Here is a 72,089-nt window from a genome sequence, read left to right as displayed (position 1 = left end):
AATTGATGCTTTTGAACTGTGGTGTTGGAGAAGACTCTTGAGAGTCCCTTGGACGGCAAGGAGATCAAATCAGTCAATCCTAAAGGAAATCAGTCCTGAATATGCATTGGAAGGATGGATGCTGAAACTAGAACTCCAATGCTTTGGTCACCTGATGTGAAGAACTGACTCACTGGAAAAGACTCTGATGCTGGGAAAGATTGAAAATGAAAGTTGCTCAGTCATGTCTGACTCTTTGCAACCCCATGGTCTATACAGTCCATGGAATTCTCCAGGCCAAATACTTTAGTGGGTAGTCTTTGCCTTCTCCAGAGGATCTTCCCAATTGAGGTCTCCCGCATTGCAGGTGGATTCTTTACCAGCTGAGCCACAAGGGAAGCCCAAGAATACTGGAGTGGGTAGTCTATCCCTTCCCCAGTGGATCTTCCCAATCCAGGAATTGAACCAGAGTCTCCTGCATTCCAGGCGGATTCTTAACCAACTGAGCTATCAGGGAAGGCCTGGAAAAGATTGAAGGCAGGAGGAGAAGTAGATGACAGAGGATTAGATGATTGGATGGCATCACCCACTCTATGGATATGAGTGAGAGCAAGCTCCGGGAATTGGTGATGGACAGGGAAGTCTTGTGTGTTGCAGTCCACAGGATAGCAAAGAGTCACACACAACTGAGCAACTGAACTGAACTGAACTGAACTGAATCCAGAGCAAGGCTGTAGCTCTTCAATTCTATGAAGGCTGAGGGAGGTGAGGAAGCTGCAGAAGAAGAAAAGTCTGAAGCTGGCAGAGGGTGGTCCATGAAGCTTAAGGAAAAAAGCTCTACCCATAACATCAAAATGCAAGGTGAAGCAGCAAGGGCTGACATAGAAGCTGCTGCAAATTATCCAGAAGATGTAGCTAAGATCATTCATGAAGGTGGCTACACTAAACAACAGATATTCAGTGCAAATGAAACAGCCTTCTGTTGGAAGAAGATGTCATCTAGGACTTCCATAGCTAGAGAAGAGAAGCTAGTGCTTGGCTTAAAAGCTTCAAAGGACAGGCTGACTCTTTTGTTAAGAGCTAATGCAGTTGGTAACTTCCAGTTGAAGCCAATGCTCACTTATGATGCTGAAAATCCTAAAGCCCTTAAGAACCATGCTAAATCTACTCTGCCTTTGGTCTATAAATGGAACAACAAAGCCTGGATGACAGCACATCCATTTATATGGTTTACAGAATATTTTAAGCCCACTCTAGAGACTTACTGCTCAGAAAAAAAAAATAAAAGATTCCTTTCAGAATATGACAACTCATCAACAAAACACCTAGTCACCCAAAAGCTCTGATGGAGATGGACAGGAAATTAATGTTGTTTTCATGCCAATTTACACATCACCCATTCTGCAGCCCATGAATCAAGGTGTCGTTTCACCTTTGAAGTCTTATCTTTAAAGAAATACATTTCATAAGACTATATAATTGCCATAGATAGTGATTCTTCTGATGGATTTGGACAAAGTAAATCCAAAACTCTCTAGAAAGAATTCACTATTCTATATGTCATTAAAAACATTTGTGATTCATGGGAAAGTTAACAGGAGTTTGGAAGAAATTTATTTCAACCTTCATGGATGACTTTGAGGGTTCAAGACCTCAGTGGAGGAAGGAACTACAGGTGTGGTGGAAATAGCAAGAGAACTAGAATTAGAAGTGGAGCCTGAAGACGTAACTAAACTTCTGCAAACCCATGATAAGAGTTTAATGGATGACGAGTTGCTTCTTATACATACACAAAGAAAGTGGTTTCTTTGAGGTGGAATCTACACCTCTTAGAGATGTTGTGAAGATTGTTGAAATGACAACAAAGGATTTAAAATATTACATCAACTCCATAAAGCAGCAGCAGGGTTTGAGAGAGCTGACTCCAATTTTTAAAGAAGTTCTACTGTGGATAAAATGCTATAAAATAGCATTGCATGCTACAAAGAAATCATTTGTCAATCCACATGACAAACTTCATTGCTTTTTTTTTTCCTAAGAGCTTAATATATTTAATTTTTTTCGATTCTTACATGATATTATACATGTTTATTTTAAGAAATTTCCACATCCACCCCAGCCTTCAGCAACCACCATCTTCATCAATCAGTAGCCATCAACAGTAAGGTAAGACCCTCCACCAGCAAAAGATTACAACTTTCTGAAGGCTCAAATAGTGGTTAGCATTTTTTTTAGCAAGTAAGTATTTTTAAATTAAGGTATGTACCTTCTTAGACATAGAGCTATTGCACACATAATAGACTACATTATAGTATAAACCTTTATATGCAGCACTGGGAAACAAAAAAATTATGAGATTCACTTTACTGTGGTATTTGCTTTATTGCTGTGGTCTGGAACCAAACTGCAATATCTCAAAAATGTGCCTTTACAAAGCAAATAGAATAACTGGATTATTCTGCATAGTTTCAAAAAGTGAATACTGATCCAATGGAGAGAAAATTTCCATTTTATGTTTCACAGGATGCACCCAAAAAGTCTATTTTACTTATTTATAATTGTAGAAAATTATGAAAAATTTTAAATGTATATTTTGGTAACAAAATAATATTTTATTTAGAAGGTATTGATTTAAATAGCAACTTAATGAGTTAATTGGGTCATTTGTATGTATGGTGAGGATATAAAATGTATGTGTTTATCACTGCTTTGACTTTCAGCATTAAGTAACTTAGACCTAAACAGAGTTACTTATACAGATAACTGTACATTATTTAAAGATATACGTCCTAAAATATTTTTTGTTGTTGTTTACTCACTTAGTCATGTCCAACTCTTTGCAACCCCATGGTCTGTAACCTGCCAGGCTCCTCTGTCCATGGGATATACTCCAAGCAAGAATACTGAAATGGGGTGCCATTCCCTTCTCTGAGGGATCTTCCTGACCCAGGGATAGAACCCAGGCTCCTGCATTGCAGGCAGATTCTTTACTGTCTGAGCCACCAGGGAAACCCCACCCACTAAGTACATAGTGGCTAAATTAAAATAAAAATGTAATAAAATTTAAAATTTAGTTTTTCAGTCACAGCTGGCACATTATAAGTGCTCCACTGCTCCATGTGGCTAGTGGCTACTGTATTAAACAGAACAGACTAAACAGCAACTCTGTCATCAAAAAAGGTTCTGTGGAATAGTGTTATGTCAAAGGTTGTGGTGGGTGTTACTTGACAAGACACTAACCTTGTCAAGAAAACATTATGAGGCAATTAGGTTTTGCTTCAAATGTACTAGCTTGAATATAAAAAATAAAAAAGCAAAGCTTTCTAAATTCTTCCATGAACTTAACATTTCATGCTCTTCTATATGTCAATATATATGGCAAATATTTGCTTAAAATTAGAAAGTACAAATAAGTGATAAATATACATTGTCAATGAAAAGCACTGATGAGCCTTTCATACCTAACCAGTCTATGCAGGTATAAAATAGAGTCACATCTATTGCTGGTCTTTGGTTAGGAATAGATACAAATAGTCATTCAACTTCACTTTCACTTTCCACTTTCACACATTGGAGAAGGAAACAGCAACCCACTCCAGTGATCTTGCCTGGAGAATCCCAGGGACGGCAGAGCCTGGTGAGCTGCCGTCTATGGGGTCGCACAGAGTTGGACATGACTGAAGTGACTGAGCAGCAGCAGCAGCAGCAGCAGCAGTCATTCGATCACCCAGGGAAAATCAAATAAATGTAACAATTGACACTACTATGTGCAGGCGGCTGCGACCGACTGGTGCATTAAGCATGGCCGAGAGGAGCTACCCTACCTCTGAGGCAGGGGCAGAAGCCGGGAGGACCCCACGTCCGAAGGGCAGCAGCCAAGGGGAGTTACCCCACGTTCGAGGTCAGGGGCAGTGGCTGAGATTGCCAGGCTGCGATGGCGCAGGAATGGCTGAGAGGGGCTACCCCACATCCAAAGTCAGGGGCGGCGGCTGGGAGGAGCTACCCCGTGTCTGAGGCCAGGGGCGGCAGCCAGAAGGAGCCACACCACATCCAAGGCACAGTGGCTGCACGGGTGCAGGAGGGCCTAGAGGAGCTATCCCACGATGAAGGTCAGGAAGGGCAGCGGTGAGGAGATACCCCTCATCCAAGGTAAGGAGCAGCAGCAGTGCTTTGCTGGAACAGCCGTGAAGAGATACCCCACGCCTAGGGTAAGAGAAACCCAAGTAAGATGGTAGGTGTTGCAAGAGGGCATCAGAGGGCAGACACACTGAAACCACACTCACAGAAAACTAGTCAATCTAATCACACTAGGACCACAGCCTTGTCTAACTCAATGAAACTAAGCCATGCCCACGGGGCAACCCAAGATGGGCGGGTCATGGTGGAGAGGTCTGACAGAATGTGGTCCACTGGAGAAGGGAATGGCAAACCACTTCAGTATTTTTGCCTTGAGAACCCCATGAACAGTATGAAAAGGCAAAATGATAGGATACTGAAAGAGGAACTCCCCAGGTCAGTAGGTGCCCAATATGCTACTGGAGATCAGTAGAGAAATAACTCCAGAAAGAATGAAGGGATGGAGCCAAAGCAAAAACAATACCCAGCTGTGGATGTGACTGGTGACAGAAGCAAGGTCCGATGCTACAAAGAGCAATATTACATAGGAACCTGGAATGTCAGGTCCATGAATCAAGAAAATTGGAAGTGGTCAAACAAGAGATGGCAAGAGTGAACGTTGACATTCTAGGAATCAGTGAACTAAAATGGACTGGAATGGGTGAATTTAACTCAGATGACCATTATATCTACTACTGCAGGCAAGAATCCCTCAGAAGAAATGGAGTAGCCATCATAGTCAACAAAAGAGTCTAAAATGCAGTACTTGGATGGAATCTCAAAAATGACAGAATGATCTCTGTTCGTTTCCAAGGCAAACCATTCAATATCACAGTAATCCAAGTCTATGCCCCAACCAGTAACGCTGAAGAAGCTGAAGTTGAACGGTTCTATGAAGACCTACAAGACCTTGTAGAACTAACACCCAAAAAAGATGTCCTTTTCATTATAGGGGACTGGAATGCAAAAGTAGGAAGTCAAGAAACACCTGGAGTAACAGGCAAATTTGGCCTTGGAATGCAGAATGAAGCAGGGCAAAAACTAATAGAGTTTTGCCAAGAAAATGCACTGCTCATAGCAAACACCCTCTTCCAACAACACAAGAGAATACTCTACACATGGGCATCACCAGATGGTCAACACCGAAATCAGATTGATTATATTCTTTGCAGCCAAAGATGGAGAAGCTCTATACAGTCAACAAAAACAAGACCAGGAGCTGACTGTGGCTCAGATCATGAACTCCTTATTACCAAATTCATACTCAAATTGGAGAAAGTAGGGAAAGCCATTAGACCATTCAGGTATGACCTAAATCAAATCCCGTGTGATTATACAGTGGAAGTGAGAAATAGATTTAAGGGCCTAGATCTGATAGACAGAGTGCCTGATGAACTATGGAATGAGGTTTGTGACATTGTGCAGGAGACAGGGATCAAGACCATCCCTGTGGAAAAGAAATGCAAAAAAGCAAAATGGCTGTCTGGGGAGGCCTTACAAATAGCTGTGAAAAGAAGAGAGGCAAAAAGCAAAAGAGAAAAGGAAAGATATAAGCATCTGAATGCAGAGTTCCAGAGAACAGCAAGAAGAGATAAGAAAGCCTCCTTCAGCGATCAATGCAAAGAAATAGAGGAAAAGAACAGAATGGGAAAGACTAGAGATCTCTTCAAGAAAATTAGAGATACTGAGGGAACATTTCATGCAAAGATGGGCTCGATAAAGGACAGAAATGGTCTGGACCAAACAGAAGCAGAAGATATTAAGAAGAGGTGGCAAGAACACACAGAAGAAATATACAAAAAAGATCTTCATGACCCGGATAATCACAATGGTGTGATCACTCATCTAGAGCCAGACATCTTGGAATGTGAAGTCAAGTGGGCCTTAGAAAGCATCACTATGAACAAAGCTAGTAGAGGTGATGGAATTCCAGTTGAGCTATTTCAAACCCTGAAAGATGATGCTGTGAAAGTGCTGCACTCAATATGCCAGCCAAATTGGAAAACTCAGCAGTGGCCACACGACTGGAAAAGGTCCGTTTTCATTCCAATCCCAAAGAAAGGCAATGCCAAAGTATGCTCAAACTACCACACATTGCACTCATCTCACATGCTAGCAAAGTAATGCTCAAAATTCTCCAAGCCAGGCTTCAGCAATACGTGAACTGTGAACTTCCTGATGTTCAAACTGGTTTTAGAAAAGGCAGAGGAACCAGAGATCAAATTGCCAACATCCGCTGGATCATGGAAAAAGCAAGAGAGTTCCAGAAAAACGTCTATTTCTGCTTTATTGATTATGCCAAAGCCTTTGACTGTGTGGATCACAATAAACTGTGGAAAATTCTGAAAGAGACGGGTATACCAGACCACCTGACCTGCCTCTAGAGAAACCTATATGCAGTTCAGGAAGCAACAATTAGAACTGGACATGGAACAACAGACTGGCTCCAAATAGGAAAAGAGGACGTCAAGGCTGTATATTGTCACCTTGCTTATTTAACTTCTATGCAGAGTGCATCATGAGGAATGTTAGACTGGAAGAAACACAAGCTGGAATCAAGATTGCCAGGAGAAATATCAATAACCTCACATATGCAGATGACACCACCCTTATGGCAGAAAGTGAAGAGGAACTAAAACGCCTCTTGATGAAAGTGAAAGAGGAAAGCGAAAAAGTTGACTTAAAGCTCAACATTCAGAAAACAAAGGTCATGGCATCCAGTCCCATCACTTCATGGGAAATAGATGGGGAAACAGTGGAAACAGTGGCAGACTTTATTTTTTGGGGCTCCAAAATCACTGCAGATGGTGACTGCAGCCATGAAATTAAAAGACGCTTACTCCTTGGAAGAAAAGTTATGACCAACCTAGATAGCATATTCAAAAGCAGAGACTTTACTTTGCCGACTAAGGTCCGTCTAGTCAAGGCTATCGTTTTTCCAGTGGTCATCTATGGATGTGAGAGTTGGACTGTGAAGAAGGCTGAGCGCCGAAGAATTGATGCTTTTGAACTGTGGTGTTGGAGAAGACTCTTGAGAGTCCCTTGAACTGCAAGGAGATCCATCCAGTCCATTCTGAAGGAGACCTGCCCTGGGATTTCTTTGGAAGGAATGATGCTAAAGCTGAAACTCCAGTACTTTGGCCACCTCATGCGAAGAGTTGACTCATTGGAAAAGACTCTGATGCTGGGAGGGATTGGGGGCAGGAGGAGAAGGGGACAGCAGAGGATGAGATGGCTGGATGGCATCATTGACTCGATGGACATGAGTCTGAGTGAACTCTGGGAGTTGGTGATGGACAGGGAGGCCTGGCGTGCTGCGATTCATGGGGTCGCAAAGAGTCGGACACGAATGAGTGACTGAACTGAACTGAGATACAAATAGAACTTTCCTTTTCCAAATTATGTCAGTTAATCCTCAAACAGAAAGAAAATGATTAAAGAACACTTTCCTAGCTGTATTTACAGGAAAAGAACACTTTCCAAATTTACGAAGAAAAGTACCTCTGTCTCATTATGTAAAATCTCAAAATGTTACTCCTAAATTGCGCCATTAATGTTTTTTACTCTTTATTTTAAATCCTTCCCCAAGGTTTGATATTCATTGGTGAAGTAGTCAATACTGTTGAATTACTTTAATGGAAGGTTGTTCTTGGCTCAAAAACCCATCTACTTCTTCTTGCTTCATAAATGAAACTGCAAGTATGAAAAAGAAGTCCATTGAAGACCGTCCTTTCATATGTCAATGCAGCACAAACTAAGATGTGTTCTGATCCATTGTGACACAGAGTCAGGAAACCGATGACAGTAAAAATATAATTCTAAATGTCTCTGCTTGTTTAACTTACAGCTGAGATGATTTATTCTGAAGCAATGGAAGAAAGGGAAACCAGATTTCCCTTCTAGCTTGCAGGTTGTGACCCAGGTTCAAGGAGTCTATTTTCATACTATTCTAACTAAAGAAGAAACCCACTACCACTTCGTGTCTGAAATGTAAAATCATGGGTCAAGTTGTAGGCATCCTTTTTCCCTTCAGGCCCAAGTGCCTCTCAATCATCCCTGGCATCTGCATTTGTACTAGCATTTCCAGACCTACCTCTCCCTAAGACTCCCTATGCACTTAACTGGCTCCTCAGGGATCATGCCTGAAACAGCCTCCTACTTTCCCCAGTCCCCACCATTGTGCTTAGCACATCAGAGCTGCCATGGAAGATGGACAGGATTTGGGGTTCACACACACTTGGGGTTTCAAACTTCAGCTCTGCCATTTCCTAGCTGTGGGACCTAGAGCAGCAAGTCTCTTAACTTCCCTGAGCCCTGATTTCCAAGCGTTCACTTTATTTTCTTATTTTATGTGTTTTTATAATTTTCACTTTACAGATGAGGAAAATACAGATCCATAAAGTGAATGATGTAAAATTAATAAACAGAAATGTCAATTAAATAGTCAGGAGACCAGGAGGGAGTGCTCTCATGGCCTGTGACAATAGCAGAGCCCAATGGGAAGAAGAGAGTTCTCTTCTTTCCTGGCAAGGACTCAACCAATCAACAAAAAGCCATGGACTCTGTTTATCTACCGTAGCCTTCCCCACTTCCTTTTCCCCTCTGTAAAAGCATTCTTCCCTTGCCATGCAGGGACTTCTAAGTGGCTTATCATGGTTTCAGATTCTGAATTGCAATTCTCTACTGGTCCCAAAGAAATGAATCTTTGCTGAAAAAACATCTGGCAGTCTATTTGCAGGGAGGGACCAGAGAAGACTCCCAACAGCTCCAGGACTGGTGAGCAAATGCCTGTGGTACACACAGAGTGCACAGTTGTTCATTGCTTTACTCACCAACCACGGAGTTTGAAGGTGTGTCTTTCTCCTGGATCTGGGCTCACATCCTCTTTACATTTGATGCTCTCCAAGAATTATTCAGGATCTATTTGAAGGTTTCCTTTTTCAGGTAAAGGCCTTGTTCTGCATGTAAGTATTCATTTGACACTTAAGTCTGATCTGGAGATCAGATTGCTTCAACCAAAGCTGGGTGAAAATGCTTCTGGCCCAATTCCAGAAGGAGCTGCTTCAAATAATACTGTGCAGGTTCAGCCTTCAGCCTATTCCTTTGAAAGGGCTATCTTTCAGAGAGTGGCTTTTAAAAACACCCTGGGAACACATGTACACCCATGGCTGATTCATGTGAATGTATGGTGAAACCACAATATTGTAAAGTAATTAGCTTCCAATTAAAATAAAAAGAAAAAAAAATAAAAATAAAAACACCTTCAACCCAGCTCCTCTAATACAAGATTTTTCCTCAAGATTGGCTGCAATTGGCTTGCAAGCTGTTTGAATTGAGCCATTTGTACTATGAGCTGTTTAAGCTGTTTGAAACATGTTCTTTACTCGAGAGGAAAAACCTCTAGGAAATGGGTCCCAGTTATCTAAGTATTTTGAGGGCAATTCACTGCTGATCCCAAATAAACTCATCTTTGCTGGAGAAACATCTGCCAGTCTATTTATTTTAGGTCAACATAAGGATAGAGTCATTGAATATATTCAAGAATATAGCCATTGCATATAATTAAAACCAACATATTTGTGTGAAAAAATACAAATTATTTGAATACATAAGGGCCCAAACTATAGTCTGTGAGCCAAAATTGGCAGCAGCCTGTTTTCATATGAGGTAAGAATGATTTTTTACTTTTTAAAAAAGCTGTAAAACAAAAACAGAGAATATACTATAGAGACTTTATGTAGTTTGTAAAGCCTAAAATATTTACTATCGGATCCCTTTCAGAAAAATGTTTTTAAACCTTTGGAATATATTCAAGAAAAGTATTTCTTAAGACATGATTCTGATGAATCAATGAGTTTGGGTAAATTTTTTACATTGGTCATTCTATGGATTATTTTTGCATGAACTAATTTTTGGCAATTTGACCACTAGACAAATTGGCCATTTAGCCAAAAATTTTTTGAAGAATTTGTTTTTCATGAATTCACCTGGAGCTGGTCATGACTTCTCCCGAATGAAAGACTATGAATAAACAGACATATCACAATTTGAGAAAAACACAAGTAAGTGAAAAGTTTCTTTCTCCCCAATGACTATGGAAGCCAGTGGAAAACAGAGTCCCATCAAAGAAGTCCTGTCTAGTCTTACCTGGGAAAGATCTTGATGGATCTGAAATTGTTAAAGGATTATAGTTTCCTGAGAACAGAGAGACAACAAATTCACCCTCCCTTTAAAAATTTTTAGCATTTGAATATAGAAACACTTTCTGAGTGGCTGCTTCCAGAAATATCTTTGAATTAAATGATCATTTTCAGCGTCAGAAAATTTTTATGTCTTTCTTTTTTTGATGGGAAGGGCAAAATATGATATTTTATTCAGATATTCTGAATGGAAGAAGTACATTACCTGAATCTATGTTAAAGACCCTGGCAGATTTTAAGTTCAAGCACTGGCAAAAAAGGATATGCATTTTCTGACCCATTACTACAGGGTCAAAAAGAGTAGAACAGGAGAATGTTTGGGCTATGTATTTGTGTGTGTGTTGGGGGGGTGGGCATTGGGATATAGGCAGAAAATGAAATAAGATGTCTTGAAAAATAATTGACTCTTCTCTCAGATTCTCTACTCTGAGCACCACATCCCTCACTGCTCCCTGGCCAAAGTGCAAAGAAGATAGGTACCCATTAGAGGATGGCATAGTGTCTGCAAGTCAAATAACACCTTCCATTCTTCCCTTCTCAAGACATGGACATGGATTCTAAGGGCTTTAAGAATTGTATTGTTTGTGTGGGCTGATATATATATAGTTATATAGAATATATAACTTCTTATATATTATAGAATAGGAAAGTTTAGTCTTGGAAGAAAAGCTATGACCAACCTAGACAGCGTATTAAAAAGCAGAGACATTATTTTACCAACAAAGGTCTGTCTAGTCAAAGCTATGGTTTCTCCAGTAGTCATGTATGGATGTGAGAGTTGAACCATTAAGAAATTTGAACACCAAAGAATTGATGCTTTTGGACTGTGGTGTTGGAGAAAACTCTTGAGAGTCCCTTGGACTGCAAGGAGATCCAACCAGTCCATCCTAAAGGAAATCAGTCCTGAATATTCATTGGAAGGACTGATGTTGAAGCTGAAGCTCCAATCTTTTGGCCACTTGATGGGAAGGACTGACTCGTTGGAAAAGACCCTGATGCTGGGAAAGACTGAAGGCAGGAGGAGAAGGGGATGACAGAGGATGACATGGCTGGATGGCATCACCAATGCAATGGACATGAGTTTCAGCAAGCCCTGCAAGTTAGTGATGAACAGGGAAGCCTGGTGTGCTGCAGTCCATGAGGTCGCAAAGAGTCGGGCACGACTGAGCAACTGAACTGAACTGAAATTCAGTCTATATAACTGAACTTATATAGAATAGTCCAGCTGATTTTATATATTAGAATATGAAGACATAAAACAAAATGTTGAGTTTTAACTATTTAAAATATGGGTCCTTTTAAAATTACCTGGTAGGTAATTACTTTTATCACATAGCTAAGAAAACTCAATCCCTGTTTTAGTTAATAGGCTTGCTTCCAAACACTACTCATACACAACTAAAAAGGAACAAACCTCCAATGCTCCAACCCTCCTATATTTCGATGTTTTACAAAGGATGGAGTCCAAATGGGCAGGTTTCCGGCAAAGGCTTACTCCATCCATTTCATAGAAAACATCACTCTCTCAAGGGCCAGTCTGAACTTCTCTAATGTGTTTTTTTGATTACACCAGTTTTCCACAAACAGATCAAAAGAGGAAATACATCTAATGGCACTTGGTATTTCCTCACCAGAATGGAAAAACAAGAAACACACAATATTCATAACACTTTGAAAGTACATACAAACCATCAACATGGTAAAAATCCTAGTCTGATGCCCCCTGTACCTTAAAGGGTAAGTAATCTATGGTGAGAAATGCTGTGATGTCAAAGAATAAAAAGAAAACAGACAAATGTCAATGAAACAAGAACCCTAATGCTATGAAAATATGGTAGACCATCAATCACCAAAAATTTTCTTTGCAAGGTTTTTATCATCTTGAAAAGAACACTGCTGTTATTGGCCTCTTCTGAACAGTGCAGAAATACTAAGTAAATAAGAAGGCACCTTTAGAATCTGATTAGTGTTCCATGGTCTGCCCCTCTTTCAAATGTAGAGAAGGAGGCATATAGTGTTGGTTGGTGAGTCACTGGGACATGTCTGGAACCCAGCTTGGATGGCAGCTGCTAACACTAGACATTCATAGGCAGAATGAATGTCAAGGGTACACAGTTCTCCATCATATATTTGTGGAAAATTCATTACAGGAGAAATTCATAAATCAGACTAGAGACTATCCTAAGACCAACACTGTGTGGTAAGATATAGAGTTTGCTCTGTTCCCCACTAATAAACCCTTTAGGCCAAGCCTTCCAGCAGAGGATAGAGGGTTCTACAGGGGTGCATCCATTCCTCAAGAGAACACAATATTTGAAAGACTAGAACTGACAGTTCAGATGTGTTTTTATCATTCATCTGCTACCATACTTACTTGCAGACATCATTACTTTCATATTATCAAATATGTGATGATCAAAATTTTTGATCTACTATCAAACATTTCTTCTAGCTTGAAATAGTCTAAAAATTGTTTTATAAATTGAGGTTCATCACTCTTCAGTCAAAATGACTCCCTTGATGTAGCATTTCAAAGGAAGGAAACACACACATTTCTACATCTCAGAGTAGAACCAACTTTTTTTCAATACAGCTAGTGGCTCCAGAGGGCCTGGCCTGGGTACATATGTTCATGGTAAAGTTTTGCCTAATAGCCCATGTTTTATATGGCATTCCAATCTTCCTACTTTAAAATCCACTCCCTCAGTCATTTTTTGAAGGTGACATCATGTGTGTTTCTTCTGTCACTTTTATAGGACTAGTATTGAACCAGTTGTGGAAATAAACAGAAACCATCAAGTCCCAGTATATATTAAAAGAAAAAACAACTTTTTATGTCTTTGTTGCTTATCAAATACTTAGGTTGTAGTCTAAGAATTGGTTGTATAGATATGAAATCTGACTTTAAATTGGGCCTTCTTTTCCTTTTTCATCCTGTAAATCAGACCCCTTAGCTCTTAGAAGCCAAGTGGACAGATGGCTTATCACACGGTTGTTTCCTAGAAATCAGAAAGTGAGTTAACTGGATGAAACTAGCTCTTCTCTGAACTGAAGGAGGCACAAGCTGAATGCACTTTGGATACTTCTGTCTTGGAGCTTTAAATTCTCTGAAGAACTAAATCAGTCCCCATGATGGGAAGGCACAGTGGAGAGTGTCAGCAGGAAAGTAGAGAGCAAGATGGGAGAGCTGGTCCAACCTGGGTGGCAGGAAGGACTTTTGAGAGAAGGAATGACCTGGCTCATAAACGGTGAAAAGGATGTGAGCAAACAAAGCACGGAGGGAAAAGACATGTTATCTGTGCAGAAAACAGGAACAGAGGTAGAGTGAAAAGAGTCTGATGGCACTTCCATGGAATGAGGACTTCACTATGGTTTCTGGTTTACTTGTTCATCTCCATCCACTCTAGGCAGTAAGTTTTATGAGGGCAGGCACAGTGCTGGACATGGAGAATGCAGCCTCAAGGAGCACATAGTCTCATGGGGAATCCACACAATGAACAAATAGCCCAAAGATAACTGTATTTTTTGCCAACTGCAAAAAGCATGACAAAGTAAAAGGGCAGGGGGCCATGGGAAGAGAACTCAAAATGGACCTGGGAGAGCACCATGCCAAGCATGTGACAACACAGTTGAAGAGTGTTTCAGGTTGAGGACATAAGTGTGCACACAAGCACTGCATTGGAAAAGAGCTTGGGGAATTCACAGAGGCCAGGAGGCCAGTGAGGCTGGAGCAGAATAGATAAGAAGCCATGCAGCACAAAATGAGATGTGAGGACTAGACAGGCATGAGAGCAGAATACCTTACAGAGAATACCTCAGATAATACAAAAGGACTGTGGATTTTCCTCTAAGAGCATGGGGAAATCACTGAAAACTTTTGAGCAGGAGATCATATTGATCATATTTCAACAAGTAGTTTTGGAACAACTGGAAATCCATATGGTAAAAAGTACAAACTTCAACTTAAAATGCACACTTTATAAAATACGGACCCAAAATGGATCACAGACCCAAATACAAAACTATAAAACTTTTGGGAAACAAACAAAATCTATGTGAACTTTGCTTTAGCAATGAATTCTTAGACATGGCACCATGACAAGGCAGGATCCATCAAAGGAAAAAAATGGTAAAATCCTCCTTCAAAACCTGTGGTGGATTCATGTCAATCTATGCCAAAACCAATACAGAATTGTAAAGTAAAAATTAAAAATAAATAAATAAATTAAAAAAAAAACAAAACTAAAAACTTTTGTTGTGCAAAAGAAAACTGTTACTGGAATGAGAAAAGAAGCTACAGGCTAGAGAAAGTACTCGTACATCACATATCTGACAAAAGACTTGTATCCAGAATATACAAAGAATTCTCAAAGCTCAATAATAAGAAATTAAACAACATAATTTTTTAAGTAGGCAAAACATTTTAATATTCAAATGATGAAAAGATAGTCAACATCTTTAGTCATTAGTGGAATGCAAGTTTGTTTGTTTTTTTTCCCCTGGGCTGCACTGTGCAGCATATGGGATATTAATTCCCTGACCAGGGGTCAAACCCATGCCCCCTGCAGTGGAAGTGCGGAGTTTTAACCACTAGACTGCCAGAGAAGTCCTGGGATGCAAGTTAAAAGCATAATTCAATACCCTAGAGAAATGAAATAAAAACTTATGTCTACATAACTTGTCCATGAATATTTATAGCAGCTTTATTAATAATTGGCAAAACTCATCAATAACCCTGATGTCCCTCAATAGGTGAATGACTAAACTGTGAGACATGCATACAACGAAATGCAACCCAATACTACATAGTTATTGATGCAACAACTCAGATGAATCTCAAAGGAACTACACTGAGGGAAAGAAACCAGTCTTGAAAGATTATTTACTGTGTGATTCTGTTTATATGACATTCTCAGGAAGATGAAACTATAGAGATGCAGAATAAGTGAGTGGTTGACAGAGGTTAGAGGTGAGGTGAGATAGGACAGACTATAAAGGGATGCTCAAGGAACTTTTAGGGGGGTGTGATGGAACTGGTCATTATCTTGACCATGACCATGGTTACACAAATAAATGAATGTGTTAAAAACCATAGAACTGTATACCAAGAGAAAACAAATCAATTTTGCTGTATAATTGAACAAATAAATGTGCTTAATAATTTAAAAATGAAAATATGTGTCCACAAACATACTTGTAAAAGAATGTTCATTGCAGCTTTCTTTATAGTAACTGCAAACTAGAAATGAAGGTTCATTGAAAGGAAAATGCCTAATGAATTGCGGTCTATCCATAGAAGAGAATACTCCACAGCAACAAAAGGGAATGAACTACTGAACCTGTGACATGACACATCTCAGGGACATTTTGCTGAGTTTAAGAGGACAGACTCAACAGACTATAGATCATACGGTTCCATTTTTATGAAGTGCTAGTAAAGGAAACTTGAATCTACAGTGAAAAACATCACAACAGGGGTTGCCTCTAGGTGCAGAGATAACAGGAAAGGGTACAACATACCTATCCAGTGTTTTGAAAATATTCTGTCTTGACAGGAATGTGGGTCCCATGGGTCCATGCATTTGTCAAATATACTTAAGATCTGTGTCTTTCATTATGTGTACATTTCACCTTAAAATGTAAATATTAACTCATTTGAGGAGGTTTGCTTTTCACAATGACATGACTTGGCAACCCTACAGTTACTTTATGTGCATTCCAGACTTGAGCAATAAGTAAATATATGGAGGATAATGGGCCCAGGCCTCTCTGACTAGTGAGAAGAGTTTTGCAAAACTGGAAAGTGGGGCAACTGGAGTGAACCTTCTGGTGCTGGATTAAGATGGCGGTATCGGTATGAAGTCATGGTTTGGATTTTTGGATATACACCCACGCACAAAAGTGCACATACATATAGATGGTTAGATGTGGAAATAAATACAGATATAGATCTTTATGCCTATGTATATGTGTATTTGCTTCCCAGTTCAGAAGACACCTATACGTCAGTAACAGTGAGTACAAGTAGCACCCAGATCCCCGTTTCTAAATAGCTGTGCTTAAGGAAAACAGGGCTCCCCTTTGACTAAGTCTTAGAAAACCAGCTGATTTTGTGGCTAAGGCAGAGAAAGTACAAAATGAACCTGGAACATCATACAGTGCCTGAAAGGAAGGAATGCTGCAAGATGCTGGGAAGCATCAAAAAGACACAGGAGCCAGATCGAAGGGGCTGTCACTAGTTGATGTGTGGACAATCAGACAATTATTGCCTGATTAGTGATGTGAGGACAATTATTTATTTATTGAAATAAATAATATTAGCAAAAGATTAAAATCCACTGGATAGAAAAATGAATAAATAAATAATGAATGAATGAATGAATGAAGCAAAGGGGTGGGGAGAGCAAGAAAAAAGAAAAGGGGAAGAAAAGGGAGAAAACAGGAGGAGAGGGGAGGAGAGGAGACCAGACAGAGGAAAGGAAGGGCAGCAGTTGGATGGAGGGGGAAGAGAAGGAGACGATGATAAAGCAAATGGAGTAAAATGTGAACAGTTGTGAGTAAAGGAGGATGCCAAGATACAAATAAAAAGTTTTAAAGTTGAAAAAATGTTTAATGGAGCTAACTCAAAAGAATATCCTGGAATTTTTTTTTTTTTAAGTAAGGCACTAAGGGTTTAGGAGTAACATACACACACTACTATATAGAATATAGATAACCAGGAATTCCCTGGCAGTCTAATGGTTAAGTCTCCATGCGTCCACTGCCAGGGACACAGATTTGATCCCTGATTGGGGAACTAAGATCCTGCATGCCATGCAGCATGGCAAATAAATAAATAAAATAGATAATCAACAAGGTCCTACTGTAGAGCACAGGGAACTCTACTCAATATGAATCTTAAAAAGAATGTAAAGCAAAAAGCATTAAGTCAAAAGAGAGTAGGATCCTGTCCCACTTATTCAGATGCCTAATACACAGCCTGACATCTTCATTACAGGATGAGAAATGCAAACTACCAGGAAAAGAAAATTACATTCTCTCAGTGGCTCAGAGGTTAAAGCGTCTGCCTGGAATGCAGGAGACCCAGGTTTGATCCCTGGGTCGGGAAGATCCCCTGGAGAAGGAAATGGCAACCCACTCCAGTACTCTTGCCTGGAGAATCCCATGGAGGGAGGAGCCTGGCAGGCTACTAGTCCATGGGGTCACAAAGAGTCGGACAGGACTGAGAGACTTCACTTTCACTTTTCACTTTCATTGTCTGAGTAGAACAAGCAGCTGCCAGCATATTTCTCCAGAACTACTTTTCATAGAGGCTGATACTCAAAAAATTCATCCCAGATTTTATAAACTTTGATATTTATTAAACTTCTTTTCATTCGTGTCTAAACCTTCAGTGATTTCGGGGGTTGCTTCCATGGGTTTGGAGTGCAAAACTTACTTAGAGCATTTCAAAAAATATTAACATGGAAATTGATCTTATCAATCATAAATCTAATAAGACAGTCAAATGATTTTATGCTTTTAGATGATCAAAATAATTGAGTCATGTAGCTGAAGATGCAAGGTGGTTTGGCTAGTAGTCACACAAACACTATGAAATCTAAAACCCAGAATCCTGAGACTGCACCCTTTCTTCTATCTTTTATTTAATGTCTGACCTTCTCAAGGACAAGACCCTTTTCACACCAATAGGACAGGTGAAGTTAAATAGCTCAGGGGCTATTTCCTTCAACACCAGGCTGCTGCAAAGCCCCAAGTCCTTCCCTTATCTGTCAGTGCCCTGTGGCAGCACGTGTGTGTGTGTGTGTGTGTCTCCCAGGTGGGTGTGAGGTCCCAAGATCAACTGACTGAAAGCTGAGAATTCCATCACAGTCAGACTGGGTCACACCTCCTCCACCCAGCAAGGAGGCATGGACATTTTACATGGAATAGTTTGGGTGTTAATGACTCTAGAGCTCTAAAAAAGACAGATGTTTAAAAGGTGCTGGCTTGAAACAGAAAAAGAGAAATATCTTAATAGAAAACATTAATAAATAAATAAATTAAAAAAAATAAAAAAAGAGTATTAAAGAAATCACCAGACACAGATTTTAAATCTTGTCCATAAATCGAGTTAACAGATAGCTCTCTGCAGTTAATAATGTGTTTATAGCTCAGTAAGGATTAAGTACAGTTGTTTTTTGTTTTGTTTTGCCATGTGGCTTGCAGGATCTTAGTTCCCTGACCAGGGATTGGACCCAGACCCTTGGCAGCGAAAGCCCAGAGTCTTAACCACCGGACCACCAAGGAATTCCCAGGATTGAGTACAGTTTTAAACTGTAACTATTCTATATTTGTAAGTACTTCCTAGTTGATAACAACTTAACTGTGCATAGTTTTTTACAAAGCATATAGATTTCATTTACTTATCAAAGGAGATAGATCTCATTTCCTGAATTCATAGTCATGCACATTCTGCAATAACTACCCTCACCATTTATAGACAGAGAGCCTGAGACTTAATGAGGCTTCTCTAAGATTACACAACCTGTAATTGGCCAAGCTAAGAAAAAAAGAAAAACAAATATTGTAGCTTAAAAAATCCCAATCCCATGTTTTGGTTTTGGTTTCTGTTTTGCTATAACTATATCACAAGACCTCCACAGTATTTGCCAAAAGAGACAGGAGGCAGTGTGGAGTAGAATTAGCCAAGTGACCTGCAGAGGAGGAGGAGAAAGCCCAAACAGAGGCTTCACGAGGCAGTGAAAGACAGGAGGAAACAATGGTAGATGACTATAGCATGGCCATCTCCAACTACTCCACCAGCTGGTGCTCCCACTTCCTCCCCGACAGCTGCTCACACCTCTTGGTTGGAGTCCTCCCAAAGTACTGTGGGTGCTAATCTTCCAATCATCTCTGCCCTCCTTTCCTACTAATCATCCCCTGCTGAACCTGCTCCAGAACATTGGCTTCTCAAACACACCCAATGTGCTCCTGCCTCAACACCTTTGCATCTGCTCTTCCTTCTCTGGAATGTTTCCTCCCAATTGTACACCTGTGGTGGATTCATGTCAATCTATGCCAAAACCAATACAGAATTGTAAAGTAAAAATTAAAATAAATAAATAAATTAATTAATTAAATAAAAAGTCACCTTCTTGTTGAGCCCTTAGGTGGCCACCCTATTTATTATGTTAACCAGTGGAAATTGCCAATATTGTACCATCTCTTAAAAAATAGAATGTCAACTGCATGTGGCAAGGTCTAATACAATTTCACTTTCCCTTATAAGCTTCCCTATGTCTCTTTAATGCTTACTATTTTCCCTTGGCCCTCCTCACCATCTAACTTATTCTGATCTATTGTTTGATTTTCTTTCTCCTCCACTAGAATATAAGCTCCCCAGGAAGATAAGGATTTTTGTTCACTGTCCTACCCTCAGAGCCTAGAACAGAAACTCCCACATAGTAGGTGCTAAATATTTGCTGTATGAATAAGTTTCATTGGGTTGGAGTGATGAGACTAGGTAAGCTAGATATAAAGTTCTAGAGAAACCAAAGCAAATGGCATGTGATACAACAGGGTACAGGGTGCTTTCCCTGGTCGAGATGAGGCACACACAGGGATGAAGTCAGTACAGAACAGTACAAAGGCTCCATACAACAAAATATGCAGAGTACATCATGTGAAATGCCAGGCTGGATGAAGCACAAGCTGGAATTAAGACTGCTGGGAGAAATATCAATAACCTCAGATATGGAGATGATGCCACCCTTATGGCAGAAAGTGAAGAGGAACTGAAGAGCCTCTTGATGAAAGTGAAAGAAGAGAGTGGAAAAGCTGGCTTAAAGCTCAACATTCAGAAAACTAAGATCTTGGCATCTGGTCCCATCATTTCATGGCAAATAGATGGATAAACAATGGAAACAGTGACTGACTTTATTTTCTTGGGCTCCAAAATCACTGCAGATGGTGACTGCAGCCATGAAATTAAAGACACTTCCTCCTTGGAAGAAAAGCTATGACCAATCTAGACAGCATATTAAAAAACGAGACATTACTTTGCCGACAAAGGTCTAGTCAAAGCTGCGGTTTTTCCACTAGTCATGTATGGATGTGAGAGTTGGACTATAAAGAATGCCAAGTACCAAAGAATCGATGCTTTTGAACTGTGATGTTGGAGAAGACTCTTGAGAGTACCTTGGAAAGCAAGGAGATCAAACCAGTCAATCCTAAAGGAAGTCATTCCTGAATATCATTGGAAGGACAGATGCTGAAGCTGAAAATCCAATACTTTGGCCACCTGATGTGAAGAACTGACTCACTGGAAAAGACCCTGATGCTGGGAAAGCTTGAAGGCAGGACAAAAGGGTGAAAAAGGATAAGATGGTTGGATGGCATCACTGACCGGATGGACATGAGTTTGAGCAAGCTCCAGGAGTTGGTGATGGACAGGGAAGCCTGGCGTGCTGCAGTCAATGGGGTCACAAAGAGGCAGATGGAACTGGGCAACTGAACTGAACTGAACATCTTTGCAAGATTCTCCTCACAGCTCTGTACAAGATAGCACTTCACCAAAACAAGATGAAAGGGGAATTCACCAGGGACATTCTTTCTGGTGCAGTTGCTGACAGGTGGAGTCTCCCTGGGGACCGCCTTCTGCAGGAGAGTTTCTGAAGACTGCAGACAAAGGTAAGAGCTACTAGAACTCTCAGACATACCTGTCATCTGATTTTCCAGTGTTACCTACTCTATCTTTGGGGGAAAAGATACTACCTTTGTCCAAAATGTTTGGGCTAATTGATGTGATCTCCTACCACACTAACTCCTCTCTCTCTCCATTTAAAATGACATACATTAAAAGAAAAAACGTTTTCTCAAAGAAATGTCCCCAATCAAGTACTTCCCAAAGACTCCTGGAGTTTTCTCCTTGGAACCCCATACCAGCCATAGAACCTGAAATTGACGTCCTAACAGAAACTAGCCCAGGAGAATCTGGGTCCCTATCCCAGCTCTACTGCTTAACCGATTGCATGGCTTTGGGCAAATCATGCATCCTCTGTGACTGCACTTTCTCATCTTTACAATGAGTCTAAAATCTAGGTAACAATTTGTGGAGAGTAAGTCAATAAACATGAGATCACCTCATGAGGAATTCAGTGCAAGATGCACTTCTATTAAGATGATGTTATGACATAATTTTGGGCCTCACTGATACGTAGAAACTAAGAGTACTAACAGTAGTTCAGTGCTTCCTCTGATTGTAGCAGTAGGAAGATGGGAAAGGGCCACACAGTATTCAATTCTGTGCCTACTCCTCACCTGTTCTGAAGTATTCATTATTTTTCTATGTTCAAGCAAGACCTTCTCCTCCAGTGTATCTGTAGCTCAAATGGAAAACCCAACCACTGAGTCCCTCTTCTGAAATGAAAGGTTCTTTAGCCTCAGATCTGAAACATGCAAAGACAGGACATCTTGCCTGGAAACAAACCCTTTCTTCTAAACATTTTAAATTTCCCTCTCTGTGTTTCTTTCATAAGCACAAACCTTTCAAGCCTCTTAACAGGATGCTTCTTGTCTTTCAAAAAAACACTGAAAATTACCAAGGGAAGTTCCAGAAGCATCTGGGGAGCTCTAGATCCCTATGAACTTTGTGCCTGATTACTTTTTCAACCATCCCTCAGATCACAAAAGGGGAACAGATTATCAATTGCCACTCAGGGTGCCTACAAACTAATGCCTGACAGGTATCTCTCTTCTTGTTGCTATCTGAAAATATCCAGAGGACAAAGAATAAGTCTATTAAAAAAATAAGGCAATACTGGTTCACACTGAGCTGTAACAATACTGTACTGTATTTGTGAAGTCTCATGACATAGAATGGATTATCATTTTGATAGGATCCATCAGTGAGTCCCTGAGCAGATGTTCATTTCTGCCTGCTCAATGTCAAGCTCTGTGCTAAACAGGGATGAGGCTGACAAGTCCTCCTTTATAGACTTCAGACTAGTGGATGAGCCAGGTCCACCAACAACCCATCATGTGAGACCTGAGGTGGTTGGACCTGGAAAAGCAGCCATAGTGTTGGAAAAGAGGAGAGGGATATGAGAGGGAAGTGAGGACAGCTGGAATTAAACAGAATTTTCTTCATCAAATCCATCAGTTATTTCCTGTCATGTTTTTATCTTATTGTCTACATGAATAATATATTACCTAATATTTTAAGAAACTGTAGGCATATTTATGAAAGTATTAAAATATATATTATGGTGCATTCCTCTAATAATGATAATTTCTCACTATATTAGAAAGATATGATTTTAAGCCTTTCCTTATATCGAGTGGAGACCAAGTGGCACAGATGTAGTAGCTGGCTTGTTTCTGCATCAGAATATTTTTCATTCAGTTAAGTTCCACTTAAAAATAAAATGCAGGTCTCTTCAGTCTCTGAACTCTCAGTCTCTGAAGATTTGGCATAATGATCTACTAATTGACACAAAATTCATTACCCAAACCTACTAAACAAACCTGCTGTAAGTTGCATGGAAGAATATGTTCAAGTCATGTACCCTTGGGTGAAAGGATATCGTTGGCTGCTATTGTAGCTCAGGTATTCTCACAGAGTAGTACCTAGAGCTCCTGTTTAAACACTGTATGCTTTATAGATATCCTCTCTCCCACCTTATGCAGTAAAAGGTCTTCTAATAAAGTAGAGGAACTAATGAAGGAGATGGGTAAGTCTAAAAGGCCCAAAGAAGCACATGCACTACAAGAAACAGTGTAGTGTTTGATAAAGCACGTTAAGAATTTTGAATGGCTGTTAGTCTTAAACTTGGCCATGCACATGTCCCTAACTCCTATGAACCATAAATATAGTGATGAATATGTACAAGAAATTTGAGATTCTCTTAAAAAAAATCTTGCTGGGGCACGTGAGTGTGATGGTGGCATGAGCAGACCTGTGACACAATTACAAACTCAGTCATGTGTTAGCAAGAGTTGTAGGGCACCAAGCAAAGGGAACGCAAACAGACTGCCACCACGAGCTCTGTTTTTCGTCCTGTGGCTCTGTGTGCAGCTTTAGACAATGGTTCCTCACCAAACACTTCTGAGCTCTCCTGCCAGAAAGGGAAGATTCTCCCCTGTTCCTCAGATTCAGACACAGATGAACCTCAGACATTTCCTGTTTAACTCATTTCTTTACCAGCTCTTTCTTCCTTACCTCATTCCACCACCAAAGCCTAACAGAGACCACAGCCTCCAGCTCCCTCCTCCCACCACCAGACCTCACATAAACATGTCTTCCATCAGAAGAATCCTCTCAAAGCATCATCTTGTTTATTTTATTTTGCTAACTTTCACTGGCATCTAGTGCTCATCTTTAATGTATTATTTTGCTATTTATTTACATCTCCATGTACACTGTGATGTAGAAGGAATATGTAATCCATTCTCAATATCCTACCCTGAGCAATGTCTACTATTATGGCTTATTACATATAAAATATCTACTAATGAGTTTATCAAATATGAAGTGACTAGATAGTATTGCAAACAATTTCTATTTTGTAAAAATTCTTGGTAGATTGTTAAATAGGCAAATTAAGGTAGTGATATCTAGCAAGTTGGCATTTTCCTATAGGTCAGGAGTGTATTTTTATTTTTCCAAGTCAAAATAATGGAATTACTCCCTTTGTTCTCTGAAAATTTGTTAACAAACAAATGTTAAAGAATAGATTAGATTCACAAAAAAGAGGAACACCTGTATAATAGCAGTTACTACAATGCTGATTTGTTCTTCTACCATTTAAAGTGTTTCAAAAAAAAAAGCAATCAAGTCTATGTGTACAGGTATTGTCTTAACTTGAAAGTAATTAAATGTCTGTGTCAGTTAAGGTTGCTCTGTTTATTGTTTACTTCTTTCATAGAAAGCCAATTACTCGTATTTATATTTAGTTAGAAAAAATGTGAATTATACTAGCTGAGAAAGGAAATTCAAACTATTAGATTGTTCACCTGCATTCAATTTTTTTTCCCATTTTGATGGAAAAATAGTCATAGATATGATTTCTCTTGTTTCAGTTTTGTTGGATAAAATTGTACCCTAGTTCCCCATTACTTACAAAAATAGCTTCTCACCTGTGGTCCTCAGATGGCCTATCTTCATCCAAATTTGCGACCAATGGACTAGGCCCATTTGTACGGAAAAAGCCCTGCAGAAAAATTGGCATTTTAGATACTTAAAATGCACTTACATAGTAAAAATATCTGACATATTTGTATAGGTTGTAGTAAATTTGAAAACCCAACTCATCTGTATATCATTGTGAGAAAAGCACTCGATTTTACAAACGTGAAAATTGAGGATTTGAGAGCTAGGATGATTTGGTCAAAGATGTACAACTAGTAGATGCAGGATCAAGGTAGGTCCACTTCAAAGTTGAACTCTTGAGCTAACCACCCTTCCACTACTACACAACCACGCTAGGAACAAAGTCTTCCTCCAAAAAGTCCTGTTTTCTCACAAGATTTGTTCTTTGAAATGCCACTAATATGAAACAAATATCCCAGAAACCCAGAGAAAAACTGGCATAGGTCACAAACAGAGATCCTTGTGCCAAGAGGGAGCCCAGGGTGAGGGCGCCATCTCAAATGAGATTTTTCTTTCAAAGATGAGGAAGTAGATTTGGGGGTTGTTGATGTTTTAGTCACTCAGTCATGTCTGACTCTTTGTGACCTCATGGACTGTAGCCCACCATGCTCCTCTGTCCATAGGATTTCCCAGGCAAGAATACTGGAGTCGGTTGCCATTTATTCCTCCAGGGGCTCTTCCCAACCCAGGGATCTTTCCAACCCATGTCTTCTGCATTGGCAGGCAGATTCTCTACCATTGAGCCACCTCTAAATGGGATGTCTGCCTTCTCATGGCAAATACGAGAGCTCAAATCCCAGAGAACTGCTGGAGAGGGATACTGAATGGGGCCAACAGATTTAGCAACTTACTTTAATTGCTTTTCTCTTGACCAATTTTCTAAAGATCACATAGATCACTACTCTAAATTGAGTGTAAAGAAGTCCCTCACAGCTTCTCAAATGTGGTCAGTTAAAGCCCAGATTTTAAACCAGAGAGGAAAAGTAAAGCAGATCTTTTGCCCCCTCTGGATTGTAATGATGCTAATAATAATGATAAAAATGACGATGATGATCATGACTGTAAGGACTCATATTTACTGAGTGCTAACCATATACCAGGGGCTGTCTTATTTGCACTTCACAACAACCCTCAAAGAGGTACTGTTTTCGCCATTTATAGAAAAAGAACCTGAGGCTAAAAGATATAAGTGACTTGGATAAGGTCTTGTAGCTAGTAAGAAAGGTTGTGAACTCTGGATCCAGAGACCTCTCATGTAAGTACATGTATTGTATGTTACAACATCATCACAATATTAACCACTTTGTCTAGTCATATGATGGTCTTTGTTCCCTGGAACTCTCCATGTGAGTTACTACCTCTTGACTTTTACAGCTGCTGAACCCTCTACTTGGACTGCCTTCCTTTCTTTCCTGGGTTGGCATCTTATCGTCATTCATAGTCTCTGTTCAAAAGGCACATCGTCAAAGAGAGATCTTCCCTGACACTACTGGACTCCCACTCCCACCAGTCATTAGCACACAATTCTGTTTTATCATCTCCATGACATCTGTTAATGTTACTTGTCTACTGTCTGTTTTTCCATCACCAAGCACAGTGCCTGACACATAGTAGGTGCTTGTTAAGTATGTCACTTGGTAAATAACACATTAGTCTGAACCAATCAGATGAATCTAAAGACTAAAGATTTTTCCTTTTTTTTTTTTTTTGAGACAGAATCTGAGAATTCTCTATTAGAAAGATACTAAGTGAGCAATGGGCAGACAGAAGAGCTGCTTCAAAACTCACCTGGTGACAGAGCCTTCTTTTATCCACCCACCAAAATGATGATTTCTCTCTTACTATGTCCCAGCCCCCAGACCCTGTATACCTGTTTAATAGTATATCAAAACCACTTGTCAATGAGTGTGCATCTCTTTAGGGTGTTCATCTTCTGAAACACAGGGGCTAGTCTTTTCTCACTCACATACCCTAACACAACCCTCTGCACACATCAGGTGCTTTAGCAGTGCTGTCCAGTAGCTGAGAGACCAAAAAGGACATGTCCCTTTAAAGGAAGCCTGCATGGCCACAACAGGGGAGACACACACCCAACACACTTACCTGTAGAGTCTGAGCCCTAAGGACACAAATGGTCCCCATCAGGTAAAAGGCATCATCCAAAGGAAGATATACGGTAGATGACCCATAGTCAGGTCTGGAGAAGAAGCTGTGGGATAGTACAGGATGTTCTAAGGAAGAGAGAGACACACAAGTGACAATCTAATAGAAGGGCAGGCCAGGTACACCAAAGAACAGTCACCTGTCCCATCCATGTGCCATTTATCAACCCATTGACAATTTTCAGAATTCTGAACCACCAATTTTTCCTGTCTTCCTTCCATTCCAACCACCCTTCCCACCCTGGTCTCCACCAGAACAAGGAGTCATTACTGGGAAATAATTGTGAGTTTAGGGTGATTTTTCAGTCTTCCAATCTTATCTTGTGAATGGATGTTTAACTCCAAAAGAAATTTGCTCCTCTTCTTTATACGGATCATGTGGGTATCAAATATGTGTAATTTGTGTGTACATAGAATCAAGTATTTTTTAAGGTATTTGACTTTTAGTTTCCAAGGAATGTGACAAAGATAACTGACAACCACTGTGTGAGCTAATTTTCATTCTTTACTTACCCATTCATTCATTTGTTATATTTTTAGACCTCAGTGGCAAAGAACTGAGTTAATTATATTCTTAGTTCATGGCATATTATGAACACAGATAAAATTCCCACTCTCATTTTTATTTATTTTTTCTCTCTGTCCCTTTCCCACCCACAGGCACCCACTATTATCTACCACCTTTAACATGTTGTCAAATATACCACCTTGTCAAATATGTGCTAAGTTGCTTCAGTGGTGTCTGACTCTTTGTGGCCACACAGACTGTAGCCCACCAGGCTCTTCTGTCCATGGGGTTTTCCAGGCGAGAATACTGGAATGGGCTGCTGTGCCCTCCTCCAAGAGATCTTCCCAACCCAGGAATAGAACCCACATCTCTCATGTCTCCTGCATTGGCAGGCGGGTTCTTTACCACTAGCGCCACTTGGGAAGTTGAAGTTAAGTCGCTCAGTCGTGTCCGACTCTTTGCTACCCAGGGGACTGTAGCCCACCAGGCTCCTCCATCCATGGGATTCTCCAGGCAAGAATACTGGAATGGGTTGCCATTTCCTTCTCCCGGGGATCTTCCCAACCCAGGGATCGAACCCAGGTCTCCCACATTGCAGGCAGACACTTTAACCTCTGAGCCACCAGGTACCAGGCCATATTTGACTGGGGCTTCCCGGGTGGCACTGACTTCCCTGGTGGCTCAGATGGTAAAGCATCTGCCTACAATGCGGGAGACCTGGGTTCAATACCAGGTTCTCCCTTCTCCAGGAGATCTTCCCCACCCAGGGATTGAACCCAGGTTTCCCACATTGTAGGCAGACGCTTTACTGTCTGAGCCACAAGGGAAGTCAGTGCCACCCGGGAAGCCCCAGTCAAATATGTAGCCTGGTTCTATGTACTATTATGCTTTCACAATTTACAAAAGTTGTCTTGTGCTATAGATCTCATTGTTTCTCAATGAACAACATGTTTTTAAGATCTAACCATGTAGTATTACGTATATCTAGAGTTCATTACTTTTAACTACTATAAAGTTTTCTATATTGTATATTTCCCCCAAATTTTACTTGTTCATTTCCCTAATGATTACACCTAGGCTGTCTCCAACTCCCTCCTACTACAAACAACACTATGACATACATAGTGTAAGTCCCCTTAGACACATATCTCTGCAGCTTCACCTCTGTGGTATCTCCATCCAGTGATAGGATTACTGAGTTACAAGATAACTGACTTAATTTCACTCTGTTTTCCAGGATGGCTTCATGAGTTTACATTCCTCTCGACACTGTATTAGTGTTTTCATTTCTCACATCCTCACCAATATTTGGTATTATTCATACTCTTAATTGTTGCTGTTCTGATGTGTGTACATTGCTACTCATTGGGTTTTTTTTAATATAAATTTGAAACATGTATAATATCATATACTCATTGGTTTTTTAATTTTTCATTCTTTACTTACTGAGTTTGAGCATCTTTTCACATATTTGTTGGGCTATTTACCTCAGATTCAAGCCCTAGATCTTTTAATGGTCCCAAGACAGTGTTTATATTAATTTATCAGTGTGTGGTTCCTGAAACCTTGAGAATTTCAAATTCTGATCCTGTATTCACATTAAGAAACACAGATTTGGGTTTTGATTTCCTCTAAATAGCACATATTTTTCCTCAAACTCTGAGAGAGTTAGCACACTTACTCTTCATCTAAGCCAATGGACAGAATTTTACTGATCATTTTAAGTCTCTAAGTTTTATGTGTTGGTCCCTGAACAAGTGTTTACTACTCCAGATTGCAGTCAATGGAATCAATGTATGATTTAAAAATCACTTAGGCCCAGCACAAAATCAACTCCTTATCACTGTGTCCTGTACTTTATCCTTTCTTTTAAGGTTGTCTATGCAATACACTCCTTAGGTTATGTTTAAGCAATAATTTCCTTGATTTGTAGAAGGAAAGAGCCATCCTTATCAGCTCAGTCTACCATGTTACCATATGACCTCACCTTGTAAATTTTGCTATAACTTTTTAAAGTCTAATTAATGTTTGTGGTCCACCAAAACCTGTGATCACAGGGGTAGCAGAGAGGGTGCCAACAATAGAAGGGCATTTATATTACCAATGAAGGGCTGTATAACTCATGAATTTTATATAAATAAAATTAAAAACTCTATTGATTACCATTAGAAACATCTTTCAGAGTCAGGATGACTTTAACATATTCATAAGCAGAGGTGTTATTGGATTCAGCATCTCCTCTTTTGAAATGGCAGCAAAACTCAATATGTTTTCCCACTTAAAAAAAAAAAACAAAAACAGACACAAAACAATTTTACATTTATATTTAACTATATTCTGAAGGATTATTTCTATGACTATTGTCTTATTTAGACTAGATTTTTAAAATATTATTTTCTTTTCATGAATATTAGCACTTGCATAGCTATCTATGTTGTATCTATAGAGTGGTTCAGTTCAGTTCAGTCGCTCAGTTGTGTCTGATTCTTTGCGACCCCAGGGACTGCAGCACCCCAGGCCTCCCTGTCCATCACCAACTCATGGACTTTACTCAGACTCATGTCCATTGAGTTGGTGATGCCATCCAACCATCTCATCCTCTGTGGTCCCCTTCTCGTCCTGCCTTCAAACTTTCCTCTACCCCTATAGAGTGGAGTATCACCTAAAACATAATTTACATAATACTAATGCAATCATACAAAAGCTGAAAAACTCAAGGTTCAGGATAAAGAACAAGATTTAATAGTGGGGAAAGTTTAATATTAGAAATAAAATTTATGAAACTATAGTAAGTTAAATTAACATATGATCGGCAGCTATATTGGCTCTAATGTCTTTATTATTCCTTTAAGTGATTGTTATCTGTCTCTTAAAATCTAAGCATTTACTATTTGAAAAAAAAATCTGTACCTGAATGTGAAACAGGAATCCTGAAAGCCATCTTTGAAAATATTTCACTTTTCTCGTCATCAGGCAGAAGGCTTAAGAAGCTTTTACCCACGATGTCATTCTCAAGAGGGAAAGAGGGAATCAATTGTGTTAAATGCATTACTGGCATTTAATTTCTCTATCTCCTTACCTCCATTAAGCTTATCACCTCCCCCACCTCAGCCATCTTATAGTCAGACCTGTTAAACTTTAAAGTCTCAATTCACATTGACCCATTCTATGACCATCACCTCCTACCTTTCCAGTGTGTTCATGCAAGTATTTATTTATTTGGTTGTGCTGGGTCTTAATTGTGGTATGTGGGATCTTTGATCTACCTTCCATCATGACAGGCCCCCTGCATTGGGAGCTCGAAGTCTTAGCCAGTGAACCACCAGGAAAGTCCCTCAAAAGTATTTTAAATAACATCAACTCCCTGACATTCTCTTCCTGTCTTTTTGTATACCACTTATCACTACCTGACATCATAGTCACATGTATAAAATATACAATATAAAATTAAAAATGGATAGGGTCCCTCAATAAAATATAACTTGCATTAAAAGAGAAACCTTGACTCTTATTTGCTGCTACATCCTCAACACCTAAAACATAGTCTGGCATGAGTGAGCACCAATAAATATTAGTTGGATGAATGAATAATGCTGTACCATGTAGTTGAAATGTGGTGACATGAATTAACTGAATATCAGACATTAAGTAAAGAGTTTTTAATCTGATAGAAACAAAATAATAAGCAAAGTACTCTTTGTAGTTTAATTATGGCTTTGGGGGATGAACTACAAATTAAAAAGATTTTAACTGATTAATATTATTAATCTACAGTCAAAATTCAGAAATATATTTTTATGGTCCATTTGTAGAAGCCAGCCTGCGAATTGGCCAATGCTCAAATTAGCAGATGGATCCTGTCTCAATCAAGAAAAATCTTGGCTGAATTCAGGGCAGAAATATAACCCTAGTTTAGCAAAGAAAACATGAATTAATAGGCAATAGGTTTTGACAATGAAAGCCACATAGTAAGAAACTGACTTCTCAAAAGAATAGGATATTTTTCTTTCAACTTAAATTTTTCAATGAAAATACTTTATTGATTTAGTTATAAAATACACTTTAGGTACCAAACCAAGTTACCTCTGATCAGTAGAGACCACTCATTCATTCCTTCACCTAACACCTGATTAATAGCTGCTCCATGCCAGAACATTGTACTAGGTACATTCAAACAAACTAGCTCACCTAATCAGATTCCCTGTGAGAGGAAGAACTCTCCTCTATTGAATTCATGAGGAAATGGAGGCTTGTCCAATTATGGAATGGAAAGAAGTTCAGAGATGAGATTCACACCCAGCTCTACCCAACTACAAATTCATTGTTCCTTCCACTACACCACAGCTACCTTGAGTCCAATTGGCTGATTTGCTACTGGGCCGGCTTCTGAATTTTGGATATTTTACATGAAGTAACTCATTATTATTATTATTATTTTGCTGAAACCTATGATAGTTTAAAAAGATGAACCTGACATGACTATTCTAAATTTCAATGAACACAGAGTTCAGTAGGGAAGATGACACATGCACAATTACGATGCAAAGTATAAAATAATAAGTTGAGATCATTTCAGCCCCTGAAATAATAAATAATACAATAATACTCCAACAAGAGGTACAAAGCACCAAGTCTCACCAGTTTTTTCACTGGTAGAAGAAAGTATAGCATTGTCACCTAAAAGAATTCAAAGTTGATAGGGTCCACATGGGGTCTCACTCACCTGGGTGCCTCTGGAATTCAGCAGCATGTCTCTTTGGTATGCTGCTGCCCTGCCATCCTCAGGGGGCAAAGGTGGGAGGTGGAGGGAAATACATTACAAAAAACAAACAGCAGGGGTACACCAGCAACTGACACTTGGGGCATACACCCAACAACCTCACAGAACACATGCTTCCTCTCCAAACAATCATAACGCCTTGCAGAGCAAAGGAAATCCCTGTCTTCCAATATGTGGATGATCTTCTCCTTTATAGTCTTTGGCTTACACACTCTCAACATCACACTATACAACTCCTTAATTTTCTAGCTGATAGAGGCTATCCAGTATCTCCCACCAAGGTTCAGCTTTGTCTTCCTAGAGTCACCTATCTCGGAGTCCTTTTAACAGCAACAAAAAGATACATTACTACCAATAGAAAGTCCCTTATATCTACCCTACCACTCCCTATATCAAGTGTTATAAAATATTTTAGTGCTCAGTCTGGTTTTTGCATTTTTGTATTGTTATCTTGTTTTATAGGTTGTCAGCCCCTCCCCTAATTTCCCCTTCCTCTCTGCCATCTTATCCTGAACTAACGCCCAGAACAGGTGGAAACAGGATGACACCACTTAAAGGCAGGGAAGAGCCAAAGTAGAGATTTGGTTTCAGCTTTCAGGTGCTAACTACCTACTGTGCAGGGCATGATGCATAACATTGTCTGCTTGTACCCCTTGTTCTCGATGTACAGGATCTTTGCACACATGTCTGAATCATCGAGGGATTTCCTCTGCTCTGCAGGGTGCTATGTATCATTTGGGGAGGAAGCATGTGATCTGTGAGGTTGTTGGGTATACACCCCAAGTGTCAGTTGCTGGTGTACTCCTGCTGTTTGCTTTTGGTAATGCTGTATTTCCCCTCAGCTCCCACCTGTGGCCCCCTGAGGGTGGCAGGGCAGCAGCATACCAAAGAGACATGCTGCTGAATTCCAGAGGCGCTCAGGTGTGTGAGACCCCTTGTGGACCTATCAAAAGTGAGCAGTTTATTTTATCATGCACATTCTCTTGGATGGAAATAGCAGCCATAAGTTACTTATTAATTAACTACATTCTTTAAGGAAGGTGACAGTGACAATGTATGCTTGAGCATGCTCAGTCATTAAGCTGTGTCCAACTCTTGGCAACCCCATGGATTGCCGCACATGAGTCCTCTGTCCTCCACTGTCTCCTGAAGCTTGCTCAAACTCATGTCCATTGAGTTGGTGATGCCATCCAACCATCTCATCCTCTGTCGTCCCCTTCTCCCTTTGCCTTCAATCTTTCAGCATTAGGGTCTTTTCTGATGAGTCAGTTCTTTGCATCAATCAGGTGGCCAAAGGAGTGGAGCTTCAGCTTCAGCATCAGTTCCTCCAATGAATATCAGGGTTGATTTCCTTCAGGATTGACTGGTTTGATCTCCTTGCTTTCCAAGGGACTCTCAAGAGTCTTCTCTAGCACTACAGTTTGAAAGTGTCAATTCTTTGGTACTCAGCCTTCTTTATGATCCAACTCTCATATCCATACATGACTACTGGAAAATCCATAGGTTTGACTAAATGGACTTTTGTCAGCAAAGTGATATCTCTGCTTTTGAATATGCTGACAGGGTGGGCATGGTTTCCCAAGTGGCACTAGTGGTGAAGAACTCACCTGCTAATGCAGGAGACAAGGGTTCAGTCCCTGGCTTAGGAAGATCCCCTGGAAAAGGGGTTGACGGAGTCAACCCACTCCCGTATTCTTGCCTGGGAAATCCCATAGACAGAGGAGCCTGGCGGGCTACAGTCCATGGGGTTGCAAAGAGTCTGACATGACTGAAGCGACTGAGCAAAGCAAAAAAAAGTTTGTCATAGCTTTTCTTCCAAGGAGCAAGCACCTTTTAATTTCATGGCTGCAGTCACCATCTGCAGTGATTCTGGAGCTCAAGAAAATGAAATCGGGCACTGTATTCAATTTTTCCCCATCTATTTGCCATGAAGTGATGGGACCAGAGGCCATGATCTTCGTTTGTTGAATGTTGAGTTTCAAGCCGGTTTTTTCACTCTCCTCTTTCACCTTCATCAAGAGGCTCTTTAGTTCCTCTTTGCTTTCTGCCTAATCTAGGGTGGCTTCATCTGCATATCTGAGGTTATTGATATTTCTCCTGTCAATCTTGATTCCAGCTTGTGCTTCATCCAGCCTGTCGTTTCGCATGGTGTACTCTGCACAGAAGTTAAACAAGCAGGGTAACAATATACAGCTTTAATGCATTCCTTTCCCAATTTGAAACCAATCTTTTTTTCCATGTCTGGTTCTAACTGTTGCTTCTTGACCTGTATACAGGTTTCTCAAGAAGCAGATAAGGCAGTCTGGTATTGCCATCTCTTTAAGAATTTTCCACAGTTTGTTGTGATCCACACAGTCAAAGGCTTCATCCACATAGTCAATGAAGCAGAAATAGATGTTTTTCTGGAATTCCCTTGCTTTTTCTATGATTCAACAGGTGGTGTCAATTTGATCTATGGTTCCTTTGCTTTTTCTAAATCCAGCTTGAACATCTGGAAGTTCTTGGTTCACGTACTGCTGAAACATAACTTGGAGGATTTTGAGCATTACCTTAGTAGTTGGAACATTCTTTGGCATTGCCCTCCTTTGGGATTGGAATGAAAACTGACCTTTTCCAGTCCTGTGGCCATTGCAGTTTTCCAAATTTACTGGCATATTGAGTACAGCACTTTAACAACATCATCTTTTAGGATTTGAAATAGCTTAGTTGGAATTCCATCATCTCCACTAGCTTTGTTCATAGTGATGCTTCCTAAGGCCCACTTAACTTTACACTCTAGGATGTCTGGCTGTAGGTGAGTGATCACACCATCATGGTTATCTGGGTCATTAAGACCATTTTTTGTATAGTTCTTCTGTGTATTCTTGCCACCTCTTCTTAAAATCTTCTGCTTCTGTAAGGTCCATACCATTTCTATCCTTTATTGTGTCCATCTTTGCATGAAATGTTCCCTTGGTATCTCTAATTTTCTTGAAGAGATCTCTAGTCTTTCCCATTCTATTGTTTTCCTCTATTTCTTTGCATTGTTCACTTAAGAAGGCTTTCTTATCTCTCCTTGCTATTCTTTGGAACTCTGCATTCAGACAGGTATATCTTTTCTTTTCTCCTTTGTCTTTCACTTCTATTCTTTTCTCAGCTATAAGCCTCCTCAGACAACCATTTTTGCCTTTTCACATTTCTTTTTCTTGGGGATGGTTTTGATCACTGGCTCCTATATAAGGTTACGAACCTCCATCCATAGTTCTTCTGGCACTCTATCAGATCTAATCCCTTAAATTTATTTGTCACTTCCACTGTATAATCATAAGGTATTTGATTTAGGTCACACCTGAATGGTCTGGTGGTTTTCCCTACTTTCTTCAATTTAAGTCTGAATTTTGCAATAAGTTCATGATCTGAGCCACAGTCAGCTCCATATCTTGTTTTTGCTGATTGTATAGAGCTTCTCCATTTTTGGCTGCAAAGAATATAATCAATCCCATTTTAGTATTGACCATCTGGCAATGTCCATGTGTAGAATTGTCTCTTGTGCTAGAGTGGTATCTTTTGTAAAGTTCTTCTCTGTATTCTTGACACCTCTTCTTAATCTCTTCTGCTTCTGTTAGGTCCTTGCCATTTCTGTCCTACCCTCATAGTCTATTCTTAATACAAGAGCCAGAGTGATTCTGATAAAAGTTAGATTCAGATAATTTCCTGCATCGGCTCCAAATGGCTTCCTCCCATCTCTGAGGAAAAGGCAAAGTCACTACAATGGCCCTAAACCAGGTGACCTCTGTTACTGCTCTGACCTCATCACCTCCTACAACTTTTCTTCTTGCTCACAGCACTCCAGTCCCAGTGGCCTCTTTATGATAGCTTTTCATACCAAGTATACTCCTGCCTTAGTGTCTTTTCACTTGCATTTGCTTCTGTTTGGAACACACTTTCTGCGTGACTCACATACTCATCCTGTTCTAGTACCTGTCTAAACATCACCTGATCACACAGGCCTTTGCTAACCACACCATGCATAATATCCCACCTCCAGTCACTCTCTGGGTAATATTGTCCCCTACTGACAGATGAGAAATGAAAGGTCATGTAGTTAGCGACTGAGAGTTAAATTTTAATCTCTAGATTATTTGACTCCAAAGACCAAGTTCTTTCCACCTCACCATCCTATCGGCTTGGAATTGCCCAATAGACAGACGTTCAGTTCAGATGCTCAGTTGTGTCTGACTCTGTGACCTCGTGGACTGCAACACGCCAGGCTTCCCTGTCCATCACCAACTCTTGGAGCTTGCTCAAACTCATGTCCATCCAGTCAGTGATGCCATCCAATCATCTCATCCTCTTTCACCCCTTCTCCTCCTGCCTTCAATCTTTCCCAGCATTAGGGTCTTTTCCAATGTGTCAGCTCTTTGCATCAGGTGGCCGAAGTATTAGAGCTTCAGCTCCAGCATCAGTCATTCCAATGAATACTCAGGACTGATTTCCTTTAGGATTGACTGGTTTGATCTCTTGCAGTCCAAGGGACTCTCAAGTGTTTTCTCCAAAACCACATTTCAAAAGCATCAATTCCCCAGCACTCAGCTTTCTTTATGGTTCAACTCTCACATCCATACATGACTACTGGAAAAACCACAGCTTTGATTAGACGGACCTTTGATTTTTAATGAAATTTTAGATTCCTGGAGCTGGGCAGACGCTCCAGAAATGGTTTTGTCTCCATATTTTTATGAGATGGGTAATTTATAAAATGAAATTTTAAATCAAAGCTTGGTAAAAAATCACATGCTGTTAAAAACTAAGAGTTAGGATTTAAACACAAGTGTGAAACTGTGTCCCAGGTATGGTCCTTTTCAACCCTGTTTTAAAATAATATGGGCTTCCTTTGTGGCTCAGCTGGTAAAGAATCCTCCTGCAAGGCAGGAGATCTGGGTTTGATCCCTGGGTTGGGAAGATCCCCTGGAGAAGGGGAAGGCTACCCACTCTAGTATTCTGGCCTAGAAAATTCCATGGACTATATAGTCCATGGGGTCACAAAGAGTCGGACATGACTGAGTGACTTTCACTTTCACTGCAAAGAATATATAAATTCATTTCCACTTAATATTTATGTACAGAGTAATACTTATAGCTTTACTTCCCTGGTGGCTCAGGCGGTAAACATCTGTCTACAATGAGGGAGACCCAGGTTAGATCCCTGGGTTCGGAAGATCCCCTGGAGAAGGAAATGGCAACCCACTCCAGTACCCTTGCCTGGAAAATCCCATGGACGGAGGAGCTTGGTAGGCTGCAGTCCATGGGGTCGCTACAAGTCAGACACGACTGAGCGACTTCACTTCACTTCTGTACTTTAAGTACACCAAATTCAGATTACCACATACCTGGTTTAAGATGAGCAGTTCAAACCCATGTCCCAGACACCTCTACCTTAGGGTGACTCTTTGCATGTGTGTTTGTTACCTCAAATGTTGAATGGTGAAAGAGTCTCTTAAGAGTGAAAGCTCTGAACCAAAATGAATAAAGAATCAAGGATAACAGTATAAAAATCCTCATAGGAAGATCCTCAGGAAAAGTCACTGGTCTCAGTCAATGGCCAATTTGCTTTAAGTAATATTAAATATTACAAGAATTTGGGTAGTTTTCTGGTCTTCACTATAACAAACTTCAATGAATGATGTATTACATTCATATTCTTTCTTTTAATGTACATTTAATAAGACCATTCTCCTTCTATGATAAGATTCCTCTACAGTCCAAGGCAATGAATATCTCTAATGCTTTGCATGCTAAGTTGCTTCAGTTGTGTCCAACTCTTTGGAACCCCATGGAGAGCAGCCCACCAGGCTCCTCTGTCCACGGAATTCTCCAGGCAGGAATACTGGATTGGGTTGCCATCTCCTTCTCCAGGAATATCTCTAATATTTGCATTTTATTCAGCTGTTTTGGTATCTTATAAATATAAGCTGAATTTGGAAATGTAAATTGCTTTCTAAAAGAAAGGAAGAGAATGAAGAGTTTAAAAATGGATACAGGTATCTTTAAATAAAGAAAAAAAAAAAAGGAGAAAAGCTCTCTGAGTTTCCAAGTGGGCCATAGAACATGCTGGCTGGAACAGTATAACTAGTGGAATAAGCATGTAATCCTCTTTGAACTTAACTAAAGAATAATCTAACAAAAATCCTATTAATGTGTGTGGGTCAAACTTGAATGCTACAGATCTGTGGGTGAGGGTGTGTCAAGTTCTCCAGACAAATCTGTGGAGTGAGGAATGTGCAATGAATGCAACAATCCAGATATGATTAACACAATCAGTCAAGTGACAGAGATTTGGGAGTGGTGGTGGTTGTGGATGTATGCTACACACCTCCTCTTCACACACAGTCATGCATGCAATATGAAGGTTTGCAGTCCTTTTGTGTTTAAGTGATATACGTGGTGGGTGTACAGCCTGAAGATCCAGAAAAAAATTTAGGAAATCATATTCTAAGTCAGTGGTGCTGAGAAGAGTGTAGAAAGCTCTCCTGAGAGGGATATAGTGACACCAAAAGACTCAGGAAGAACTGACTATTTTGAACATCTGATACTCTGACTATAACGCATGTGAATGTCTCTCCAGCAATATGTACAACATTGCTAAATTAGGCAATCATTTATTTTTTCCCCAAATTAGATCATGTCTTGTTCTTCAACATAAAGAAACAAAATGCAAATCAGACCTGGAAATGGATGTCATGAGCTCGCATGACCAAATCATGACATTCATTGTTTAATCAGTATGTGGTAGACTCAAATGTACAAAATCAGACACATCCATCTGGTTGAGGGCTGCCTGGCAAAGCAGTCACCTTGGGGACCATCATTTTCAAGAGCAGTTTACAAACCACACACCAGTGCACACCCAGTGTTTCATTACCTTATGTCACAGTTTGTTTTTTATAGCTTTAAAACTGAAACCAATGGAGAGGAAAATAAACCAGGTGCACATTTTGACAACATTAACACTGTCTTCTCTGATGAGTTGTATGCTGCTAAAAACAAATAATGAACCCCTATACAACAAAGCAAATGATCCTTTCCCAAAAACTGAGAGAACTTACAGGTAGATGACCAAGAAGTGAAGTGATGTGGTGGGCCACGGAAATTATTATTCCATCTGTGCTCACTATTATCATAAATCCATCCAATGACTAATGAAAATAGAATAATAATCTGGTTAAATAGTGGAACAGTAATAAAATGATAGCTTTATTTCTAAATGCATAAATAATTATAATCACACTGAAAGTGTATTGTGGTCCTTAAATATCAATAAAGCAAGCCCAGAATTAATTAAAATTCCATTATTCTGCTTCCTACACAGAATCTACTTAACCTTAAGCATGAGATGTTTATCAAATGATGTTTCACTTAGACAAACACATTTCAGTGTACACCCAATTAACACAAAAGTCTCCAACACAAGCTAGGAAGATTCATTTCCATGTGTTGGTTATTTCACACTTAATTCAAAATTAATTCCAAAAACAGTAAGAATATTTTAGAGGGCATTTTCATTTGTAGTTAGTTTAGTCATCTATTTATAAATATGACTATTGCCTTCACTTTCCTGCTATATAATGGAACAGATATCCAGACAAATGCCTCCTAGTAAAGAACACCTAAAATGATGGATGAAATATACAAAACAGGGAGAAGCTTATGGTAAAGTATGGGGAAAAATCTGATACAGAATGACTAGAACATGAGAAGTCAAAGGATATCGAAGCTTGCATATGCTTCAGAGCTTGGGAAGCATATGCTTGGGAGCATCTATGCTACATTGATGGCATAGAGCCAGGGGGACAGAAAACAAAGCTTGGACCCACACAAAGTGGGGGTTGAAATCAAAGACTCCCATATCAAGCCAGGAAAGGAACACTCTCAGCAGACAGAATAGAAAGCTCTTATCCAACGAAGAGTGCCAGGGAACTCATAACCTGCCTATCTTGCCTCAGCCTCAGCTCTGGCTAGAAAAGGAAAAGAAGAACTGGTCTCCTCTGGGAATTGCAAACAGAAGCCCACACTCACACTAACTACCTGTGTAGCCCTCAACACCCCAAGCCTATTATTTAGTTTCAAATGGTCCTGACTCCAAATATCTAGGAAAAATAAATTGAAATCACCTCTTGAGAATGATTTTAAAACCAAGGCTCAAAGAATGTAGATAAATTTCCAAATAACATAAGTTTGTCATAAATGATTAACAAATGCAGGAAAAACATGAAACATGAACAAGAGGCAGTGTAAAGAATAAAATGCAGAATGAGATTTAAAACTGCACATACAAGAAATATCAGAGACAGAATATAAAATAAGTACAATAAGTATGCTTAAAAGCAACTATACTGCAATAAAAATTAATAAAAATAAATATATATATACACCAAAAACATGCTTAATATGCTTAAATAAATCTTAAAAGGCTATTGAAAATATAATTAAGGAAGAGGAGACTCCTAACTGACTAGGCAGATATGAAAATTAATCAAATTGGCTAGAAATGATATCATCAAAATAAAAACTCAATATGTAGGTCAAATAGCAAGTTAGAGCATAGGTGGAAAGATAATTTCTGAAGTGGAAGACAAAGCTGAAGAAATGACTCAGATGCAACACAAGGAGACAAAGGAATGGAAGATAAGAGAAATGAAATGACACAGAGAGGGGCGGGAAAGTGCGCTAGACATTTTACACATGTTCACTTTACTCTCATAACCACTCTGTGAAACAGAGATATTGTACAGAGAAAGAAGTCAGAGCTGAGAGATGGCAATTCTCTCAAGGATGCATAACAAGTAAGTAATAAAGGCACAGTTCATATCCTTCTCTATCTGACTCAAAGGATCATGGTCATTCGGGCTTTAGTCTGTGGCCTTTGAACTCAGTAAAACCTACTAGTTCCTTTGGAAGTAGAAACCATAAACATCTCATGTCCTTGAGGGAAAAAAAAAAGGAATGAAAAGGCTTAATCTGTAGAATCTAACAACCTGTGTTGAATGAATCTACCAGATAATTAATTATCTTTCCACTAAACTATGCAACCACTTGTTCGTTTTTGTTGTCACTGGAGATCAGTGGGTTCAGTTGGCGTAAGAAACATCCAGGCAGCCTGCTAGACATGAAGGCTCCTGGCCCTACCAAGACAGAGATTCCAATTCAAATAGTTTAAGGTGGGTCTCAGGAATCTGTGTTTTTACCAAGTTCCCTAGGTAATTCTGAAGGTAGAGTCCCCTAGCCACACTTTGAAAAACAGTATTCTGTATCTTTTACTACATGCATTCTACATATAAAGCAATCAGAGAACAAACTCCCTCTTACTTGTAGTGTCTTCTGGATAAAATCATCATAGTTCTGAAATGATGGGGTCCAATTCAATGTTTCTATAGACATTTTTACAAGGAAGAAAGGATAAAAAATTGTCACATTAAAATGATTAGCTTATGGGTATTAGATTTTTCAAAGTTATAATTAATTTTATAGAAAAGACTCTCATGAGAAAATGCTGAGTGCTAATGAAGAATCTGAGGTAGATAATTAATTGCTTATAAGCTATCATCAACAAAGAAGTGTTTGGAATTGAAAAAGACCTTGAAGATCATCCATCTCAATTTCTACTGTATGCAGGACGATCTTTCTAACAACGTTATGATCTTCAACTCCCAGTTCTTTCCCTTTCTTGACTTCTATAAGTCATCTGAATTCTACCCAAACCCAATATTCACAATATACCAGATAAGGTACAGGCTGTTGAATGCTCCGGGTGTATTAAGACACTGAAAATGTCCTCAGTCCCTGGCTAAAATACAGAATTCCATGACTGTTTCATCAAATTAAGTTTTTAGCAAAGGCCCTCAACTAGAAAATCCTTAAGCTGTATCTTGTAAATCTCCAAAGCTGCAGACACTTTTCTGTCTCCCCTACCCCCTTCTCCATGCTTCAAGGTTTTCTGGTTTTCCCAATGAACAGTTTCAGCTCCTGAACTAACTCAGAGCGTCTGCTATCAACATCAACCCCACCTCACCTCCCCCAATCCCACCTGTTCCACTGACTTCACTAACCCGGGGACCTCACTAACACAGCCCTCCAATCTCCAGTTATTTGAATGTATGTCCATAAATGTCTGTTTCTTCTCTTCACAAAAATGGTGAGGAGACCCATAAAACTATAATGCCTATTCATAATGTTACATCCCTTGACAAAGACAAATATAACAGCAGCACTTGCTCTCTTGGTGGGCAGGAGTCTCAGATCCTTTTCTATGAGTAGATACGAAGGGGCCCAGGCATGAGCAGAAGAGCTCCTGAACCCTCACTTAAGAGGGCATGAGAAGAGGGTGTGTAACTACGTGGGAAGGAGGAATAATATAACACATAAACCATGCCGGTTGCACAACCACCTCACAATCAGTGTTCCTGACCCCTGTCCCAGCCTGGACACTGAATTCTGGTCGCAACTTCTCCAACTGAGAAAACAAACCATGCCCCTCTCCCATGGCTGATTTCTGAGGTCATTTCCCCACTGACTTTCAGGTCCATCTAGTGACTTTCATCTCCTATACTTCCTACAAAGAAATACAAAAGACAAAAGACAGTCCATATATTTCCAGAAAATAAAACCTATGTATTTTATAAAACAACCATAAAGGGCTTTTCTACATTACTATATTACCCATGAACTTGCTCTTGATTTGTTTCTAGGGTAGGCACCATATACAATTCTTCACTAAAACCCCAGTGTCCCACATAGTACTTAACTCACAATAGGAACTTGGCAGTTCTTATTAAGCTGAACCTCATTTATTCATTTGTTTAACTACCACGTACTGGGCTCCTACTACATATCCTACTGTGTCTTAGAGGCTAATGATAGAGCACTAACAAGACAAATAAAGTGAGCATTCTTTTGAATCTTACAGACTGGTGGGGAAGGTAGACAGATAGCCAACACATAGACCAGAGAATTGATCGTTGCATATACCTTGAAGTACAATAATTTCAACTGGGTGTACAGGGAAAGCCTTGCTGAGAAAGTGAAAAATGGCAGAAAGAGAGCCATGTAAAAATCTGGGAGCAAGGAGAGCATCTCAGGCAGAAGAAGCAGTAAGTACAAAGGGAGACAGGAAAGATTTTGGCCAATTTAAATAACAGGAGGTCAAAGGGACTACTGTAGGGTGACCAAGGGATAGAGCATTAGCAAATGAAGTCTGAGAGACAGGCAGAACCAGATTATGTAGTGTACATGAGGGAGCCATCATTGTTTTGAGTGGAACAGCATGTGCTTTCAAGCAGAAGAGTGACATACGGTTTTTTTTCCTAATACTTGTATTAGAAAATATATTTTTCTATATTTCGTTAAGGCAAACATGAATGAGTTCCCTGACCAGGGGCCCCTGCATCAAGAGCACTGGATCCCAACCACTGAACCACCAGGGAAGTCCCTTGATGTATATTTTTTAAAGATCACTATGGCTGTTTATGAAAAATAGGTCAAACGAAAGCACATCATGAGAAACGCTGGACTGGAAGAAACACAAGCTGGAATCAAGATTGCCAGGAGAAATATCAATAACCTCACATATGCAGATAACACCACCCTTATGGCAGAAAGTAAAGAGGAACTAAAAAGCCTCTTGATGAAAGTGAAAGTGGAGAGTGAAAAAGTTGGCTTAAAGCTCAACATTCAGAAAAAGAAGATCATGGCATCCGGTTCCATCACTTGATGGGAAATAGATGGGGAAATAGTCAGACTATTTTGGGGGGCTCCAAATTCACTGCAGATGGTGATTGCAGCCATGAAATTAAAAGACACTTACTCCTTGGAAGAAAAGTTATGACCAACCTAGATAGTATATTCAAAAGCAGAGACATGACTTTGCCAACAAAGGTCCCTCTAGTCAAGGCTATGGTTTTTCCTGTGGTCATGTACGGATGGGAGAGTTGGACTGTGAAGAAGGCTGAGCACTGAAGAATTGATGCTTTTGAAGTGTGGTGTTGGAGAAGACTCAAGAGTCCCTTGGGCTGCAAGGAGATCCAACCAGTCCATTCTGAAAGAGATCAGCCCTGGGATTTCCTTGGAAGGAATGATGGTAAAGCTGAAACTCCAGTACTTTGGCCACCTCAGGCAAAGAGTTGACTCACTGGAAAAGACTCTGATGCTGGGAGGGATTGGGGGCAGGAGGAGAAGGGGACGACAGAGGATGAGATGGCTGGATGGCATCACTGACTCAATGGACATGGGTTTGGGTGAACTCCGGGAGTTGGTGATGGACAGGTAGGCCTGGCGTGCTGCAATTCATGGGGTCGCAGAGTCGGACATGACTGAGCGACTGAACTGAACTGAACTGAGGGAGCAAAGTGAGGCAAGGGAGCCTCGCTGGAAAGTGTGTTCAAATGGAATAGATGGTGGTGGCCTGGATTAGGTTGGTCCACCAAGGCTATGGAAGTGGCAGAGTGAATGGATTTGATATATACTTTAGAAGCAAAACTAAAAGGATTTGATGATGGATTGGTGGAGGACACAAGAATGACAGCTGGAGTTTATTTAGAGCTGCTAGAAGAATGGTGGTACTTTTACTGAAACTGGGAAAATCAAGGCTGGGAGTGTGAGAGGATTCGAGAGGTCCTGAATGGTGATGTTACCTTTTCTGTTAGACATCCAAGCAAAGAAGTCACAGAGGAAACTCTCTTGCTGATTTAATAATGAGTATGATTCTCAAGTATAGAGGTAAGGGAGGAGGTTCGGGCTGCAGATAGATTTTTAAAATGGGAGGCACTGACATCCAAGTAGCCCTTCACATTAAGGGACTGGATGAGATTACGTGGGGAATGACTGTAGACAGAGAAAACAAAAGATCCTAGGACTGAACCCTAGGGCACATCCATGATTCAAAGTTGAAAAGGGAAAGAGGGGATGGGAAAAAGAGAGAGAAAAGGAATGGCCAATGAGTTAGGAGAGAAACCAGAATCCAGTTACCCAGGTATCCTGGAAGCTGAGAGAAAAATTCTTCAAGGAGGGAGTGGTCACCTGTCCAATGTTTTTGAAATATCATGAAAGATGAGTATAGTTAAGGGACCAAAGACCTCAGCAATGTGGAGGCCGCTGCTATTCCTGACAGAAGTAGTTGTCCTGGAGTTGTGGGAGCTCCAGGCTCAGTGAAGTGGGTTGAGAAAGGATGAGGCACAAGGAAGTGAACACAGGGTCAATACAATCATTTCAAGAAGTTTTGTTGTGAAGGGGACACAGAAATAGGGCCACAGCTGAAGGTATCATGCGGCCAAGAAAAAATATTTTTAAGATAAGAGAGATCTTCTACAGCATGATTACATGCTTATGAGCGTAACCTGCTCACATGTTTTGAGTTAAATATACTTAAATATTACAGGTACTATTTGACACCCTTGGGGCCCTGTTTCCCTTAGCAACATTTACATATGCCTTCAAGTGCCTAAGATACAGAAATTTGTACTACTGTTGCCCAGAATACTTCTACTAATTCTCATTTCCTTATTCCACTTTTGCATGAACCTCAATAATGCTTTTAGCATCGAGCATAAGAAAATTATAAATGGAGAGAAACTAAATATCCACATAATAGAAGTTGCTTCAGGAGATCATCTCATCATTGCTGCTGCTGCTGCTGTTACTATTTAGTCACTCAGTTGTGTCCAACTCTTTGTGACCCCATGCACTATAGCCTGCCAGGCTCCTCTGTCCATGGGATTTCCCAGGCTAGAGTGGGTTACCATTTCCTCCTCCAGGGGATCTTCCCAACCCAGGGATTGAACCTACATCTCCAGCATTAGCAGGCAGATTCTTTACCAGGGAAGCTCCATCTCGTCATTAATCCCACACAATGATGTTTGAGGTAAAGGGAGAGTTCCAGTTGTCCCACCCATAGCTAATTTTCAATATAGCTAAGCTCAGCTGATACCTGTCTTTTTTGAAAGAGTAGAAATACCCTGTGATTTTTCCACTTTGTTTTTCCTCGGAGGAAAGCCTTTCCTCTGCAGGAGATCACGTAGTCCTCTGAGGACAGAATTGATGTGTGTCTTTTTCTCATCTTCAGACAAATCGCTATATCTAATTGATAAAAGACAAAGAAGTTTATTCATAAGGGTACATGCATGCTAAGTCACTTCAGTTGTGTCTGACTTTTTGCAGCCCTGTGGACTGTAACCTGTCAGGCTCCTCTGTCCATGGGATTCTCCAGGCAAGAATACTGGAGTGTGTTGCCGTTTCCTCCTCCAAGGGATCTTCCCAACCCAGGGATCGAACCTGAGTCTCTTAGTCTCCTGCATTAGCAGGCAGGTTCTTTACCACCAGCACCACCTGGAAAGCCCATAGGAAGCTTACAAAGTATTATAATACAATTAGGGTGAGGGATATGAAGTACCCACCAGACAGGTCAAATTTCTCTGAGTTAGTCAAGTTTCCCAGAGGAAGGAGAATTTTGCAAGATGTGAAATAGGAAGGGAGGACAGGGGAGAGGTCTTTGAGGAAAATATCAGTCAATTAGGAATTCTTACCGCCTCCTTTTTCTTCCGTCATCTTCATCCATTTTTCAGTGATATAACAAAGAATCCTGAAATCAAAGTGGAGCCACATTTTACTAAGAAATCAATCTATGATGAATCACATAAAGCAATATGATTAATCAAAATTCTCAGTTTCCCTTGAGGAATGTCTACTTCTTTTAAAGAGAATCTCATTAAGCATCTGTAGATGCTAAAGACATGCTTTATTGTGTGATCCCCAATGAATGTTTGTCACAATAATACTACAAATAAAAAAAATAATAATACTACAAATGAATGCATTTGGAAAAAGTTGCAAAAACACTGTGAAGTTACACAACTTAATCCCAAACTCAGGTACTTGTTGGTTTAATTCTGTACCCTTAGATTCCTTTAACTTCCACTGATTTCATGAAACAAAGACAGATGTGGATTGAAAACTTCATACCTAGCAACTATATCATGCCACAATAGACAAAAGCCTGCACTTATCATTGATATCACAGAATATCACTATTATCCTTGGCATAGAAGAATGACCTTGACAACACCAGAAGTCTCTGCTTTGAATTGTATAATTAGACTCACACATCATCTCAAGGTTGAAACCTCAAGATAGAATTCAATGACATTCAAATACATGTGCATTAAACAAGAAGGCACTGTTAAAATATAGCAAACATCTTGTAAATGCTCTCAAGAAAATAAGAGAGAAAGCTCAGGTGTCAAACCCTGGGCAGATACTGAGAACAAGCTGGTTAGTTCACCAACCTGTGCTGCTGGGGAGATGATGAAGCATAACTTACATCCCTCACATCTAGCAGAGTGCTAAGAAAAGACTGAAAAAGTGAACAGAGCTTTCAGATGGGATAACATCAGGCAATCTAAAATATAGGTAACTAGATTCCTAGAAGGGAGAGGAAAAGTAATATTTGGATAATGGCCAATTGTTCCCATACTGGATGAAAAACATAAATTCATATATTCTTGAAGCTCAATGAATCCAAGAACTAAACACCATGAAAAGTTTACCAAGGCACATCATAAACAAACTGCTGAAAAGCAATTGCAAAGAGAAAATCTTAAAAGCAAAAAGAAATAAAAGATACATTTAATGCAGAGTGGGGAAGAATGTCCTCTGTCTGACTTCTCATCAGAATAACCCAAGCCAAGAGAAAATGAAACATCTTCAAAGTTCTAGGGGCAAAAAAATCAACTTAGAATTCTATATCCACTAAGAATGAACCCTTCAAAGAAATTGAAGGTAAAATAAAGACACCTCCAGATGAACAAAAAATGGAAGAAGTCAAGGCCAGCATACTAGCACTATCAGAAATGTTAAAGGAAGGACTTCAAATAGAAGGAAAAGGATGCCAGATAGAAAGTTATATCTACATAAAGAAATTAAAATAACTGGAAATAATATGTACATGAATAAATATAATATTTGCATCTTCAATTTCTTTAAAAGATAACTGAAATAAAAGCAAGGAACTATAAGGTTTGTAATACATATTGATATCAAATCTATTACAATAATAATATAAAAGACAGGAGGGTGGAAAGCAAAAATATACTGTTATGAGGTTCTTAAATTATACATGAAGTGGCACAACATTAATTCACATCAGATAGTAATAAATTAAAGATGTATACTATAAACTGCCTAGAGCAACAAATAAAGCACACATGAGATATAGATTATAAGTCAAAAGAGATAAAATGGAATATTAATTACTCATTTCATCCAGAAGCAGAAAAATAAGGCAAAGAAAACAAAGATCAAATGGGACAAACAGAAAACATATAGAAAGATGGTAGACTTAAACCTCACTGTATTAAAAATTATGTTAACTGTCAGTGGACTAAAGGCACAAATACAAAGCCTAGGAGTGTCAAAACTGGGGACAAAAGTAAGACCAAACTATCTTGTTTACAGGATACTCACTTGAATTATAAAGTCACAGCTTATAAGTAAAATAACAGAAATATATATACTATGTAACCCTAATGACATAAAGCTTAAGTGGTTAATTAATATTAAAGACTCTAGGTAAGGAATAGTCTTAGAGAAAAAGAGGGACATTTCATTATGATAAAGGAGTCAGTTAAGAAGGTAAAACAATCCTAAACAGGTATACTCCTAATTACAAAGTTTGAAAATGAAGTAAGAACTAAAAGGAGGAATAAACAAACCCACAATTACATCTGGTGAGTTCAAACACTCCTCTATCAGTAATTAATGGACCAAATAAAGAGAAAAGAAGTAAGGAAATGGGAGACTTACTATCCTGCCAACAGACTTGGCTTCATTTGATGACAGAATGCTGCACCAAGCAACTGTAGAACACGGGCTTAACATTCCAACTGTCATGATGATTCAAAATGTACCGGGCCATGAGACCAGTTACAGTGAATTTAAATCATTAAAGGCATACAGACAATGTTCTCTGATGAAAACAGAATTAAATTATAAATCAATAGTAAACAGATAAATCCCTGGAAAACCCTCAAATATTTGGAAATTAAATAACATCCTTGTAAACCATTTCTGAATCAAAGAATAAACCTTTGGAAAAAGTTTAAACACAGAAAATCAGACAGTATTTCTAACTGGATTATAATGAATATTAATGTTAAATTCGAAAATATTTAATAACCTAATTGAAATTTATTAAAATTGCATTATATGTATTTATGGTGTTACATAGTTCCATCAAAAAAAGCCAAATCTCTATAATCACTCAAATCACTTTTTTGTGTTCTTAAATAACACATGATTCTTCATATATACAGTAAAGGAAATGATAGAGTGTTAGGAGCTAATTTAACAAAATGTGCAAAATTATTACACAGAAAATAATGTCTTTATTGATTAATATAAAAATATCTAAATAAATAGAAAGATACATCATATTCCTGGGCAGGAATTTTCATAGTTTTATCAGATCTCCCCAACTAATCTACAAATTAACTCTGATCAAAACTCACTATATTTTTGTTAGGGTTTGGTTTTCTATATAACTTCACAAGTTAATTACAGAATTCCCATCAATATCAACAAGTCAGAAATATCTACAATAATTTTGAAGAATAAAAATGTACAAAGATGTGTTCTGCTAGACATCAAGACTACATACTTTGAGGTAAATAGATAAGGGTACAAAGTATAGAACAGAAGAGACCCATTAGGAACAGTTTCATGCATAAATAGAAATTTGATTTGTGATAAAAAAAATCATTATAATTTTGAAATTTCTATTAAATCCCTTAGGATTATAAAGGGAAAGTGAGAAATAGATACAAGGGGTTAGATCTGACACAGTGCCTGAAGAACTATGGACAGAGATCTGTGACATTGCACAGGAGGCAGGGATCAAGACCATCCAAAAGAAAAAGAAATGCAAAAAGGCAAAATGGTTGTCAAGAAGGCCTTAAAAATAGCTGTGAAAAGAAGAAAAGTGAAAGGCAAAGGAGAAAAGGAAAAAGAAGAAAAGTGAAAGGCAAAGGAGAAAAGGAAAGATATACCCATTTGAATATAAAGTTCCAAAGAATAGCAAGAAGAGATAAGAAAGCCTTCCTCAGTGATCAGTGCAAAGAAATAGAGGCAAACAATAGAATGGGAAAGATTAGAGCTCTCTTCAAGAAAATTAGAGATACCAAGGGAATATTTCATGCAAAGATGGGCTCAAAAAAGGACAGAAATTGTATGCACCTAACGGAAGCAGAAGATATTAAGAAGATGTGGCAAGAATACACAGAAGAACTATATAAAAAAGATCTTCATGACCCAGATAATTACAATGGTGTGATCATTCACCTAGAGCCAGACATTCAAGAATGCGAAGTCAAGTAGGCCTTAGGAAGCATCACTACGAACAAAGCTAGTGGAGGTTATGGAATTCCAGTGGAGCTATTTCAAATCCTAAAAGACGATGCTGCAAAAGTTCTACACTCAATATGCCAGCAAATTTGGAAAACTCAGCGGTGGCCACAGGACTGGAAAATGTCAGTTTTCATCCCAATCCCAAAGAAAGGCAATGCCAAAGAATGCTCAAACTACCAGACAATTGCACTCACCTCACATGCTATTTAAGTAATGCTCAAAATTCTCCAAGCCAGGCGTCAACAATATGTGAACCATGAACTTGCAGATGTTCAAGATGGATTTAGAAAAGGCAGAGGAACGAGAGATCAAATTGCCAACATCCAGTGGATCATCAAAAAAGCAAGAGACTTCCAGAAAAACATTTACTTCTGCTTTATTGACTATGCCAAAGGCTTTGACTGTGTGGATCACCACAAACTGTGGAAAGTTCATCGAGAGATGGGAATACCAGACCCCCTGACTTGAGAAATCTGTATGCAGGTCAGGAAGCAACAGTTAGAACTAGACATTGAACAACAGACTGGTTCCAAATAGGGAAAAGAGTACATCAAGTCTGTACATTGTCACCATGCTTATTTAACTTATAAGTAAAATACATCATGAGAAACACTGGGCTGGATGAAGAACAAGCTGGAATCAAAATTGCAGGGAGAAATATCAATAACCTCAGATATGCAGATGACACCACCCTTATGGCAGAAAGCGAAGAAGAACTAAAGAGTCTCTTAATGAAAGTGAAAGAAGAGAGTGAAAAAGTTGGCTTAAAACTCAACACTCAGAAAAGTAAGATCATGGCATCTGGTCCCATCACTTCATGGCAAATAGATGGAGAAACAGTGACAGACTTTATTTTCTGGGCTCCAAAATCACTGCAGATGGTGACTGCAGCCATGAAATTAAAAGACGTTAGCTCCTTGGTAGGAAAGTTATGACCAACTTAGCATATTTAAAAAAAAAGACATTACTTTGCCAACAAACGTCCATCTAGTCAAAGCAATGGTTTTTCCGGTAGTCATGTATATGGATGTGACATTTGGATGATAAAGAAAGCTGAGCACTGAAGAATTGATGCTATTGAACTGTGGTGTTGGAGAACACTCTGGAGAGTCTCTTGGACTGCAAGGAGATCCAACCAGTCCATCCTAAAGGAAATCAGTCCTGAATTTTCATTGAAAGGACTGATGCTGAAGCTGAAACTCCAATGCTTTGCCCACCTGATGTGAAGAACTGACTCATTCGAAAAGACCCTGATGCTGGGAAAGATTGAAGGTGAGAGGAGAAGGGAATGAAAGAGGATAAGATAGTTGGATGGCATCACCGACTTAATGGACATGAGTTTTGAGTAAACTCTGGGAGTTGATGATGGACAGGGAGGCCTGGCATGCTGCAGTCCATGGGGTCACAAAGAGTTGGACAAGACTGAGTGAACTGATCTGAACTGAACTGAACCATAGAGTATGTGTATTTTCATATAGCCCTTTCTATATATGGGGCAACAAAGTTTGTTTGCAAGCTATTTAAATACATGAGTCACAGCCGCCCACTCTCAGTGTGCTGGGATGCAGCCGCCCGTGCTCAGTGCACAGCCCATGAGGCAGCAGTAAGGAGATACCCCTCATCCAAGGTAAGGAGCAGCAGCTGTGCTTTGCTGGAGCAGCCATGAAGAGGTACCCCACGCCCGAGGTAAGAGAAACTCAAGAAAGATGGTAGGTGTTGCAAGAGGGCATCAGAGGGCAGACACACTGAAACCACACTCACAGAAAACTAGTCAATCTAATCACACTAGGACCACAGCCTTGTCTAACTCAGTGAAACCAAGCCATGCCCGTGGGGCAACCCAAGACGGGTGGGTCATGGTGGAGAGGTCTGATAGAATGTGGTCCACTGGAGAAGGGAATGGCAAACCACTTCAGTATTTTTGCCTTGAGAACCCCATGAACAGTATGAAAAGGCAAAATGATAGGATACTGAAAGAGGAACTCCCCAGGTCCATAGGTGCCCAATATGCTACTGGAGATCAGTGTAGAAATAACTCCAGAAAGAATGAAGGGATGGAGCCAAAGCAAAAACAATACCCAGCTGTGGATGTGACTGGTGATAGAAGCAAGGTCCGATGCTGTAAAGAGCAATACTGCATAGGAACCTGGAATGTCAGGTCCGTGAATCAAGGCAAATTGGAAGCGGTCAAACAAGAGATGGCAAGAGTGAACGTCAACATTCTAGGAATCAGCGAACTAAAATGGACTGTAATGGGTGAATTTAACTCAGATGACCATTATATCTACTACTGCAGGCAAGGAATCCCTCAGAAGAAATGGAGTAGCCATCATGGTCAACAAAAGAGTCCAAAATGCAGTACTTGGATACAATCTCAAAAATGACAGAATGATCTCTGTTCATTTCCAAGGCAAACCATTCAATATCACAGTTATCCAAGTCTATGCCCCAACCAGTAATGCTGAAGAAGCTGAAGTTGAATGGTTTTATGAAGACCTACAAGACCTTTTAGAACAAACACCCAAAAAAGGTGTCCTTTTCATTATAGGGAACTGGAATGCAAAAGTAGGGAGTCAAGAAACACCTGGAGTAACAGGCAAATTTGGCCTTGGAATGCGGAATGAAGCAGGGCAAAGACTAATAGAGTTTTGCCAAGAAAATGCACTGCTCATAGCAAACACCCTCTTGCAACAACACAAGAGAAGACTCTACACATGGACATCACCAGATCGTCAACACCGAAATCAGATTGATTATATTCTTTACAGCCAAAGATGGAGAAGCTCTATACTGTCAACAGAAACAAGACCGGGAGCTGACTGTGGCTCAGATCATGAGCTCCTTATTACCAAATTCAGACTCAAATTGAAGAAAGTAAGTTCAACCACTAGACCATTCAGGTATGACCTAAATCAAATTCATTATGATTATACAGTTGAAGTGAGAAATAGATTTAAGGGCCTAGATCTGATAGATAGAGTGCCTGATGAACTATGGAATGAGGTTCATGACATTATACAGGAGACAGGGATCACGACCGTCCCCATGGAAAAGAAATGCAATAAAGCAAAATGGCTGTCTGGGGAGGCCTTACAAATAGCTGTGAAAATAAGAGAAGTGAAAAGTAAAAGAGAAAAGGAATGATATAAGCATCTGAATGCAGAGTTCCAGAGAATAGCAAGAAGAGATAAGAAAGCCTTCTTCATCGATCAATGTAAAGAAATAGAGGAAAACAACAGAATGGGAAAGATTAGAGATCTCTTCAAGAAAATTAGAGATACCAAGGGAACATTTCATGCAAAGATGGGCTCGATAAAGGACAGAAATGGTCTGGACCTAACAGAAGCAGAAGATATTAAGAAGAGGTGGCAAGAACACACAGAAGAACTGTACAAAAAAGATCTTCACGACCCAGATAATCATGATGGTGTGATAACTCATCTAGAGCCAGACATCCTCGAATGTGAAGTCAAGTGGGCCTTAGAAAGCATCACTATGAACAAAGCTAGTGGAGGTGATGGAATTCCAGATGCTGTGGAAGTGCTGCACTCAATATGCCAGCAAATTTGGAAAACTCAGCAATGGCCACAACACTGGAAAAGGTCAGTTTTCATCCCAATCCCAAAGAAAGGCAATGCCAAAGAATGCTCAAACTACCACACAATTGCACTCATCTCACATGCTAGTAAAGTAATGCTCAAAATTCTCCAAGCCAGGCTTCAGCAATAAGTGAACCATGAACTTCCTGATGTTCAAGCTGGTTTTAGAAAAGGCAGAGGAACCAGAGATCAAATTGCCAACATCCACTGGATCATGGAAAAAGCAAGAGAGTTCCAGAAAAACATCTATTTCTGCTTTATTGACTATGCCAAAGCCTTTGACTGTGTGGATCACAATAAACTGTGGAAAATTCTGAGAGAGATGGGAATACCAGACCACCTGACCTGCCTCTTGAGAAATCTGTATGCAGGTCAGGAAGCAACAGTTAGAACTTGACATGGAACAACAGACTGGTTCCAAATAGGAAAAGGAGTACGTCAAGGCTGTATATTGTCACCCTGCTTATTTAACTTCTATGCAGAGTACATCATGAGAAATGCTGGACTGGAAGAAACACAAGCTGGAATCAAGATTGCCAGGAGAAATATCAATAACCTCACATATGCAGATGACACCACCCTTATGGCAGAAAGTGAAGAGGAGCTAAAAAGCCTCTTGATGAAAGTGAAAGAGGAGAGTGAAAAGGTTGGCTTAAAGGTCAACATTCACAAAAAGAAGATCATGGCATCCGGTCCCATCACTTCATGGGAAATAGATGGGGAAACAGTGGAAACAGTGTCAGACTTTATTTTGGGGGGCTCCAAAATCACTGCAGATGGTGATTGCAGCCATGAAATTAAAAGACGCTTACTCCTTGGAAGGAAAGTTATGACCAACCTAGATAGTATATTCAAAAGCAGAGACATTACTTTGCCGACTAAGGTCCGTCTAGTCAAGGCTATGGTTTTTCCAGTGGTCATGTATGGATGTGAGAGTTGGACTGTGAAGAAGGCTGAGCACCAAAGAATTGATGCTTTTGAACTGTGGTGTTGGAGAAGACTCTTGAGAGTCCCTTGGACTGCAAGGAGATCCAACTAATCCATTCTGAAGGAGATCAGCCCCAGAATTTCTTTGGGAGGAATGATGCTAAAGCTGAAACTCCAGTACTTTGGCCACCTCATGTGAAGAGTTGACTCATTGGAAAAGACTCTGATGCTGGGAGGGATTGGGGGCAGGGGACAACAGAGAATGAGATGGCTGGATAGCATCACTGATTCGATGGACGTGAGTCTGGGTGAACTCCGGGGGTTGGTGATGGACAGGGAGGCCTGGCGTGCTGTGATTCATGGGTCACAAAGAATCAGACACGAATGAGCAACTGAACTGAACTGAAAAATATAAAATAAATAAATAAAAATACTTCAGTAACAGAAGATTTGGGTGACTTGCCTTGCATTCCAGTGGTTAAGGCTCTGCCAAAATAAATAAATACCTACATACAACAGTCATGCTTTATATATCTTTGTTATTTCCAACAGCACCCAGGTCCACACAGAGAAGACACTCAAAACACACCATTAAATTTTCCTGCCAGTGCTCACTTCGGCAGCACATATACTAAAATTGGAAAGATACAGAGAAGATTGGCGTGGCCCCTGTGCAAGGATGACATGCAAATTCATGAAGTGTTCCATAGTTTTTTGAATAAACAAATTGTGGTACATATACAATGGAATATTACTCAGCCATAAAAAGGAACACATTTAAGTCAGTTGTGATGAGGTGGACGAACCTAGAACCTATTATACAGAGTGAAATGTGTCAGAAAGAGAAAGATGAATATCACATTCTGATTCATATATACAGAATCTAGAAAATGGTACTGAAGAATTTATTTACAGGGCAGCAATGGAGAAACAGACATGGAGGAAAGGCTTATGGACATGGGGAGAGGGGAGGAGAGGGTGATATGTATGGAAAGAGTAACATGGAAACTTACATTAACATATGTAAAATAGATAGCCAATGGGAATTTGCTGTATGGCTCAGGAAAATCAAACAGAGGCTCTCTATCAACCTAGAGGGGTGGGATGGGGAGGGAGATGAGAGGGAGCTTCAAAAGGGAGGATGTATATATATCTATAGCTGATTCATTCTGAGGTTTGACAGAAAACAACAAAATTCTGTAAAACAATCATCCCTCAATAAAAAATATATTCCTGCCAGAATCTCCCAATATATTCTCAGATTATATAAATATAAGGGGCAGTATTTCATACTGTCTCCACTGTTGATTAGGCAAGTTAAACTAAGTTTCAATCTCCTTGCCTGGAAAGGGGGGATAATAATAGTACCCACCATTTCATAGGCTTGTTGTAAAGATTGAATGAACATGTCACTTGTTACATGTTACATGAACATGACTTTTTGGCATAGTGGTAAATGCTGAATGCTAAATAAATGTTGATTATTATTTTTTTAAAAAACCCACACTGCTAAATATCCAATGACTTCCCTTAATCACTGGACAAGGTCGTTCCAGGCACCTGTTAATTACTGATCTGTTCCACTCAGTAATTCATTCTAAAACAAAGACTTAGAAACTGACACAGGGAAAAGAATACACAAAGAGAGAAAAAAAAAAGGCCAAAAGTAGCCAGAAAAGTATTTTCCCATGCAATGTAATAATTATTTTCTTTCTGAATAGCAGAGTTGTGTATTGAGTGGCTTTTTCCAAAGTCAATGGGAAATCACCTAAAAAAAAATCTCATCAAATTTTGTGAAAGTTGCTCAGTTGGGTTTGACTCTTTGAGACCCCATGGACTGTAGCCCAGCAGGCTCCTCTGTCCATGAGATTCTTCAGACAAGAATACTGGAGTGGGTTGCCATTCCCTTCTCCAGGGTATCTTTTTGACCCAGAGATAGAACTCGAGTTTCCTGCATTGGCAGGCAGATTCTTTACCATCTGAACCACCAAGGAAACAAAGATCAAAAAAGTCAAGTGAGTCATGCTTGCAAAGATTTCCTCTTTTGGGGAGGCAAAGCCCCTTCCAATTTTCTGGTGGGTGTACACAGATAAACACACATTTTGTTTTAGTTCACAAAAGAACACACTGAGTAGATGGATTATAATTACTCTCTGTGGTTGAGAATCACTGATGCAGATACTTTCTAGTATGATGATTAGGATGGCATAGGTTATCAATGTTCAGTTGGGATAAGATTTACAGTCAAAGGAATCTTCATTCCGTTTCGCAGGCTCATAACTGCCAAAAGCAAATAAGTCAACACAGTCACAGTTCAGGCTCCAGGGAAGCACCAGTGTCTGGATGTCAGTCTAGGCTTCTGCTGATCCAATCTAGGCTTCTGCTACTAATGCTCTTACAGCACGTTGCAGGGGCCATGTCTGGGGCCCACGTGACACACATAACATGTGCACAAAGAGTTTAGGACTAAATGACACTAAAGTCTTAATCTTGAATGACAAAGTGAACACGTCTTGAGAACTACTGGACAACTCAGCTAGGCCCACTCTGTTCAGTCTCCCATCATCCCTGGACATCTTTAAAGAGTCTCAGCATTTTAACACTGCCATAGGGGAAGCAGAGCAGCGAGAGCAGTACTTTTTTTGGATGCACACCTAGGGGAGAAGAAAGCCTGTGCATAAGGACTACAACACTAAGGAATTTTCTTACATATCTCAGGGTTGATGACATTTCCAACAAACTCTCCACCAATTCAGATATATTCAAGGACTCAACCACCTCGGCCTATTCTGCCTGAGGAGTTATAAAGTTGAAATTTAATGAAGTTCCATGTGGAATGTCTACACTGGTTGCATTCTTCAATTTGAAATAGAGTAATATTTGCCTGGGAGGGTCGGCGGCTGGGAGGAGCCACCCCGTGCCCGAGGCCAGGGGCAGCGGCCAGGAGGAGCCACCCCGTGCCCAAGGCCAGGGGCAGCGGCCGGGAAGAGCAACCCACGTCCAAGGAGCGGTAGCTGCGCTGGCGCAGAAGGGCCTAGAGGAGCTATCCCACGTTGAAGGTCAGGAAGGGCTGTAGTGAGGAGATACCCTACCTCCAAGGTAAGGAGCAGCAGCTGCGCTTTGCTGGAGCAGCCGTAAAGAGATACCCCACACCCAAGGTAAGAGAAACCCAAGTAAGATGGTAGGTGTTGTGAGAGGGCTTCAGAGGGCAGACACACTGAAACCATACTCACAGAAAACTAGTCAATCTAATCACACTAGGACCACAGCCTTGTCTAACTCAATGAAACCAAGCCATGCCCGCGGAGCAACCCAAGACTGGTGGGTCATGGTGGAGAGGTCTGACAGAATGTGGTCCACTGGAGAAGGGAATGGCAAACCACTTCGGTATTACTGCCTTGAGAACCCCATGAACAGTATGAAAAGGCACAATGATAGGATACTGAAAGAGGAACTCCCCAGGTCAGTAGGTGCCCAATATGCTACTGGAGATCAGTGGAGAAATAACTTCAGAAAGAATGAAGGAATGGAGTCAAAGCAAAAACAATACCCAGCTGTGGATGTGACTGGTGAAAGAAGCAAGGTCCGATGCTGTAAAGAGCAATATTACATAGGAACCTGGAATGTCAGGTCCGTGAATCAAGGCAAATTGGAAGCGGTCAAACAAGAGATGGCAAGAGTGAACGTCAACATTCTAGGAATCAGCGAACTAAAATGGACTGTAATGGGTGAATTTAACTCAGATGACCATTATATCTACTACTGTGGGCAAGGAATCCCTCAGAAGAAATGGAATAGCCATCATGGTCAACAAAAGAGTCTGAAATGCAGTACTTGGATGCAATCTCAAAAACGACAGAATGATCTCTGTTCGTTTCCAAGGGAAACCATTCAATATCACACTAATCCAAGTCTATGCCCCAACCAGTAATGCTGAAGAAGCTGAATTTGAACAGTTCTATGAAGACCTACAAGACCTTGTAGAACTAACACCCAAAAAAGGTGTCCTTTTCATTATAGGGGACTGGAATGCAAAAGTAGGGAGTCAAGAAACACCTGGAGTAACAGGCAAATTTGGCTTTGGAATGCGGAATGAAGCAGGGCAAAGACTAATAGAGTTTTGCCAAGAAAATGCACTTGTCATAGCAAACACCCTCTTCCAACAACACAAGGAAGACTCTATACATGGACATCACCAGATCATCAACACTGAAATCAGATTGATTATATTCTTTGCAGCCAAAGATGGAGAAGCTCTATACAGTCAGCAAAAACAAGACCGGGAGCTGACTGTGGCTCAGATCATGAACTCCTTATTAACAAATTCAGACTTAAATTGAAACAGTAGGGAAAACCACTAGACCATTCAGGTATGACCTAAATCAAATTCCTTATGATAATACAGTGGAAGTGAGAAACAGATTTAAGGGCCTAGATCTGATAGATAGAGTGCCTGATGAACTATGGAATGAGGTTCATGACATTGTACAGGAAACAGGGATCAAGACCATCCCCATGGAAAAGAAATGCAAAAAAGCACAATGGCTGTCTGGGGAGGCCTTACAAATAGCTGTGAAAAGAAGAGAAGTGAAAAGCAAAGGAGAAAAGGAAAGATATAAGCATCTGAATGCAGAGTTCGAAAGAATAGCAAGAAGAGATAAGAAAGCCTTCTTCAGTGATCAATGCAAGGAAATAGAGGAAAACAATAGAATGGGAAAGACTAGAGATCTCTTCAAGAAAATTAGAGATATCAAGGGAACATTTCATGCAAAGATGGGCTCAATAAAGGACAGAAATGGTATGTAACTAACAGAAGCAGAAGATATTATGAAGAGGTGGCAAGAATACACAGAAGAACTGTACAAAAAAACTTCACTACCCAGATAATCACGATGGTGTGATTATTCATCTAGAGCCAGACATCCTGGAATGTGAAGTCAAGTGGGCCTTAGAAAGCATCACTATGAGCAAAGCTAGTGGAGGTGATGGAATTCCAGTTGAGCTATTTCAAATCCTGAAAGATGATGCTGTGAAAGTGCTGCACTCAATATGCCAGCACATTTGGAAAACTCAGCAGTGGCCACAGGACTGGAAAATGTCAGTTTTCATTCCAATCCCAAAGAAAGGCAATGCCAAAGAATGCTCAAACTACCGCACAATTGCACTCATCTCACATGTTAGTAAAGTAATGCTCAAAATTCTCCAAGCCAGACTTCAGCAATACATGAACCATGAACTTCCAGATGTTCAAGCTGGTTTTAGAAAAGGCAGAGGAACCAGAGATCAAATTGCCAACATCCACTGGATCATGGAAAAAGCAAGAGAGTTCCAGAAAAACATCTATTTCTGCTTTATTGACTGTGCCAAAGCCTTTGACTGTGTGGATCACAATAAACTGTGGAAAATTCTGAGAGAGATGGGAATACCAGACCACCGGACCTGCCTCTTGAGAAATCTGTATGCAAGTCAGGAAGCAACAGTTAGAACTTGACATGGAACAACAGACTGGTTCCAAATAGGAAAAGGAGTACGTCAAGGCTGTATATTGTCACCCTGCTTATTTAACTTACATGCAGAGTACATCATGAGAAATGCTGGACTGGAAGAAACACAAGCTGGAATCAAGATTGCCAGGAGAAATATTAATAACCTCAGATATGCAGATGACACCACCCTTATGGCAGAAAGTGAAGAGGAACTGAAAAGCCTCTTGATGAAAGTGAAAGAGGAGACTGAAAAAGTTGGCTTAAAGCTCAACATTCAGAAAACGAAGATCATGGCATCCGGTCCCATCACTTCATGGCAAATAGGTGGAGAAACAGTGGAAACAGTGTCAGACTTTATTGTTTGGGGCTCCAAAATCACTGCAGATGGTGACTACAGCCATGAAATTCAAAGGCACTTACTCCTTGGAAGAAAAGTTATGACCAACCTAGGTAGCATATTCAAAAGCAGAGACATTACTTTGCCGACTAAGGTCCGTCTAGTCAAGGCTATGGTTTTTCCTGTGGTCATGTATGGATGTGAGAGTTGGACTGTGAAGAAGCCTGAGTGCGGAAGAATTGATGCTTTTGAACTGTGGTGTTGGAGAAGACTCTTGAGAGTCCCTTGGACTGCAAGGAGATCCAACCAGTCCATTCTGAAGGAGATCAGCCCTGGGATTTCTTTGGAAGGAATGATGCTGAAGCTGAAACTCCAGTACTTTGGCCACCTCATGTGAAGAGTTGACTCTTTGGAAAAGACTCTGATGCTGGGAAGAATTAGAGGCAGGAGGAGAAGGGAACGACAGAGGATGAGATGGCTGGATGGCATCACGGACTCGATGGACATGAGTCTGAGTGAACTCCGGGAGTTAGTGATGGACAAGGAGGCCTGGCGTGCTGTGATTCATGGCGTCACAAAGAGTCAGACACGACTGAGTGACTGAACTGAACTGAGGAGTTCAAACTCCCTTTATCCATCCTCCCAAGACTGCATTTCTTATTTCATGGAAAGTCTCAGCATTTGTGACACTCTTCAGTGACCTTTTCATATGGTTTTTAACCAGTGCAGTGGTCACTGGAAAGTATGTTTGTGAATAATCTGTATTATGAAAAAATTATTATTATTATAATACTAGCTGGAAAAGGTAATAATGTTGTATAATATATATCAGTACAATCATTTAAACCATGATATACAGATGAACAAATAAAATACTGTGCAGAAAACAGGACTAGAGGGGAAAAACATTCAGAGGTGTCTTTGGATGATGAAACTTTGGGAGGTTATTATTTTTTTTTTGGCATGTTTAAAATCCTCTCTAATTAGTATGTGTGGCATTCAAAATTAAGAAACACCTCTCAAAAATAATACAAGAGGGCTCCCCTGGTAGTTCAGTGGTAAACAATCTGCTTTCCAATGGAGAAGACACAGGTTCTACCCCTGGTCCAAGAAGACCCCACATGCCATGGAGCAACTGAGCTTGTGCACCGAAAGTATTGAATCTGTGCTCTAGCACCTGTGTTCTGCAATGAAAGGCTGCCTCAGTGAGAAGCCTGAGCACTGCAACTAGAGAGTAACTCCCACTCTGTGCAACTAGAGAAAAGCCCATGCAGCAATGAAGACCCAGTGTAGCCAATAAATAAATAAAACTAAAAAATAATAATAATATATGAGAGCCAGTGTTGAACAGTGTGTTAAACAGTGTTAATCAGTTAACATTTGTAAGCCCACAGTTGAGTGGCTTTAAATACATTCACATTGCTATGCAACCATTCAGTTCAGTTCAGTTCAGTCACTCAGTGGTGTCCGACTCTTTGCGACCCCATGAATCACAGGATGCAACCATTACCACTCTTCATTTCCAGAAGTTTTTCATCATCCCAAACTAAAACCCTGTCCCTCTTAAACTGTTTCCCTGGTAACCACGGAGAAGGCAATGGCACCCCACTCCAGTACTCTTGCCTGGAAAATCCCATGGACGGAGGAGCCTGGTAGGCTGCAGTCCATGGGGTCGCTAAGAGTTGGAGATGACTGAGCAACTTCATTTTCACTTTTCACTTTCATGCATTGGAGAAGGAAATGGCGACCCACTCCAGTATTCTTGCCTAGAGAATCCCAGGGATGGGGGAGCCTGGTGGGCTGCCATCTATGGAGTCACACAGAGTCGGACATGACTGAAGCGACTCAGCAGTAGCAGCTGGTAACCACTGTTCTGCTTTCTGTCTCTTATCACACTGTTTATAGGCATTTATTGTGGTCTTACTCTGTATCTGGCACTTGGGTGGGCACTTTGATATCCAGTATGCCACTGAATTTTCGCCAACAGCCCTGTGAAATGGTGCTAGTATTATTCTTATTTTACAGATGAGGACACAGAGGCTCAAAATGGTTAAGTAACTCGCCCAAGATCACATGCTAGGAAGCAGTAAGGACCATTTGATGTAACCATGACCTTTCACCTTGGTGCCCTTACTCAGGCTCTGTTTTCTGCCTGTGATGTTCTTTCCACCCACTGGTTGAAGATGTCTATGTCCATTACACAACAATCTTTGGTACTGCCTTCTGTGAAGCTTCTAGTCCTGCAGTGCTTATTCCCTGGCCTTGAATCAGTGAATTTATGTAGATATCAGCCGTAAATCAGTGTGCTTCTAAGGAATAGTGCGGACAGGGATTAAGTGGATTGCAAAATTTCAGAGGGGTATATAGACAATCTACAGTCGCAATTGAAGTAAGACTAGGATTAGGAATTTAATGGATTGCAGATCTCTTTCAGTGCCAGTTTTTACCGCACCGTACAGAAACTTGAACTATTCTGTCAGAATGGTGAAGGATGGAAGAACCTTTGGCCTTTTAGTATTCCTCACTATACACTTTGAGACTTTTAGATTTCTCTGCAGATCTGAGTTTGCCTTTTTTTTTTTTTTTTTTTAGCCAGTCTGTCTTTTAGGAACAGGATTAACTGGGTGAGAGCTGTTCACGAGCATTTTGGCAGGCAGGACTTGGTGTTTTTTCACTCACTTTTTTAATTCACCAAACATTTATTCAGTGTGGGATGCTAGGAATACAACAATGGACACAGTTGAGCTGACACTGTCCTCAGAAGGGGACACGAGATATGCTGAGAACAAACCTCAGCTTCAGTCTCAGAAAGAGTAGATCTTTGACCTGTTGCTGTGTGTGCACCTGTGCTATGGGGCTCATTGTCTTCATTGCCTGGCTTGTCTGCCACCTCATCCAGGTAAGCACTCAGGCTGATGCAGGGAGAGCCTGCAGAGGAACTCATGTTCAAGAAAAGAAAAGCCACTCTTTAGGGACACCCCGAAGGAATCAGGAAGCCTGATTCTGTTTCTGGGTCTCTTTTGCAGTGTGGCTTTGCCACTTGCCCTTCTGGGCTTATTTGGCATGGTATGTGGTACACATACTGCACAATTCACTGTAGGTTAATTTTCATTCTTGACTTTAACCATTGAAAAATTATGCTCCCTTCAGATGGATGAATAAGTGATGACATATAATCTTGTGAGTTATAATTTTTGAAGAAAGTTTTGATTGAAAATAAATTGGAAAATCCCACCGACTGGGCTGACATATTTATGCCATACACATTTAATGACATTATTGTCTACATGAGAATTGTAAAAATTTCATTCTTCCTCACTGATTAAATATATTTAATAAACCTTATACGAGTGAGAGAAGATGACTTCAAATTGATGAAGCATGCCATCATGCATTTCTTCCTATAAACTTAAAAAAAAACAGCATTCTATTGAAATTTGAAAGACCACTTTTTTGAGCAATTGTTTATAGAAAAATGTGTGTGTCTGTAGAAAGACAAGAGTTGATCCCTAATGATGTACAGCAAATTTTATAACTCCAAATACACTTCGTGATTGTCTTCCACAATGATGTTGTGAATGCCATTTTAAATACTTGGAGCTTTTTACTTGAAAAAGAAACAAATATATGGAAACCACAGTTAGAGCCAAAGATGCATTCACCTCTACATTCTGCTTCTCTTCAGACTCTCTCTGGTTTTCTTTCCAATTCCACATAAACATTTGACAAGATGTTTACACAAGCCAAACACTTTCTGGCCATTATTGCATGGTGTAGGTCACAGGGGCTTTCTTGTCTCTGTCAGCCTGGCTGAGCTGAACTGACTGACTGGCAGGAGGAAGGCGGGGGAAAGCCCAGTGCAGTTCGGCTTGCTGCTAACACAAGACTAAATCTGCTTGACTAGCTCATGAGGCCTCCCAGGAACTGCCTGGGATTCAGGCAGCCCCTCAGAGAAGGCAGTTTTTCCTTGGTGATTAAGTGCTTACTAGTTAACTTCAGCCTCTTCATGGGTGTGGAAGGGTGAAGAGCTGTGCACGCTCGCTCTCTCTCTCTCTCTCTCTCTCTCTCTCTCTCTGTGAAATAGAGTATTTTTCATGATGGCATATTTGGTTTTACCGGAAACCACTGGGACGTTTTCCTTTGCCTCCTCCCCAGCAATGCCCCTTGACCACTCTTTACCATTGCCCTTTCTGTGGCACATTTAGGAGCCTTCCTCTTCGCCCTCCTCAAGTTCATTCCAGCCACTTGACTGCTATCCTTTCCTCTCTGTGAACCTGCCCGCCTCCATCCAATCCCACAGCGTCTTTACTAGTTCATCTTTACATTATGGTCCCAGACTTCAAGTACGTTTTCTGGCCAATATCCTTGTCTTGGTGCTCAGAAAGATGGCCAAGAAGCATCAATCTGATTACCCCCCTCCTCCATTGCTACAGACCGGTAGCTGTGCTTTGCTAGGGAAGATGAGGCTTCTGTGCAGCTCGGTACCACTATGGAGCCAGGCTCTTTCCCCTGACATTGCTGATGATGGGGACCTCCATTAGGTATCCTCATGGCCCAACCCTACATCCAGATCTGAGATACCACCATCCCCTGGCGTGTTAGATTTCTGCAGCTTGCTAACTGCATGGGGCTTGACCTCAGGGTTTTCTCCTTCTTGCCCCAACAAGTGGCATCAAGAAACCACTCTGCAATGCCAGTTTTGTTTTGTTTTGTTTGTTTTTGCCATTGCTTCCCTCTCTGAGAAGATTGCACCTTCCTCACAATCCTTTTGACTTTACATTGCTATTAATATAGCTCTAATAAAAGCTACCAATTCTTGAGTGTCTACTCTGTGCCACTTTCTATATGTTAATTCTCACAAAAACCTTGACATGTAAGTATTATAATCCAAATATTACATTTTGGATACTCAAGATTTATAAAGGTTAAGGAACTCAACAAAACTCATACAATTATAAAGATGTAGAATTGGAATTTAAACCCAGGTCCCATTGATTGCAAAGTCCAGACTTCCCAATGCAAGGGATACAAGTTCAATCCCTGGTCAGGGAGCTAAGATCCCACATGCCTTGTGACCAAAAAAACCAAAACATAAAACAGAAGCAATACTGTAACAAGTTCAATAAAGACTTTAAAAATGGTCCACATTTTTTAAAAAATCTAAAAACATTTTTTTAATGTGGTTCCCAGCTTGGCAAAATGGTTCCTGCCTGAAATCATAGTCTCAGGCTGCACCAGACTTGCTAAATAAATTGTGGTGCTGAGGGATGCAAGGATTCTTCAATATCTGCAAATCAATCAATGTAATACACCATATTAACAAATTGAAAAATAAAAGACATAGGATTATCTCAATAGATGCAGAGAAAGCCTTTGACAAAATTCAACATCCATTTATGATTAAAAAAAAAAAACTCTCCAGAAAGCAGGAATAGAAGGAACATACCTCAACATAATAAAAGCTATATATGACAAACCCACAGCAAACATTATCCCCAATGGTGAAAAATTGAAAGCATTTCCCCTAAAGTCAGGAGCAAGACAAGGGTACCCACTTTCACCACTACTATTCAACATAGTTCTGGAAGTTTTGGCCACAGCAATCAGAGCAGAACAATAAATAAAAGGAATCCAAATTGGAAAACAGTAAAACTCTCACTGTTTGCAGATGATATGATCCTCTACATAGAAAACCCTAAAGACTCCACCAGAAAATTACTAGAGCTATCAATGAATATTGTAAAGTTGCAGGATATAAAATCAACACATAGAAATCCCTTGCATTTCTATACACTAATAATGAGAAAATTGAAAAAGAAATGAAGGAAACAGTTCCTTTCGCCATTCCAACAAAAAGAATAAAATACTTAGGAATATATCTACCTAAAGAAACTAAAGACCTATATATACAAAACTATAAAACACTGGTGAAAGAAATCAAAGAGGACACTAATAGATGGAGAAATATACCATGTTCATGGATCAGAAGAATCAATATAGTGAAAATGAGTATACTACCCAAAGCAATCTACAGATTCAATGCAATCCCTGTCAAGCTACCAATGGTATTTTTCACAGAGCTGGAACAAATAATTTCACAATTTGTATGGAAATACAAAAAACCTCGAATAGCCAAAGCAATCTTGAGAAAGAAGAATGGAACTGGAGGAATCAACCTGCCTGACTTCAGGCTCTACTACAAAGCCACAGTCATCAAGACAGTATGGTACTGGCACAAAGACAAAAATATAGATCAATGGAACAAACTAGAAAGCCCAGAGGTAAATCCACACACCTATGGACACCTTATCTTCAACAAAGGAGGCAAGAATATACAATGGAGAAAAGACAATCTCTTTAACAAGTGGTGCTGGGAAAACTGGTCAACCACTTGTAAAAGAAGGAAACTAGAACACTTTCTAACACCATACACAAAAGTAAACTCAAAATGGATTAAAGATCTAAACGTAAGACCAGAAACTATAAAACTCCTAGAGGAGAACATAAGCAAAACACTCTCCGACATAAACCACAGCAGGATCCTCTATGACTCACCTCCCAGAATACTGGAAATAAAAGCAAAAATAAACAAATGGGACCTAATTAAAATTAAAAGCTTCTGCACAACAAAGGAAACTATAAGCAAGGTGAAAAGACAGCCTTCAGAATGGGAAAAAATAATAGCAAATGAAGCAACTGACAAACAACTAATCTGAAAAATATGCAAGCAACTGCTACAGCTCAATTCCAGAAAAATAAACGACCCAATCAAAAAATGGGCTGAAGAACTAAACAGACATTTCTCCAAAGAAGACATACAGATGGCTAACAAACACATGAAAAGATGCTCAACATCACTCATTATCAGAGAAATGCAAATCAAAACCACAATGAGGTGCTGTTTCATGCCAGTCAGAATGGCTGCTATCCAAAAGTCCACAAGCAATAAATGCTAGAGAGGGTGTGGAGAAAAAGGAACCCTCTTACATGTTGGTGGGTATGCAAGCTAGTACAGCCACTATGAAGAACAGTGTGGAAATTCCTTGAAATACTGGAAACAGAACTGCCAAATGACCCAGCAATCCCACTGCTGGGCATACACACCGAGGAAACCAGAATTGAACGAGATACATGTACCCCAATGTTCATCACAGCACTGTTTATAATAGCCAGGACATGGAAGCAACCTAGATATCCATCAGCAGACGAATGGATAAGAAAGCTGTGGTACATATACACAATGGAATATTACTCAGCCATTAAAAAGAATGCATTTGAATCCCTTCTAATGAGGTGGATGAAACTGAAGCCTATTATACAGAGTGAAGTAAGCCAGAAAGAAAAACATCAATACAGTGTATTAACCCATATATATGGAATTTAGAAAGAAGGTAACGATAACCCTGTATGCGAGACAGCAAAAGAGACACAGATGTATAGACAAAACAGTCTTTTCGACTCTGTGGGAGTGGGCGAGGGTGGGATGATTTGGGAGAATTGCATTGAAACATGTATATTATCATATGTGAAACGAATTGAAGCCAGTCCAGGTTCGATGCATGATACAGGGTGCTCGGGGCTGGTGCAATGGGATGACCCAGAGGGATGGGATGGGGAGGGAGGTGGGAGGGTTTTCGGATGTGGAACACATGTACACCCGTGGAAGATTCATGTCAATGTATGGCAAAACCAATACAATATTGTAAAGTAATTAGCCTCCAATTAAAATAAATAAATTTATATTAGAAGAAAAAGTTTTATGATCTTATTTTTCATATCTCTTCACATTCTCATTATAGAAGTAACAAAGTTTCCAGAGAACCTAAACACCAAATTATATTTACTGCAAGAACAGTAAGTTTTATTTTATACATCACAGTTCAAAGGAAATATGTAGATTGGTTTTTCATCTATGAGAACATGCTACCATATATATACCTATATAAATATAAAATTAGAAGCAAAAAATTAACATTCAAACTCAGTTTTATTTGCATTTGTTCAACAATTGAGTTTGTATGCATGCATACACAAACACACATACAAACACATACATCACTGATCTAAAATATCCAGTTTACCAAAACCAAGACATCTTTTCTTTCCCTCACTTGATCTTAAAATTCTCTCAGGGAAATGGGTACAGTGCTACCTTTAAAGTGTCCAAGTAGAATAACATATGGTTTGCATTTTAATTTTGTAGGTGGTAAAAATCAATGACATCTCTAAACAGATCCTTTTATTCCTTGTGCTACACAATTTCACGTGTGTTAGGAATTGATTGTGACTACTTGAATGATGTTACATCTTGACCTGTGCTTTAACTAACTGAGGACATCTTGATTGTATGAATTACTCATTAATTCAGGTGTTGTTATTATTATTATTTTAAAATATGGCTCATTACTTAGATTTCCCCCCAGTCAGTTAGAACTTGCCAGTCAATTGCAAAACACAGAGGATTCTTATTTTCATTAGGTTACAAACATACATTATAATATAAAAAGTAAGCATAAAGGAAAAAACCCAAAAGATAAAGGCATTTTCTTATGCAAGAATAAGAATTGAAGAAACTGTGAGCTCTGTCTGTGGACACTTATAGTCTATCTAGCTGACTTTTGAACAAAGAGATATTTCTAGATCAAAATAGCCTTTCTAGCAACACCACGGAAGTCAACAATCACGTACATTTAAAATAAAGATGTGTGCTGTGTGCTAAGTCACTTTAGTCATGTCTGACTTTTTGTGATCCTATGGACTGTAGCCTGCCAGATTCCTCTGTCCATGGGATTCTCCAGGCAAGAATACTGGAGTGGGCTGCCGTGCCCTCCTCCAGGGGATCTTCCTGACCCAGGGATTGAATCCTTGTATCTTACATCTCCTGCATTGTCAGGTGGGTTCTTTACCACTAGCGCCACCTGAGAAGCCCCAAAATAAAGATAAGAGAACCCTTTTCAAGAACTAAGATTTCCCAGGTTAGAAGTGACTTTTTCCACAATGCTATGATTCTCGTACCAATGCTATGGGCTGGAGAAACTGAGATTGCTCTTCACCCAAAAATGTTCTTAAACTGCTGCCAGCTTCTACATGAAGTCAAATTTCCAGAGTTTCTCGCTAATTGTAGCCCCTCTTGAATCACAATGGCAGCCTACTCAACTCAAGGCACTGAGCTTTCTTATGTTAACTTGACCTGTCTAATTGATAAGAGCCCTAGAGATGAAGTGAAGATCTGCCACTATACAAACTCTCCTCTTAGTGCATATAGAGAAAAATGTTTACTTGTAATCCTTGGTTTTTAGATACAGAAGTGATGCTGACGTTCAGGAATTTCTTCCATCAAGTGTGATGGATTTTCTTTGCATTAAACAAGGAGTGTCCTCGCCTTCTCTGAGGGACACATAATCCTTGTACTGTCTGGATGGTACTAAGGATAAAGCCAAATAGCGTGGTCTTCCAATAAAAATCTGTTTCTGATGTTTGCCAAACATACTTCACAGCATCTATGAGGCCTGAAGGTATCCAGGGGTCTGGATTATATGAATTTGTGTCAAAAAGATACCATTTTTCTCAAATTTTTCTAGAATCATGCCCATGCTCTCCCCAGATTTTTCCTGCTTGAGCCCTCTAGAGCTCACTGTCTACTTCTCTTTCAGGGCACTTGCCACTTTCTAGGATGTCTGATCACTATTTGAGTCCTTGTCTATCCCCCACAACTGGAGTGTGAGCACAAGGGCAGAATCTGGTCTCCTGACTCCTTGTCCCCAGCACCTGGCACTGAGTAGAAGTTCAAGAAGCACCCACTGAAGGAAATCAGGGGCCATTCCCAATATGTGACCTCAGTTCACACTGGCCAAAGAGCATCTGCAAGAGGCCAGCTGGCATTCACACCCAATTCACACTCCACTGGTGACTGGCATCCAGAACTATTTGGTCCAGCTCTGACCTCAAGGAAGAGCCTTTGACAAAATTTGTCATTTGAAACCATTATGAAGCCAGCAAGAGCAGTAATGTGGACCCTGGGCCCCACCTTAGGTAGGTAGGTTTGGGTTTTGCTTCAGTTACTAGGCCGATTCCATGTCACTTCACTGCAGATAAGATTACGTTAGTAAGGGGAGACTATAAGAATTTCCATATGTTAACTGAAGATGGGTATCATACATGGTTACATGTGTTCTCTTTGCCGCTTGTCACCCAAGGCCCTCTAGAATATGATCCACCTCATCTCTTCAGCCACACCATAGCTTACATCTTTTTGAATCCCAAGAAGTATGCACCATTGCCCTGTCAGTCTTCATCCAGATCCATCCAGTCTTCCTCCCTAGAAGGCCCTTCTTCATATTTTTAATGATTGAAGCTGTAGCTATTCCTCAAGTCACTTTCCCCAAAGCATCTTCTCCAAGAAGCCTTTTGTCATTCCCTCTCCTGCCCTCCAAATGGCACCTGCCCTATCTGGTTGTATATGAAAGTTTTTATGTTGTCCGTTTCCCCCCAAGGGCAGGAAAAATGTTAGTTCCTCCCTACAACACATGGTTGTCTGAACCTAGCCTGCAAAACTGTGAAGAATAGATCATAGTCAACTGGTTAAGGACTGTGACAAGAGTGTTCTCTTTCTCCAGAGACCCTAGGATGAAACACAACCTGGAATCAAGATTGCAGGGAGAAATATCAACAACCTCAGATATGCAGATACCACAATCCTTATGGCAGAAAGTGAAGAGGAACTAAAGAACTTCTTGATAAAAGTGAAAGAAGAGAGTGAAAAAGCTGGCTTAAAACTCAACATTCAAAAAACTAAGATATGGCATCCTATCCCATCACTTCATGGCAAGTAGATGGGGACACAATGGAAACAGACACTGTATTTTCTAGGGCTCCAAAATCACTGCACATGGTGACTGCAGCCATGAAATTAAAAGATGCTTCCTCCTTGGAAGGAAAGCTATGACCAACCTAGACAGCATATTAAAAAGCAGAGACATTACTTTGCTGACAAAGGTCCATATAGACAAAGTTACGGTTTTTCCAGTAGTCATGTATGGATGTGAGAGCTGATCCATAAAGAAGACTGAGCACCATAGAATTGATGCTTTTGAACTGTGGTGTTGGAGAAGACTCTTGAGAGCCCCTTGGATTGCAGAGAGATCAAACCAGTCCATCCTAAAGGAGATCAGTCCTGAATATTCATTGGAAGGACTGATGCTGAAGCTGAAGCTCCAATCCTTTGGCCACCTGATTCAAAGAACTGACTCATGGAAAAGACCTTGATGCTGGGAAAGATTGAAGGCAGGAGGAGAAGGGGGTGAAAGAGAATGAGATGGTTGGATGGCATCACAGACTCAATGGACATGAGTTTGAGTAATCTCTGGAAGTTGGTGATGAGCAGGGAAGCCTGGCCTGCTACAGTCCATGGGGTGGCAAAGAGTCAGACACGACTGACA

The 72,089-nt window shown here is 40.0% G+C and overlaps 1 protein-coding gene and 1 non-coding gene across 2 annotated transcripts; one reads left to right on the top strand and one right to left on the bottom strand.

The window, feature by feature from the left end:
- Window positions 1-29,872: 29,872 nt before the first annotated feature.
- On the bottom strand, window positions 29,873-41,304 carry LOC120881788 (circadian clock protein PASD1-like). Its single transcript, XM_040265438.1, has 3 exons — window positions 41,222-41,304; window positions 38,962-39,051; window positions 29,873-30,106 (listed from the first exon to the last, which is right to left on the bottom strand). Exons 1-3 carry the CDS (start codon window positions 41,291-41,293, stop codon window positions 29,984-29,986), a joined length of 285 nt encoding a protein of 94 aa, XP_040121372.1. The 5' UTR covers window positions 41,294-41,304; the 3' UTR covers window positions 29,873-29,983.
- Window positions 41,305-55,435: 14,131 nt separating this feature from the next.
- Window positions 55,436-55,542, top strand: LOC120882734. The gene has a single exon (XR_005725587.1). It is a non-coding gene; the product is annotated as a U6 spliceosomal RNA (small nuclear RNA).
- Window positions 55,543-72,089: the final 16,547 nt, after the last annotated feature.

The sequence above is a fragment of the Oryx dammah genome, unplaced genomic scaffold, assembly GCF_014754425.2.
Source record: "Oryx dammah isolate SB20612 unplaced genomic scaffold, SCBI_Odam_1.1 HiC_scaffold_23, whole genome shotgun sequence".
NCBI classification, from domain to species: Eukaryota; Metazoa; Chordata; class Mammalia; order Artiodactyla; family Bovidae; genus Oryx; species Oryx dammah.
The sequence above is the reverse complement of the archived record's forward strand: the minus strand, read 5'-3'. Positions and strand labels throughout refer to the sequence as shown.

Coding starts and splice junctions, on each gene's coding strand:
- LOC120881788 (XM_040265438.1), bottom strand. CDS start 41,293: ATGTCTATAGAAACATTGAATTGGACCCCATCATTTCAGAACTATGAT. Junction 39,052..41,221: donor TTATCCAGAAGACACTACAA/GTAAGAGGGAGT, acceptor TATTTTCATTAG/TCATTGGATGGATTTATGAT. Junction 30,107..38,961: donor CACTTCTTGGTCATCTACCT/GTAAGTTCTCTC, acceptor TTCCCTCTTGAG/AATGACATCGTGGGTAAAAG.